We start from the raw sequence: 72,089 nt of genomic DNA, 5'->3' as shown, positions 1-72,089 counted from the left end.
GGAAGTCATTCTCCTTCAAAGGTGTAGCCCATGCTCATTCAGTAAATAACCCCATGCCCAGGTTCGCTCACTCAAGCAACCCTAATTACACTCAGTGGTTTATTTAAAGTAAAATAAATACATGAATGTAGGAGGGGAGAGTGTTGAGAACAAGAATTCCAGAAGGAGGGGAGGAGATAAGAGATAAGAGTGGAGAGGGGGTATTATCAAATTATCTTATGTGCATGCATAAAATTGTCCAACATTGAATATTTCCCCTAGGTAATGCATCCAATCAGAGCTTCTTGGAGATTCAGAATCTCAGAATCATTATACATACATATATATATATATATATATATATATATGTGTGTGTGTGTGTATATATATACACACACACATATATGTATATATATGTATGTATGTTGTTTCATATATACATATATGCATATATATTTCATATATGCATATATATACACAAACATACACACACATATATACACATATATAATCTCGTGTGTGCGTGTGTGTGCATGTGTGTGTGTGTGTGTTTCTCAAGGGACCAGTCAGAGCCACACATGAGGGCAACAGATCCAGAGACACAAATTTAGGGATGTTATAAAACTAATTGCCACCCCACAGATTCACTTATAAGGATCCCAGCCATATTTATTTTCAGGCAGGACATTTATGTTCTTTGTCACTAATATCTCTCCATCTCCCCACCCTTTATCAGTCAGGACAGTCACCTAGGGCCACCCCACCCCCTCAGAACTTGTTTTCAAGAGAATGTTGCAACAGAGTAGGGTGGTGCTTGCCCCTCTTTTGGCTGAGCTCTCCCAGATGGGGTCAGAGCCCAGGGAGTTTGCTCAAAGCAGGGTAGAAGAGCAGCCAGCCTGTCACCAAAGAATGAGTGTTGAATGGTCCCCCTCACTGCCAGACCCTTGAGACAGAAAGCAGAACTTGGCTGAGGAGCATGAAGGGGAGAGGGAAGGAAGCTGTTGTTTGGTAGGTCCAGAACTTCCACTTTGCAAGATCAAGAGTTCTGGAGATGAAAGTCAGTGATGTTTGTGCAACATAGGCATGCTGAGGGCTGCTGAACTGTCCTCTCAGAGGTGGTCGAGAAGGGACTGGAGAGATCGCTGAATGGAGGGCTTGCTCTGCAGGCACAAGCAATGAGTACCATCCCCAAAAACTATGTAAGGAGGAAAAAAGCCTACACCAGCATGGCCTTGCACCACAGAGCTGGGCAGACAGAGAGGAACAGATCTCTGGACACACTGGCCAGCCAGCCAAGCCTATTTGGTGGGCTCCAGGCCAGTGAGAGACTGTCAAAAAAGAATGCAGATGGCCCTGAAGAAATGACACCTAAGGTTGTCTCTGACCTCCACATGTGTGCACATTCATGCACTGCACCAGCACACATGAACACGCACACACAAAAAGATAGTCAAGAGGGTAAATCCTTCATACATTTCACCATGTTAGTAAAAATCACAATCATAGTCTGTACTGAGGAGGCTCAATTCAGGGCCTTTAACCTAGTGCCCTGGGAATCTCTCATAGATGGGTCTGTGTCACACACTCACACAGAGTCTCCCCCCTCTCTGATACACACACACACACACACACACACACACACACACACACACACACACACACCAGCCTTCTCCATTGGCTTTGCAAGGGCAGTAGAGCCCAGTCATCTGGGCCAATCTGGGTTTTAAATATTCAAAGGCATCTTTGTTTCCCTGCTAAGCCTTTTCTCATTCATTTTGCAGTTACATAATACATACTTTGGTTCTGATATATAAGGATGGAAAACTTGGTACCCATTTTATTCATTTTGAATAAACTAAAAATAAGTAAAATAAGATGCTTTTCACTTCCTGAGCCAGTAAAGGGTCTTCAGAAAGGAGAAAGGAAAAAAACATGTGGAATATGGAAAAAGAGCCCTGGGCCAGACACACAGGAGCCTGAGACCCAGCACGACTCTGTCCACTCAGCTGTGAGGCTTTGGGTGAGTCCCTCCCTTCTGGGGCCTCGGGCACCTCATCTAGAGAAAGAGAGAAGTGTGTCACAATCCTTGGCCTTCAGAGTCCCTCCAGCCATGACATCTACTTTCCAGTGAACAGTAAGGCAAGGAACTAACCGTCTTATAGATGAATTGGTTTTTATTATTCAGAAACATTTCCAAATTAAGTTTGTGATTCTGCTTCCACATCTAGTATCATCTCTCCCCTCGGAAGGACAGATGGACAGACAGATGCCCACTAGACTCACAGGTGCCACCTCCCCATTCCCATTCTTCATCATCTCCAGGTCACCATAACCTCCCAAGACGAGTCCAACACACACCTCAGCCCTTCTCTTCCTGAGCCTCTCAAACAGTTCCACTTGTGATCATGCTCTTTTTGAGACAACGTCCCAGCCCTCAAGGTTCAGGGAGGGACCTGAGGGAAATGCCTTGAGTTGCTAAGTGGACCTGGACCCACAATGATGGCTGAATCTCTGTGTCTTGTGGAGACTCCTTCTCCTGTTGTCATCCTTTTGCTACCAAATTCTAGAGTCTCCCAATGGGACCCATTTAAACACTCAGCAGCTATTCGCTGAGAACCAGCAAATCCTCAGACTTGGTACTTGATAAGAGGAACATGGCCAAGGACACCATGGCCTCTGCCCTCCTTGCATTTATAGCTCATTGCCAAAGTCAGCTGTCAGTCAAACAAGGGAGTGAATGCAAAATGCGGTTACAAACCCAAGGAGCCAGGAGCTGTGAGAAGTGAGATGGGGACCAAGGGGTCCATTCAGAGAGCAGCAGGGCAGGAACACTCAAGGATGCTTGGATAGTCAAGTGGGGGGTGGGGAGCAGAGGTCCGTAGAGAGGCTGGGAGTGCTTCAGACCCAGAGAACTGTCCCTTGGCAGAACTGCAGGACCTCTCCAAGGAGAACCTGGTGATCCGACTTTCCTCTGGATGGAGAACCTGGGCTAAGCCCTATCCAAACTCCCACCCAGGCCAGCCCCTCACCTCTGGAGTAGAGGCTTAGGATCTGGAGCGGACCAGAGTGCGTGTTAGGATGGTGCATGGAGGCCTGGCAGGACCCCATGGTGCAGAGGATGCTAAAGAGCCACACCAGTCCCCCAGTCATGCTTTAGGGGTATTCTGTGGCATTCCTTAGACTCAGCCAGGGTCTGCTCAGGTCACATCACAGAGGGTGGCTCCTTTGTCCGTAGTTCTTAAGTGAACAGACTTAACACGACTGTGTCATGGTGAAGGAAATTAGACCATTTTCCTCAGCTCTTTTGTTGGGGGCAGCTGTCCCTGTCACCTTCATCAGAGCTGTCCCTCCTACTCACACAGGGACATGGTGGCTAGCCAGGTTAAGGATCTGTCAAAGGCCATGCAACCACCAGTGGGCCCGGGGAGAGCTTGTCTACGTGATTTCAATGTTCACAGTTAGCCCCTGCACCATTCATCTCAGGACCCCCTCTGAGGGTCCTGAGGGAAATACAATTTCAGCAAGTGACAGAAGCTCGGCACGTGAGGAGAGTAGGCATTTCCCCAGGTCCCCAAGGCAGGACCCTGCTTCCCGTATGAGCTCCATGCTGTTCCCTGAGAGTCACAGAAAAACGTGGCCCCTAAACAAATGGCAAGGTTGTGCAGCTGCAAACAAAATAATGACACACGAGGCTGAGGGCAGTGTCCCAGGACTACATGGGGAAAGCAGCCTCCCTGGCAGGAGCAGCTGCTAGGATATTACATCCCTTGCTGGCCACACCCTCCCTCAGGAACCTCAGCAGCACTTGTGTGCAGGGCAGGAGCCTGTGGGAACAAGCAGTCACTAGCCTGATCTCCCTCCGGGGAAGCCCTTCTGAACATCTGTTTCCTGCCAGGAGCTGGCATCGGGATGCTGCTGTCACCTAGGACTCGATCGGTATAAGCCTACCAATCCTGAGACTGTCACCTCTGACCTCGCAGAGACCCTCCTTCTTTGACCCTGGAAATCTGGAGTGAATTTGGGGGGAATTTAGACGGATGTTGCTCTTGCCAGTTTCCTGTGGAAATTAAGTGAAGTCAGGCGGAGACTCACTCAGGAGAGAGGCAAAAGACTTGAGGACAGCAGGGAGCATGAAGGCAGGAGGTGTTTGTTTGCAAATCTGTTGGTCCTGCTTTACTGGGCCCCTTTCAGGAGGAAGACCTCTGGCAGGGATTGCCAAGCAAAGCTAGGCCCTATCCAGCCAGGCTTCCATTCCTCAGCCCCACCCTGAACTCTCCCAGAGTGCCCATGGCCCTGAGCCCACAGATCTCCACACTCTGATTCCTGCAGGCTTCTGAACACAAACTGCTTCCTCTGCTTGGAACTTGAGGACAGATAGCCTTGACTTGCTTCTTGGCCATGGCTACTAGACATACTGCTGCCAAAGTGTGTCACCCTTGCCTCTTTCCTTCCTTCCCACATCTTGATGACAAGATGCCAGCCAGGGAGGCTAAACTTACCAGCTTCCTTTGCAGCTAAGAAGTCCCAGGATCTGGGGTGAGCTGGTTCATGTGATTTGTGACACAAACAAATCAATGTGTGCCCCCTCTTCCTAAGGATGGAAGTGGGTAAGCAGACAGCAAAAGAGACCAAGGCCTTATGTTGACATCCTGGATACAGTTGTACTTGAAGCTTGACTTAAGTACTTGAGCGCTTCACCTGTTTGTGTTAGGTATGAACTTGAGTGACTTCCTCTTACACGAGAAGAAGACAGCCTCCCATGTGACTTGTCTCCTGCCTCTTGGGTTTATGGTGCTTGCAGCTGAATGCATTTCTTACTGGGTAACCCTGTGACTGTACATCTCGAGCCACACTTTTGGTGGGGATTACCCAGCTAGAACATGAAGATCACAAGAGGGTCCAATGGGATCCTGGAAAGGGTGGCTGGAGAGTGAAGGAAGGATGTCCACAGAAATGATGGGGAGAAAGCCTTGGGTAGAAGGATCCATGTGGCAACCGTGAGGAGAAAGAACTTAAGCAGAGGTGGGGATATATACAGAATCAAACAGAGCAAGGGGGTGTGAGAATGTGCGGGAGAAAGGTCTTCAAGGGCTTCAGCAAATGAAAGGTCTGTGACCTTGGCAGGAAGGTTCAGCTCAGAGTTGGGGACAGAAGCCAAACCACACAGTATGATCAAATCCCAACTTTGTGCAGCTCACGGAGGGAGGAGTAGGGGACACACACACTCAGGGAAGGGTGATGCAATAGAGAAATAGCTCCATGGCCAGCTGCAGCCGTGTCCCCCCAGCAAGGCCACTTCTCCCCACCCCTGCACAAACCGTCAGCTCATCCGGCTGCCAAGGCCTGGTCCTGACACAGGTGTGGCCCCCTCCCCACCCCATGCCCACGATTCAGAAGCTCACTGAACATTAATCTCTCCCAGTATATTAAGGTGTTTAGTTGGAAGCTCGGTTTCAGCCCCACTCCTCCATCTCCAAACCCTGTACCCCTCAGAAAGAACATCAAACGTCCAGGCTCCTCCAAAGCTCAAGACCAACACACCTACAGGATATTTAAGCTCAGGCCCCTACACCTGCCATGTGATTTCTCCTCCTCCCTCCCCTGCCTCCCTTCTGTAGGGGTTTGGGAGTCACCCGAGAATGCTTAGCTCTTTAAACCTGGACTTTTTGATTGGGCTTCATCTGGAAACCTACTACTAAATACCTATCATAAGGCCTTTCCACCCGATCTTTCCTGGTAGCCCAATACTACACCTACTCTGACAAAAACCAGACCACACCTTCCTCTGGCCCCCTCTTTTGACCATGCTGTGCTCACCTGGAATCATATTTGGTGGGACCCAGAAAGTTTGAACTCAGAATGGGCTCAGTGTTGGCACTTGTATTCCCTTGAGGAAGAGCCCCCACAACTCTGCTACATACTTAGAGTGTCAACAGCCTTGGTGAGTTCTAGGCCTAGGAGACTCTGAGGACCTGGACCTCTCCTGGGTTCTACCACACACACCCCTTTCATTCCTCAGAGCTGGCCTCAGACATTCAGGAAGGAAGCAGAAGGCAGAGTGGCCTGCGGAGCAACCCTCCCCACTGTTCCTGTAGGGCCTTCCCAGAGGACAGCTGCTTCCTTTTACTCGTTTTTAGAACCAGAAGACACAATTATGACCAAATTTAGCAAACAACCAAAATTGAAAATCCAACCCATATTTTATGTGTTCTTCTGTAACTCCACCCCACGGAAGGGAAAGTCCCCTCTGAGCCATGTGGCTGAGGGATGGACAGCTGAAGAGGCAAAGCCATGCTGTGTCATGATTTTGAGGGCAGTGGATGTGGGCGGCGTCTCCTCACCATCTACAGACTGCAGGCAAGAGCAGGGCCAGGGATGGAGCCGAGGGACTCATACAAGGTGTCTCTTCATCCTCATCAGAGCTCGGGAGAAAGGAGGCCTCTACAAGCCAGGTCAGACACATGCCATGGCAGAATGCTCCTCTTTGGTTGGCTCTACTTTTAGTACATGTTCTGCTGTGCTTGTGAGGAAGAAAACCCAGGGCACCAAACAGTGTGACCCACCTTACACTATCATGGCAGCCAGGCATTAGGTGCTTTGAGTGACAGACACATGGGATTAGGAGGATTGCAAACTATTATTTCCTGGAATTCCGAGTTGACCTGACTCGGAGAGATGCTTCCTAAGGGAAAGAAGGTGTTTGGGAGCCAGAACGAGTGAGGTGCACCTGGAACAGGTGCAAAGGCTTCCTTCACAGACTACAGCATTTAAGAGCCAGCCCTGACAAGGCTGTGCTGAGAGCCATTTGTCCTCTGGTTACAGAGTGGCCAAATTAGTGGAGGCTATAACCGCACTGAACTCAGTTCCCATCAGCTCAGCGGAGAGCCAATCTCTCCGAGACTCAGTTTCTCCTAAAATTTACAGCTAGAAAAAAAAAAAAAAAAAAAAAAAAACACCACAGGGCCAGCAAGATGGCTCTGTAAAGCTGCTGAGCCTGATAACATGGACTCCATCCCCAAGACTCACATGGTAGAAATGACTTTTCCAAGTTGTCCTCTGTCCCCCATCCACCACATTAAACGATGAAAGCATACATCTATAATGTAAAACACTTCAATTGTGAGGTTGCCATGAAAACTCAACAAAATCATGTATGAAAACGAGTCAGCACAGTGTCTTACAAGAAGAACACATAACAAATGGTGTTGCTAGTCATTCTAGTTGTTAGAAACTTTGCCATTTATAACAAAGTGGACAGCCAGGTGTGGTGACATGCACCTATAGCCCCAGCCTTCAGAAGGTGGAGGTGGGAGGATCAGGAATTTGTGGCCAGCCAGGGTTACATGAGACCCTGTCTCAAAAATTAAAAAAGGAAGGGAAAGAGAAGGAAAGAAAGGAAGGGAGGGAGGGAGGGAGGAAGGAAGGAAGGAAGAGACACACACACAAATAAGTTGAGGCATTTCTCCCAGGCCTGTGAAGAGTCTGGAGGTGGTGTGGGGATGACTTTGTGCATCTAAACCAGGAGCCTAATTCTACTTTCCCTGAGGGACAGTGCTTACTGGGCATGATGAGCTTTTGGGGGGGTGTCTTTTTTTTTTTTTTTTTTTTTTTTGGTTGGTTTTGGAGTTTTTGAGACAGGGTCTCTCTATATAGTTCTGGCTGTCCTGGAACTCACTACATAGACCAGGATGGCCTTGAACTCACATAAATCTGCCTGGTTTTTGCCTCTCAAGTTCTTGGACTGCCCAGCTGGACAGCAAATGAAAAGGACTGTAGTAAAAAAAAAAAAAAAAAAAAAAAAAAAAAAAAAGCCTAGTAGTGTACCTCTGATCCAGGTACATTTAAGTAAATGTACCTGAAAGTCTCCAAGTCACACACCACAGAGACACTGCAGATCCATGTCCACTGTCAAAATATAGAACCAGTCTACACTGCCACCAATAGTTAATGGCTAAAGAATTGTGGTACATGTGCAGGGTGGCATTTCACTCAGCTGTAAAGAATGATGCTGGGCAGTGGTGAGGCAGAGGCAGGCTGATCTCAGTGAGTTCGAGGCCAGCTTGGTCTAGAGTTCCAGGACAGCCAGGACTACACAGAGAAACCCTGTCTCAAAAAAAACAAAACAAAACAAACAAACATAAAAAGAAGAATGACAGTTTTCATTTGCAGGAAAATGAATGAACTAGAGATCATCCCAGCAAACAAAATAAAGCAGACTGAGAGATAAATGTTTCTCTCATGTGTAGAATCTAGGTTACAAACACCATCTATTATCTACCATCACCTATGAATATGACATAAAAGTAGAAAGGTACTACCTGGGGGTAAGAAGGACACCATGGGGGACATGAGGAGAAGAGTACACACAGGGCTCTCTTTTAGTTAAGACATGTTTACACACACACACACACACACACACACACACACACACACAAGAATGGCTTTAGCTCAGCGGCTCCTTCAACAATGCAGCAAAAAATAAACAGAAGACTGGAGGGAAACTCTTCAGTGCTGCTGTCTCTAGACACTGAGAATTCAAGTAGATTATTTTTCTTTAGGTTTTTTGAAACAGGGTTTCGCTGTGTAGCTTTGTAGACCAGGCTGGCCTGGAACTCACAGAGAGTATTGGGATTAAAGGCATGCACCACCACCACCACCACCCAGCCTCAAGTAGTCTCTTAATACATTTTTGTAGTTTCCAAATTTTCAGCGGTGAACTTACAATTTTTTTTATTACTTAGAACCTTGGAAATAAATAAAACATCACACACTACAGTTACCTAGATCCAAAGACTAGGCAACTTAATGAAATGATGTACTGTTAGAGCTGACTTATACTTCATAATGATGTGGTATAAATAGTGTCGAAGACAATTGCTCACACATCAGGAAGCCAGCCTGATAGGAGACTCCATCCAGTGTGGATTTAGTTCCCAAGCTCCTAAGCCAGGGACACAGCAGCAAACATGTGTCCTGACCCCTGTATCAGACTCACTCCCCTTATTCTTGGGAGAGAAACCATACACCCTGAACAAGAACCCATGAAGAGTTCCAGGGTATGAGGCCCAAGGACCATGTCACTGACAGCCTGGGAGCTCAGTAACATTGACATGGTGGAGAGAGGCGTGTTTTCACTCAGCTCTGGGGCTAGTCAACAAACAGCATGTCTCTACAGTAGGGCCCTCCTCGCCATCTGCAATGGTTAGTGTTCATAGATTCACCAGGGAGGTAAGGCTCTAGAGGGCCATGCCTGTGGGGCTTTAGCTTAAGTTCAGTGATGTAGGCATCCATCTTAATTGTGGGCAGGACCACTCCCTGGGCAGGGCATTCTGGAATGTATGAAATGGAGGAAGCCAGTTGAGGACTAATATGCATTCACTCCCCCCCCCCTCTGCTTCTTGATGGTGCACACTACTTCAGGCTCTTCAGCCATGACTTCCCACCATAGCAGCCTGTGCCTTAGACTGTGATACACCAGAAGATGGCAGAGTCAAGCCTGCTCTACTTTTAATCAAAGACAGCCTTGAACTGGGACAGATCCTGGGCCAGCAGCAGAAAATGACAGTCCTGGTGCTGTGTGATTCTGGTCTGATGCCTTCCCTCTCTGGGCTTCTGCTTCTCCATCGTAGTTGCTGGAGTTGGGCAGAGTAAGTTCTCAGCGACTTCCCAGCTTGGAGACAGCAGCTGACTCCACAGACCCCTGGCCACCCTGTCTTCATGGCCCAATAGACAGAGGATAGATGCCTTTGGGCCCTATTGTTCTAGCCCTGCCTTTAATGAGGCCACATCTGGAGTGTATCTCCTCTGAGCCCTGTTGTGTGCAGTTCCTCACAGCTGGGTCCCCATAAATCAATTGGTTCTGTGGACAAGTTCCCAGAATCATCCAGAACCTGACCCAGAAAAGGCAGTTTTTATTTCCCTTCAGTTTCTGATTCCAAAAGCTGTGAAATGAACTTCATCCACATTGGGACAAGCTCCCAGATCCTCCAAATTCCAGTCGAGAGGATTTCAGAGGGGCCATACGTCTTTAGGCAGGAAGCATAAACCAACAAGCCCCTTCTGGTTCCCTTTGCGGGGTGGGAGTGGTACCCCAACTCCACAATGAAAAGACTCGGCAGAAATGACTCCACCAGAACTTTCTATGGCTCCCAGATTCTTATTTTCGGCAGAGATCTGAAGTAATTGTGGAGAAGAGGAGCTGAAAATTAATATTGCTGTGGAGGAAGGGGCAGCTGCACTCTTGGTTAAGCAATGTATTCTCTTTGCGGCTCCTGACACTGTTCTGTCCTAGCTCTCTCTAGGTCTAAGACACTGGAGTCTGTCTACGAAGCCTTTGCATCCCTCTCTCAGTGAGTGCCCCCTGAGCACCACCAAACTGGCATGGGATGAGTGCCTCCTGAGCACTTCCAAACAGGCATGGGGGAGTGGGGTTAGTGCCCCTTGAGCACCACCAATTAGGAATGGGAGTGGGGTGAGTGCTCCCTTGAGCACCACCAATTGGGTATGGCAGTGGGGTGAGTGCTCCCTTGAGTACCACCAATTGGGTATGGCAGTGGGGTGGGGGTGCTCCCTTGAGCACCACCAATTGGGTATGGGAATGGGGTGAGTGCTCCCTTGAGCACCACCGAATAGGCATGGGGTTGGGGAGTGCTGTTTCCACACTAACTCATATAATGTTCAGTGCCTGCTCCCGGCCCAGGCCCTATTCCTTACTTGGGGGTGGTGGTGGTTCAGCAGTGAAGGGGCTTGCCCAGAGTCCGAGCAGCCAAACAATGCAGTACCACCTACTATAACTCTGATGCCGTCTCTCCTGCTGAGCAAAGTCCAACCTTGGTCCTCAGTTGTTTCTGTGGTAATAAGGGTTTGGAATCAGACTCCGTTAAAGGTATTCATGAAGATATTTTTTGTTTAGTTTTTATTATTTCTTATGAGAATGGATCTTGCTACGTATCCCAGGCTGGCCCTGAACTTACTCTGTAGACAAAGGTGTCCTCAAACTATGGCAACCCATCTGCTTCAGTCTCCCCAGGAAGGAGGGCTGAGGCTTGGACTGTTCCTATGCAGATCAAGCTAGCCTCTAATTGGCTATGTGGCCAAGGATGATCTTGAACTCCCCATCCTCCTGCCTTCACCTCCCAGGTGCTGGGATTCCAGGCAGATACCACCATGCCCAGAAGGTCTTTCCTTCTTGTGCACACACATGCACATTCTGCCCTGTCCATCCACAGCCTAGCAACGCCACTCTCATCACCCTTCAGGTATCTGAGTTCAGCCTGGACTGGTCGGCAGGAGAGCAGAACCTAATCCAGACTTCCAGTTAAACATAGATTTAATGCTGACACCTTCTTCTCCCTGTCCTGGAAACCCATGAAAGCCACACCCCACCAGGATGGCGGAGGACGTGAGGCTGGCTGCCTCTCCTGGAGCAGAGGAGACTCTGGGGCATCTCCACTCTGGAGGACTACCCAGGGGCTAAGAGCAAACTCACTGGGTGGCCTCTGAGGAGATCTAGAGGAAGAATGAAGCCCAGGGAGACCCATCTCAGCATTACCAGGAAGTAGGTGTCACGAGAGGACTGCTGCTCACTGGCAGGAGACAGGCTGGCCATGTGCTGGAGACGCAGGTGAGGGATTCTTGCAATGATGGGGGGGTGAGCATTTGACCTCAGGGAGCCCCTGCAGAACCTTCTACAGTTACTGGCTTTCTTTATTCAGTTGCCTGTGAGAATCGAATGATGCTCTGCAATCCTTGACTTTGCAGCAGAGCTGTACCGATGGGCACACATCTGGTCACCCTTCTGTGGGGTGCTGGAATTGCTCTCACTGACCCCCGCCTTGTAAAAAGTTCACGATGACTCACAGAAGATTCATGACCCAGCAGTTGGAGCAGAAGCCTCCATCCCTTTGGGATTGAGTCCTTGAAGATGGCTAAGGGGCAGATGGAGCAATCACAACTGATTTGGGCTCTGACTGTGGCCTCTCTGGCAGGGCAGCAAGGGCAGAATTCTACCTGCTAAGTGTACTCACACAGAGGGGCAGGCTGGCCCCCATGTGGTTCCGCATGTGGGTCATGGTCCCTGGCACTTTCTCCAGAAATGTGCTCGCACAGAGACAGAAGTCAGCCACAAAATCTCCTATGCTCTCCAAGTGGGACAGACTCATTCATTCAGGCGGGGGCTAACAGTGTTGTGTAACTGGGCTAAGAGTGAGTGAGGGGATGGGCCCACACCCCGGTGTGGGAACCGTGGGACCCGCAGGGACCTGTGAGTCACCCCTCCTTCCCTCTGAGAAGCAAGACAGAGCAGCAGCCACTGAGCTCTGGAGTAAGCCCTGGGTGCTGTGTGACCTCAGACCCTTCCCAGGGTTTGTATGGACTGGCACCTTGGCAGGTATTTTAAGAATCTCGTGAGCTCACTGGCAGGGCAGTCTTAGAACAGTGCCTTGATTGTGGTAATTATCACCATCGTTGTCTTGAGTAAAAACTGCACATGGGAGGCCACACACCCCCAACCTACCTGACATGATCAGAAAATATAATCCCAGTAGAAAGCAAGCTTCTGAAGCTACCCATAAAGAAAGAACTTGAAGCTATAGCTTATTTTTTATTTTAATTTTATCTATGTGTATGGGTGGTCTGCCTGTGTGCATGTCTGTGTACCACCTTCATGCCTGGCTTTTGAGGGGTCCAGAAAAAGGAGATGGGTAGCCAGGAACTAGAATTACAGATGGCTGTGAGCTGCCATGTGAGTTCTGGGGATCAAATTCAGGTCCTCTGGAAGAGCAGTCAGCTCTTAACCACTGACCCATCTCTCTAGCCCAGTAGGAAACAGGCCAATATTTGCAGCCACACTTATCAAATGAATATTGCAGCTGTGATGTGCCAGGCCAGATGGCAAAGCCCTGAGAACTTTTTCTCAGGATTTGGAACTGAATACAATCTAATATAGCCCTGTTGACACTTCCAGAACGTCAACAGAGACGAATTCAGACGACATTATTAAGGAAATATGAAGGACTGATGAGGAGAATTCGGCTCTAGTTTGCAAACACACCCTTCTGTCAAGAGTCTCCATTTTCTCCATCAACCATACTTGGCCCTGTCTTGCCTCTGGGTATCTCCCAGATATCCATTCATCTTGTGGATCTTAGATTTGCAGGATTTTAAAAACCAACTGACTTGTCTACCACTGTCCCATTTCCAAGCTGACACCACCACCTAGTGTGTCACACGAGGAAGGCACGCCTGTGGGGGCTGGCCTCCCTCTGCCTTTTGCCTTTCTTTGTTTCATGCAGGATCTCACCCGGGCTCTGCGCCTTTTCTGGCTCCCTTAAGGTCTTTGCTGCTGCATATGCAGCCCACACAGCAGACAGTGGCACATCCCTGTGAACTCAGCACTGAGAGACTGAGGCAGCCTGGGGTACATGGAAGACTGTCTTGGGTACCCTTGAGGGGGAGAGAGAGAGGGAGAGAGAGGGGAGGGAGAGAGAGAGAGAGCAAGAACAAAGGAAAGGATGGGGGGGAGATGAAGAAAAGGAACAGAAGAAGTAAACAGGAAGTAGAAGAAACCTACAACCTAATGGGGTTGCTTAGGCCACACCCTAAGACTTAGTAAGGTGTGGCCCTCACGCCTCGCCCTAGATCTGCTGAGGCCAATGTGCCTGTTCTCCAAGAGCAAGGGGATTCCTTCCTTGCATGGGAATGTGTGAAAAGCTGATCTAACAGGAAGGGAAAGGAATCTGCTAGGTCAGGACACTTCAGCTGAGCAGATACTCAGTCCATAAAGACACACTTTAATTACAAATACAGATAATTTATATTTTTATATTTATATATGAGTAATATATAATTATATATAAAATATAAACACAATAGTTAATCTTATAAGTATAACAAGTCCCTTCTTGAGCAACATGGTGCTTGTTATGTTAGGAAATTTTACTGGTTAGGAATTTTTAGTCAGCCTTCAAAATGGAATCTCCTAGGTCAGTAGGGGTAACAGAGGGAGTCATCCCTGGTACCCCAATCCCACTGTACATACAGGGTCTATGTTCCTACCGACGGAAGAAAACCACTGATGGGTCTCTGCTCCTAGACCCTCAACCTGCCTCCTAGTGGCCGTCCTGGGTCCTTGTCACACCACACCACAACATGGCAGCTTACTTCTTCAAAACCAACAGCATGACCTTGGCAGTGACCTCTTCAGTCCCACAGCCACAGGCAGTGTTTTCCACTATCAATGAGCTGGGAAGCAAAACCCAAAGCTTAGAGGAGACAGCACCCAACCACACGTTGATTCATTTGGATCCAGAGCTGAGAAACAAGTAAAGCTGAGCACAGCCTGCCCCATGACCTACTCCGAACTGTAAGAAAGTAGGGGAGCGTCGATTTCACCTGATAACTTCTCAGCTGCAACAGGAAATACCAACCAACATCTGGAAGAGAGATACTGCTATAACATAGACTTACAGCATGGCAGGGTGGAGCAGATTGGGAGAAGCCTGACAGAGAAGGCTTATGGTTCCTTAAATAGACCTTTGGTAAAGACATGGCTGCTGCAGCTGCTGGCAGTATAGGTACAGAAGGAAGTGAGAGCTGTGTAGTAGAAACTGGAGGAAGGGCATTGCCACAGTAGAAAGTTCTGCAAAACTGACCGATGTAGTTACATGGACCTCAGTCCAAGAATAAACTAGAACCTTCCAGGGATGGTCCTATACCCAGCTAAACTACCTCACAAACACCGGTGTCTTTACAATGCAAGCAAACAACACCTGGAACCTCAGAAGGCAAAGAACATGAGAATATGCCAGGAAACTATGGACTGTGTATATACTCTTCTTTTATTAAAGCAGTAATTGTGCCATTCGACTGTTGGGTTAATAAGACCATGTCCATAACAGAAAAGAGGGGAGAAATGGATAGATCCAGCTAAGTTTTACTAAAATTAATTCAACAATAAGGTGAAGACTGTGAAAAATTTAAGAAGCGTATTCTGATTTCTAAGACATGTGCTCGACAAATAACTAAAGAATATAGTTAAGAGGGCTACGGCTTGGTGGTAGAGTACTTGCCTAGCCTGCACATGGCAGTGGGTTGGAACAACACTGGATATGTATATGTGTTTGTGTGTCTGTGTGTGAGTGTGTGTATGTGTAAGTGTGTGTGTGAGAGAGAAAGATCACTAGAAGATACACACTTGGGCCACCATCATGCAGATGGGCAATGAGTCTGTAGTGGATTGTCACTTTATAAGCCCTGTTATCTAAGTTAGGTGATAATACAGTGCATTGTCTCAGCCTCCAGTAAGTATAGGGTTAACTTGCTCATACTAAAGATAGATGTGGTCACCCTGGGCATCACTTCCAGTTCTCTCCCCCACTTCCCAGTTCCTCTGTCTCAATCATACACCCCCCCCCAGAAACCACACTCCTATGAGACTAACCCCACTGATCCCCACACCCTGTGTAGACTGCAGATCTATGAAGACTGCCTGTCTCAGTGTACCTTTACACAAGTGCCTCAACCCAGAACACCTGTTCGAACCCTGTGGGAAAACGTGCTAAGATAACACTCAGAACCCCAGTAAAGGCTCTGGTCACCAATGCCCCCACACCACACTTCCTTTCCATTCCCTGGTTGACTGTGCATGTCCCTGACAGTTCCCTCTTCCTGCTGGCCTCTTGAGGCCTATGACAACTATTCTTGATAGTGAACTTGACTACATCTAAAAATAACTAAAACTCAAGTGTCTGGGCACACCTGAGAGAGTGTTTTGTTTTGTTTTAATTAAATCATCTGAAGTGGTAAAACCCACTTTTAATCCAGATCTTCTGAGGCACAAAGACCCACTCTTAATCTGGGCCATAGTTTCCACTGGCAGTCAGCATAAAGGACATGGAAGAAGGAAGCTTGCTTTCTTTGCTTGCTTGCTCTCTCTCTCTCTGGTTGGCAAGCCCATTCCTTCACTGGCACGAAAGCCTACTTCTTTGGGATCCTGGTGTGTGCTGAAGACCGGCTGAGATATCCAGCCTCATGGAATGAACACCTACTGGATTCTTGGACCTTCCAATTGTAGACATCCACTGTTGGACTAGCGGGACCACAGCCTGCTAGCCACTCTATCAAACCCCCTTTCTCTCTAAGTTTAGATTCATCCTATCAGTCCTGTTCCTCCAGGGAAACCTAGTACAAGGCCCGTCTCACCCCTCTGGATCTACAACACACTGCTGCTTGCTTTTCCTGTGACTTTCCTCCCCTCCCTATGGCATGCTGGCTGGCACTCCTAACACTAATTAACTTCTTCCTTTCCAGATCAGGGCTCTCCCAGAGAATGGCAGTCTTGGTAGGTTATATTAGACCTGAGGGAGAAAAGATCCTCAGCCACCTGCCAGCATAAACAAAGTCTGTGAAAGGGACATGTGCTCACTTGGACATCAGACTGTCCTCCAGGACACAGAAGTCACCCACACAAAACATACCATAAACACCCACCATCAAACACCCAGATCCCCAGCAAGGCCAGACTAGGGGTGGCACTCTCCTGCGAGCTCCAAAGAGGAAAATAAAATGGAATCCTAGGACCCGAGGCAAACTCCGCACACCAACACTGCATCCACACCTTCCTGGGACCATGTGGAGACAGGAACCCACAGGCAAGACAACTGTGGCGCCTCCTCTCACATCCATGTGGCCTTTTTAGACTTTCCGCCCTTCACGGCAGGGAAAGCCTCCTCAGATACTGTCATGTGTCAAAAAATAAGAGGAGACTGTTTTCCTGATCTTCCCATACACTAAAGCTCACTTCTCCTGGTGGAAGGAGTAAGGGAGCTGACTCCTCAAGCAGAGCCAGTTGGCTGCCATGCCAATGATACACACAGACACAGGTGCAGCCTCCCACACTCTGGGTGCAGTTGTGGACAACAGCTTCATGTCTGGCCCACCCAGGCTGTTTTCCTGTGTTTGGGGAGCAGCCCCCCCCCACATCAGGCCACCTGACCCTACACTACAGACGGCAGGGGTAAGCAGAACAGCGGTCCCTCCCCTGACCTACAAGTCTCCACAGCAGCACCAGGAGAAGGCCAGGCCCACTCTGCCCCCTGAGAGCTGAGCCACGTAGGGCTGCCCCACCCCATGCCTGCTCAAGAGCCGCCTAATCCGTAAAGAGAAAAGATCTGTATTATTTCTTATTTGCTTCTGAATAAACGCCCTGCAGACATGCATTGTGCTCTGCATTGTATACAGGACATTTATGAGACTCTAAAGTGGTAGGATGGTTCAATCGACAAGGTGCTTGACTTCAACGAGTGAGGAGCAGAGGATGGGTCCCCAGTAACCACAGAAAGGCCTGGCCAACATGGAGGTCTGCAGACCACGATCAAGGAAGTCACCTTAAGTCAAACTGACCTCTACACACATTCCCCAGATATGGGATCATGCATATACACACACTACATACACCTGCAGGGAAGGAATCAAAGCTAACATCTCAGGACCCCTCCCACATGCCCCAGACCAGGTAAGCCCTGATGCTCCTGCTCCCAAACTCCGTTCCACGATCTCCATCTCACTCACAAGGACAGGGCAGTTAAGGTGCATCAGGTGGGCCCAGGCCAAGCAGATCTGTTTCTGGGGAGCTGTTAGCACCATTCTAGAAAGATCTCCTCAGGGTAGAATGCTTGAGAGAAGAGATGAGACATGAGGTGACACTTTTTAATGCATCATAGTGTGTTTTCACAATTAACTGGGACAAAAACAAGATCCACAGTCTACCTTCTCACTGACATTTCTTGAGACAGACTGAACTCAAACTCTCTGTGTAGCCAGGGATAACCTGGACTTCTGTTCCTTCTGCCTCCACCTCCAAGTGCTGGGGTTAGGGGTGTGCCACCAAGCCTATTGTTAAATGTGAGGTGTTGGGGCCTCATTCATGCTACATAGGCACTCTACCAACTGACCTACACCCCTAGTTCACTTATGGCATTTTTAATCATTCCTATTGGTTTTAGTAAGTTGGTGAGCTCTGGGAACTGATCTAGGACCACGCAAACATCTGAATTATTGAGTAATATCCAAGCAGCTGTTTCATCACAAACTCTCACACTGATTTAAATAATCAAACACTATTTAAGAACCAACTTGAAAAATGAGTTTCCTGTGAATATTGCATTTCTCCCTGGCACTATCTTGTGATAAAAATTATAAGGTATGCAAACACGTTTTAAAGTCACAGTGGCTAAGCACTACTAAAAGCTACCGGCCACCCTTCCACTAGGCATTGTTGGAAATACCCTCTCAAGTTTGCACGATCTTGGCAAAATTGAAATTTCAGATTTAGTTAGTGTGAACATTATGATAAGAGTTTGGACTGTATTACCAACATTTAAGCAAAAAGCATGCTTTTATTATCTCATCTAACTCACACCTGAAGAAATCAACACAACGCTTCTAGTGTCCATCTCATCCCACCGAAAAAACTCGACATTTGAGGTATTATCAGTTTGTGCAAAGTACACTGCAAATACCTGGGATCTTTGTAAGTACCAAAATAAAATATTTACCTTCTTTTTCTAGTGAGAATAAAAGGTACCATTGTGAAATGCACATCTTGATAGAAAAAATATCCTAATTCACCTTTCCAAATACCAAATACCATTTTAGGATTGCTGGGAGACACTCTTAAAGTTTTCAAACTCTGCACAAGGCTTATTCACCACATCCGTGTGAAATTCAACACATTCACAAATGCCAACCATGTACTTCCTCCATCTCGCTGGGCACAGAGTCTGTGCCATGGTGGGCTCCTTCCTTGACCAGGCGATGCACTATGACACGTGTTCCTTGAAGAACCATTTCTGATTGTCTGAGTTGGTGCAGTCCCGCAAGAGTGGTGCAAAGCCATGGCCCAACTCCTTCTTTGTGGCTTTGACACATTTCCTGGTCTGCTTGTGAACTAAAGTGCCGTCCTACAAATGATAACAGACGTTGCATGTTCAAGATGATGTTCAAGTGACTTCTCAGAAAAGCCTTATTTCCTGTAAGGCACATTTTGAAGACCCCCAAGGAGTGATCTTTAGCATTTCAAAATATGTCAGCTCTGCAAAACAGTGCCACCTGCTGGCACTCAAGAGGATGGCTCTGTGCCTCTAGCTTGTCCCCGGTCCTTTCTCCAGTGAAAGCACAACCAGGATCTCTACTTACCTCCCACGTGTTCCTTCATTACCTAACTCCATCCCTATGGCTTCCTTCTCAGTATTTTAACAGAGTCAGGAGACCTGGCTGCAGCCGGGTAAGGGACCTGAGTCTCTGGTCACCTTCCCAGCCGTAGTGAGAGGCAGAGGGTTCTCTGCTAGTCCTAGTCTCACAGGCTGTGGGGATCTTTATTGGCCCTGCTTCTCTACCCACCTGCCCAGGGCATGGAGAGCCTCTCTGTGCTGTGCATTTTACCCCTCCCTCTCTCTATGGTATAAGCTGGACTCCTGTAAGGAATTTAACTAAGGCCCAAATAGTCAGTGTATAACCTCCCAGTTCTGAGGGAGAGCCTTGTAAACAGGTAGATACTGCTAACCCCAACCCTTCCAGCCCCCTGTCCGCCCCCAAGTAGCCTTCTTAGGAAACTAAAAGTAAGCTCTCACTACAGTATCTCTCTGCCCAGCCTTCTACACAAACTTACTTCCTCTTAAGTAACCAATGAACTTTAAGGTAAAAGTGTGTGTGTGTGTGTGTGTGTGTGTGTGTGTATACATAGGCATATGTGTGTGCAGAGACCAGAAGACAGGGTCTCTCCTGAATCTCAAGGTCACCGATTTAGCTGGCCTTCTTGTTCTGGGGAGTCCCTATCTCTGACTCCCAAATGCTTGCCTTCCAGGTGGCCATCACACCTGTTTGGTCTTTATGTGGTGGCTGGAACACTCACATGGCAAGTCCTTCATCCACTGAGCCCTCTCTCCAGCCCTACTGTGAAATTCTTACTGTGGTGTAAGACCAATCTTGTTTCCACTATTGTTCTCTGAGAGTTGACACCGTGTACATATGGAAGACAAATGCAAAGGGAAGAGGACAACGGATTGTAGGGTGTATGGATTAGTCTTCCTAATTATTTAAAGACATGGCTGCCTCAGCCTCCTGAGTGCTAGGATCATAGGAGTGTGCTACCATGTCCAGCTCTCATTTTCTTCTGTCAAACAGGCAACACTACAGGGCTTAGCTCCTCCAAGAGAGCCTGCAAACTCCATTGCTTATTAGTACATATTTCAACTTCAAATGGGATTTAGGATTTACCCATTGCAAAGCAATTTCTGTCCATCCTTGAGGCTAGCCAAGAATAGACACTTAAAGAGAACTCATTTTTGTTTGGACTTATTTCCTCCAGCTCTCTGTAAAGTACTGCCATGAGCCTGCCACAAGTAGGCTAAGGGCCTCTGTATTCTAGGTGTGTGTTGACACCAAACTCTCAACCAGCAGTATCTGGAAAGCCAGCTCCATCCCTGAGTGTCTGCTAGGTGACATCTCTATAGGGCCTCGGCTTCCACAGGAAGTCCTGGGATCACACTGAGTCCTTCCTGGAGCAGGACAGGGCTGCTAATAACAAGCCCATTTCAGAGCAAGGGTGAAATGAGGCTCAGGGGAACAGGATGATTCATGCTTGGGTCTCAGCTCCCGTCCTAGCACTTAGACCATTACAACACTTGTATTAACAACTCCACCTCACTCCCATAAATTTGTGACAACTCTGCTTCCTATTACAACCTGCTCTCACTCACGGTGTAAGACTGAAAGAGAAGAAAGCCCCACTGTCACCAGAAGCCCATAGACTCTGACCCTACAGTCACCTCCCAGCATCACAGCGAAGTTTCCAGTGTCTAAGACCCACTGACCAGGCCAGAGAGAACGTCTGGCTTCCACGCTGTCTTACAGACCTGGATGGATGGCAGAGAGCTGCACATTCACTGACCTCGTGTAGGATGAACTCCTGATTCTCCGGGACAGTGTCACTGCAGAGATGCATGACAAGGACATCCTTCCCTTCCTCCACAGCTAAGCAGGCCTCAGGCTGGCGGGTGTTGTAACGTATTTCTTTCTGGGATGTATACTCGAAAAACTAACAACAGGGTGACGAACACATGTCAGTTTACCTTGTGATGTGGAAGAAAATGCCCTGAACAAGATCATCTAGGACAGCAGTTCTCAACCTGCATATGAGACCTTTACATCACGATTCACAACAGTAGCAAAATTACAGTTATGACATAGCAATGGTAATAATTTTATGGTCAGCGGTCACCACAACATGAGGAACTGTATTAAATGGTCTCAGCATTATGAATGTTGAGAACCACTGATCTAGGGGGACTAAGTGAGGTGGATTGGACCACCACTAACCCACACCACCACTGCCATGATCGTGTTAGGGCCCCAGGTGTCTTGGGACCTTGCTGGCCTCTAATGCAGTGCTTATCCAGTGGAGTGGAGCGTTCCTCTCTTGTTCACCCCACTTACTAGACAGGGAGGATGGGCCAGTGGGAAAGAAAATGGACCTGTCTCAGGGGCCATCTGCAACCTCAAGCAGCCGCCCCTCCTTTGCCTTATCCTCCTTCTCTTTCCATTAAATGGCTATAAAGGGGGCCTAGATGATTTGGGGGATGAGGTACAGCTCAGTGGTAGAGCATTTGCTTAATGGGGGCCAGGTCCTTGGCTTAACACCCGACTCACCACAACTGCGCCCCCTCAAAAGAAAGAAATCTCTCATCCCAAACAACATGTTTCCTACTCTGGTGTGCTTGGCATCTCCCTACAATTCTTGTGAAAGATGCTGGTCCCTGGTTCCACTGCAGAGTGGGAATAAGGGTTCTTTGTCTCCCAGAAGGGCCCAAGAAGTTATACTTCTTAATACTTCAGACAAGGTGCCTTCTCCTGCCTCTAACACAGTGGGTTCCAAGGCACAGGGTACAATGCTTCTCCATTCATATTCTAAGAGCTCATCAAACAGAAGGTGAGGATTCGAGGTGAGATGGGCCTGAACTGAGGATCATAGATAGATAACCTGAGCTTGGAGGAACAGGGCTCTAAGCTGGGTGGCAGGGTTGGAATGGTGGACGTTTGGAAGTTCAGGCTATGAGGAATCTTACAGTCAAATGGTAAGTAGGGGGTGACAGAAAAATACCATGGCCCCATCTCTTCACAGCCGGGAAGTGCTGTAGGTCCCAAACCAATCCATCGGCACCCTCTGCATCCCCAGTGTGGTCCTGCTCTGGCACAGAAACATGCTTTCCTGGGCTATCACCTGCTCAGAAAACCTAAAACTGAGCCTTTCTGCCCAGTTTAACCCATAGCATTTAAACCAGAAAGATCTGCCTGGACCCCATCTGAGCAATTTCCCCAACACTGGTTTGATACCATGCATCAAACAATTCTGGGGCTAGCTTGCAGTCAAAGGTGCTTGCCTTTAACTGATGACCTGAGTTCAATGCCCAGAACCCACAAAACAGAAGGAGAGAACCAACTCTCACAAACTGTCCTCTGACTTTCACACTCATGCCATGGCTCATGCATGCACACGCATACACACACACGATCTTTAAAAAATCTTTACATGATTTCCTCTTTCTGATCCAAATTAGTGGCAGAATTACTTCCAATGACAAAAACAGAGGCAGACAACCAGTGAATTAGATAATAATGAAAGCATCAATTCAAATATCAAGAGGCCACATGGAGTGACACCTTCAAAAGACACCTGACATCAATACACATAACTAAGCTAAAACTATATGAATACACCACAATAACTACTTATAGCTTGTAACCTAAAGCTTTCATGCCAACACGAGAGGAAAGAAGACATATGTTCATATTATGGTCCTTCTGAGTCTTGTCCCTTACCCCTTTCTACTTTTTATATTATAGTCATTTGATGGATTTGTAAAGTGATGCACAGGAGGCAGGTAGTGAAGAGTAAGACGGGGTTTCGTTGGAGGAGCAATGCTTGGAATGTGTCCTTGGGATGGATCTTGTCCTCATCCTCTACTGTATCCCTTTTCTCTATCTTGACTTCATGGTGTGAATGACTCTGATCCGCCTCACATTCCTGCTGTTATGATGTTCTACCTAAGCACACAGGACCATGCCACCATGAGCTGAACCCTCTGAAACCCTGAGCCCAAATAAGGCCAAAGTAACAGACACCAGCGAGCCCCACACACTAGGCTAGTGAGCTGCCACTGAGTTGTACTTCAACAGGAAAATAAAGCAAAGCAAACCCAGATATTTAATTTCCTAAAGAACACACAGAAGGCTGGGGAGATGGGTCAGCTGATAAAGACTCTGATGGCCTGAGTCCTATCCCTGGGATTCACATGGCAGAAAGAGAGAAAAGACTCTGGCATTTGCCCTCTGGCTCTCTCACACACACACTGTAGGCACTGTAGGCACATGTACATGTACACACACACACACACACACACACACACACACACACACACACAAATAAACACAATAAAAAAGTTTTTTAAAAGGAAAAGTAACAAAGCTTGTCCCTTCCCCCATTGAGGCCCGCACCTACCTGGTTCTGCCCCATCCCATGGCAGAGGTACAAAAGGACCTGGTGGCCATCAACTTGGTTTTCATTAGGAGGGTTATAGTCAAGGCAGTACCCTCTGAGTCCTTTGTTCTGGAGCTAAACAAGACACAAAGGTGGCACCTGGGTCTAGATATCTACACACCAGGAGATTTCACACAAGGGTCAGTGGGGAGAACATGAGGACAGAGGCCCCAGCGACCACCCCAGGGAGATGAGCCCTTTCCCTTTGTCCTGCTCTTTTCTTGTCATTATAATGCTTTCCCGTGTTAATAATAGGTGGGAACTTGGCCCCACGTTAAGAAGACAAAGCTGGCCTGAAAGCTCACATCTCTATTTCTCGGCCACAGTCTTATCGCTGCCCTGGCCCAAACATCTCTGCATCACGGCCCCACTTCCATGGTAAAGAAACATGGAGGAGAGAGGGGCAACTTACAGACAACACCATGAGTGAAACATGCCACAGACAGCCAAGACTTTTTTTTCCCCCCTCAACATGGTAAAAGCAGTATTGATGAGAAATATGTGGAGGTATGACTCGGGCTAACGGAGCCTTCTGAAGCAAGATGTGACAGTCAGACACAGTGTGGGAATCCCTGCTAGAATCTGCAACTACCCAAAGAGCAGGCTGAGAAACTGTGCATTAGAAAGAGAGTGAGCAGTGGCCAGGCTTAGTGGTTCTGTGGCGTGTGGCGGGCCACGGTGATGGTGTGAGTCCTAGGATACTGCTGCATTTACAAAGATGCACACTCAAGTGCATAGGCCTGAATGACATGACGCCTGGGGTTTGTCCCGGTAGACAAAAAACATCAAGGGTGGGACAAGGGCAGGAAGCAGGAGGAACAGTCTTGAGTATTCTAGAACCACAGGGACAAGACTCGTTATTTCTGCATTTTAGTGCATTTGAACACTTTCACACTGAAAACATAATTGAACACTAAACCCTGGCTGTGTAGTTATCTAAAACTGAACACCAGCACTTTACACAAGCAACAGTGGGGAAAGCCACAAGTGACGGTCTGGCTCCTGGCAAAAGCAAGACTCTTGTCTTAGTTGGCCTTGTTTCACAAATGTTCATTTGAGGTTTTTGGGGGTATTGGAAGTGAGTCTTTTGCCTCTACCACTGCCTTTGTGGGTCAGGCCCATTAAGACTAAAAGTAATCTGAAAATACTAGTAAGAATCAAGACTCACTTCTCATCCCTAGAAGAGTAATTAATTAACTGGAGAAGCTCAATGGGCGCAAGCACTTCCACACAGGTCTAACGGTCTCAAGCTGGATGAACCACATGAACCATGCCTCCCCACCCTCCACTTATTAAACAATAACCACAAAGAGTAGCTCATCCTTCCCAATTTCCAGGTGCCTTCCAGCCCTGACATTCTGTACCCAGGATCAGATGTTCAGGGGGGAGGAAAAGACAGTGCCCCATCACACAGGAGGGGGTCAGATAGGGGATTTTCTTCCCCCAGGATCACTGTTTAGACCCAAGATGCGGCAGCATCCAAACTGCCACGACCCACTCACTGCTTACCATTCCGAAGAAGCCAGGCCTGTCCTCCGGCACATGCAGTTCTGGGTACACTGTCTCCAGGAACCACCGGAAGTTTTTACACTGGAGCTTGGCCCGAAGCTTCTTCCTCTCTGTCACATCCCCAAAAGGTTCCTGAGAAAACAGAATGGTCGAGTCCTACGGGCCCTGGAGCCATCCTCACTGACATCACTAACTAATGTATAATCATGGGCTTTTACTGACTGGGTACCGGGCACAGAATGGTCAAGCAGCCAGAGTGCTTGGTTTGTGAGGAGAAAACCAAATACCACTAATTGAACTCTGACCTCCATATGTACACCAAGGAAAGCTCACACACACTCACACAGAACAGATTACATGGAGTTTACTTTTAAAAGAGCCAGGAGATAAAAATGTGAAGAACTCAGATACTTACTATTGCCTTTTTGGGGGAGGGGAACACGTGTCAGTCTCCAACAGGGTAACACATTAGGATCTGGGACAGTCACATCATAGGCAACAAGCAGAAGAGACTGTTACACTGGCAGAGCTATAGGGGCGTCTGGGTAGGAGAATGTGATTAGGAGGCAAGGCACCTGCCGACAGAGCCTGGGAGCCAAACGTGAAGCCTACATCAGCATCCGGGACCTGTGCACCATTGTGGATGCTGTAACCACAGGCCATTCTGCTGTCCAGCCAGAGGGATGCCATGACTTAGGTTGTGCCCTTCTTAATATTGCTGTCTGAATATTTACTCTCAGACACAGACAGTGGGTCCTAGATAGTGAGGAGTGATCTGCATCACCACTATAATGAAGTACAAATGCCTGCTGAACACTTATTAGTATGAGGTCACTGCTGCGGTAAGCACACTTCTGGAAGTTTGGCTTCACAGGCAAATCCCCTGTAACTACATGAACCCTGCCACCATACGGCACAACTGTTCAACCAAGAAAAATGGTGAGGCCTGAGATATGGATGTCCTTGCTCTAATGTGACACCAAGGATGGGCAGTTCGTGTCTGGGGGTCACACTTCCAATTTCTACCCCCCACTTCTTTTTAAATAATGTTTATTTTGTGTGAGTGTGTGTGCACATGCCACGGCGCACATACGGAGACCAGAGGACAATTTGTGACCGTCAGCTCTCTCCTTCCACCATGTGGATCCCAGGGATTGGACTCAGGTCTTCTGGCTTGGCAGCAAGCCCCTTGATCCACTGAGCTGTCTCACTGGCCCCAGAAGTCCTTTCTTTCATGAGTCACTGTGCCCATCTTCAAACACAGCCCAACATGCGTTGAGCCTGCAGGTGCATTCCACACTGCTCTCACACACTTTGTGGAGGGGGTGAACCCTGAAAACAGCGACCTAGAGTTGCAGGTTGGCTAGCAGAGAGGAGCAGATGTTTTAGTCTGCTGCACTAGGCAAGACAGAGGAAACTGAGGCAAATGACCGTGGCGTCCCTGAGGCACAGGAGCGTGCAGGAGATGGGGCTGTTGGCTCCTGGGTTCAGCAGAGCTGAGAGAGAGGCACTCTGGAGCATGCAGGCCCCAGGCCTGCTGCTACCTCCCATAAGCTAGCAGGCCTTGGGTAGATTCCTTCAGGCTCTCAGTCTCCCCTCCCTCTTCTTCCTCCTTCTCTCCCACCTCCTGCGCTTCAGATTTCTCATATATCAGATGAGGATTTGGTAGCTCCCCTGCAGGGCTGCTGGGAGGCATCAGGAGAAATGTCCATCAAGGGCCAGGACAAATGTCTTGGAGAAGACTTCCTTGAGTCACCGTGTGGCCCTCCGGTGTACAAAGCTGGCATCTGATGTACAGAGCTTGCTGGTATGGAGGCCATGGGCCCACAAGGACCCTCAGGCAAGGGCAGAATGGGGCTGTGAGGTATAAGCAGCCCTAAGCCATGTGCCTAAGGAGAGATGCTGGCTCCCTCTCTCAGGGCCTCAATCAGTACAAGGTGTATGGGCTCAGCTCAGCTCAGTGTGTGGCTGGAGTCCAAGGGGGGCAGCTATGTAAGCCATAGAAGAATAAACACACGGACTCAACCAAGCTGGTTACAAAGAGGAAAGCTATGACACCTGCACCACGGCCAACAGATGACACTACACAACCCCGACTGGCTATGCCAGCCTGGCTACTCCCTGGTTCTTTACTTGGAAATTCACCTCCATATTGGGGTTGGTTTGTGACCCTACATCAATACTCGTGGTGCTTTCAGTCACAGACAATCATACACAATTCCTTCAAGTTCTTCAACACGCATGCTCCCAGGAAAGTCTAACAAGGCCACGCCATACCTTCCTGTGTGTCTTTTCCATATCTACTGGGACCTTGTTTTTACCATGTGTTGCTGACTTTACCAGCCATCAAAACTGAACCCCCAGTCCATGCTTCTCGCATTCCTAAATCTAAGAAAGTGATGTGGGGCCAACAATATGGCTCAGCTGTCAAGGGCACTTGCCACCAAACCTGACAGCTTGAGTTCAATTCCTGGAACCCACATGGTATTAGGAAAGAAGCAACTCTTCAAAGTTGTCCTCTGATTTCAACACATGAGCCATGGCATGCATACACCTAGGCATAAATACACACAATAACACACTTGTACACATGAACACACATGAAGATGGGGGCACACATGCATACATACCTACACATACATGCCTGCATACACATTAATAAATAAAGGTTAAAAAAAAAACAGAAGGGTGTGAAAGTTTGTTAGTTAAGAGCTGTCTAGACACAGGTTACAGTGCCCTTGGTCATGAGGTCAGTGTTGATGGACCAACAGTCTATATTAAAGTGTCCTGAAACAGAAATGCATACAATAGTCCCAATTGGCTGGTAAAACTGTTGTGTCTGAGTCTCAGGGGAATCTAATCCTGCTAGGAGCAGTGGCGTGGAAATCACTAATTTAGTATTTGCAGTAGCTTTATAAACAAGGCTCTGTGGACAGTGAGAATCAACTGGGTATTAGCATGACTGAAGAAAAGGTTTTCCCATGCTGTATCAGAAAGGCACCGTTGGCCCCTGTTCTTATAACCAGATTTATTTTGCTGGGGAAGCCGGACTGTGGGGCTTGGTTCCCAGGAAGCTGGTGGCATACAGGTGGGCAGACTCACCAGGCGGGCCCGGGGATTACGGTGGTAGTAGAGTTCTTTAAATTCATCCATCCACACTTCCGCAGCTCGGACACTGTTGGCCAGGGCCTTGCTGCGCGAATAGGGAGCTTGCTTAGGGAAAACATGGCCTACGTGAGAGCAGGGATGTGTTTCCAGAGTGCCACCACACTGCCAGATCTGCAATGGAGGTGGAGAGGAGAGGATACACAGTAAGTGAGGAAGGCTGCTGGTCCATAGAGAGTGCGGTGCAGCCAGGAGGCGGCACCTGCTGGGAGCTCAGCCTCCCCAGGGACAGAGGCCACTTGCCAGCCTGCACTTGACATTAAGGGAAAGAGCAAGAAAGCAGTCCCAAGTCAGACAAGTCACCCCAGACAAGAACCCCAGAGCCCAGGCAATAAAGCTCATGCACTTGACCGGGGAGGACCAGAGACCTCGCCGGCAACCCACGTCCTCAGCGGGTCAGACATGTCTTCATTACCTGATGCCACAGAAGAGAAGAAAGCGGCAAGGAAGGAGAGAGGTTGGAAAGGTAGAGAGGAAACTTCTAGAAGAGGCAGAGTATCCTGACACCTAGGGAAGAGGCAGAAAAGCTGTTAGAATCACACCCAAAGCTCCGCGGGCAGGATCATTTGGACCCTCATTTTCCCTGGACAAGCATCTGGTGTTTATAACTTAGGATGTGAGTGCGGGGTGAGAGAAGAGGCCAAATTCTTCTCTGTTAACTGTCTTCAAGAGGGTAGAACAACAGATAAACACAGATACAAATCTAAGTGTTGATTCTTAAACACGTAAGATTCTGCTGACGAGGAAGTCACCGGGACACTAAGTCTTCGTGGAGAGGCTGCAGAGCCTGCTGCAGAAGGCCACTTCCTGACCTCACACTAAATCTATCACATCTGACTTTCCATGGGAACCTGGGGACCCACCTTTTAAAGGCAGTTCCCCGAAGTTATCAGGTATGCTACACACAGACTGCCTCCTAAACAGTTGGCCAGACAGCAGCTCCAGATGGGGGCAGGACTCTGGCTCTGGTATTTTAGTCCAAGCTCTGCCACTAATTCTGAGTGACCATGCATAAGTCACAGCCCACTCCCAGTGTCAGTTTCCCCCATTTGCAGAGTGAGAAACCACAAAACTGCAATGTCCTTTCCAGCACAAGTCTTATGTAAGTGCAAAATTACACTTGTAAACTAGCTAAATAAAAAGACAAGCGGGTCAGTAAGATGTCTTACAGAATAATGGGACACACCGACACTGATGAGGGAGGAAGGGAGGGAGGGGGGGAGGGAGGGAGGGAGGGAGGGAGGGGGGGAGGGAGGGAGGGAGGGAGGGAGGTTATGGAACACAGGATGAGTCCAAACAGAAAACAGGACTACTTACCCTAAAGGAGAATTCAAGGTTTTCTCCTCCCCAGACTTCCATTCCTGTATCATAAGACCCCAGATATTCAAAATATCTCTTACTCACAGCAAACAGCCCTCCAGCCATTGTTGGAGACCTAGAAAAAAGTGGTACCCATATTTCAATGGAAGAAGCACGAAGTCCTCATGGATGGCTTCACCCCCCTCCCCCGCCTGGAGTCTATGTCCCTGGAATCTGAGCCCTTTCATGCATTCATCCATCCATAAGCACAATGAATGCACACTGTCCTGCACCAGGCTAAGCCTGGAGGCACAGCCACACCCCATAGTTCACAAACAGCTCGAACAGCAAGTCCCCTGAGCCCTGCGTGTGACACACTTCAACGAAGGCCACCCAGAGCTCAGTAAGGCAGGAGCAAGGGCACAGAGGGTAGAACCAAGTCTCCTGGAGGAGACAAGGTCTGTGGGAAGAAGGAAGCCGAAGAGGAGGAAGGAAATGTGACCCCACCCCCTGACATGAATAATGGTGGGAGACAAGGGATGGGGGTGAGGAAACCCCTGTGCTTTTAGAACATAGAGGACAGAGGCTGGGGGAGCTAGCACTTGCCTGGCATGTGTGAGGCCCAGAATTCAACTCTCAACACCACCAGGGAAAAAATGAAAATTTTAGTTTATTCAGATATTCCCATTAGAATTTTCAACCAATTAGCTGACACATACCAATATATTTAATAAGATAAATGCTCTGGGAAAACAATAGGTAGGAAATGGAAGTCACCAGCCTGTCACCCCCCCTTAGAATGTGCTCTGAGATAGTGGCCAGGAAGGCAGACCCAACCTGATGACATCGATAGGGGACCGCATCAATTCCCGCTCTCGTTGGGGAACCACATGCCACGTGAATACCAGCCGCCAGTCAAAACCGCCAATCTGGGGCTCTCCGGAGTTGCCCAAGTACTCGAAGGTGTTCCAGTCAATCACATCAATAACGGGGCACACCACTGCCGACTCCCTTCTCGTGGATCCTGCAAATACCCAACACATCTGTCATCTGTCTGTCTCCGCTCCAGACGGCAGGAAGACAGACAGCCAGGAGTTCCAGAATGAACCATGGGACACTTCTGGCAGAAAGAACACCAGCCTCCCTTACTCAGGGGTCTGGACCATGTTGGGAGCCACCACAGAGCATACTAAGAAGGCAGAGAGGAGCTGGAATAGGAACACCTGCACAGTTTCCATCTTCTCTGATCCTGTCCATGGACATTCTGGCCAAGTTTCAATCACTTTCAGAGGCTCAAAGGCGACTTTTAAAACAAAGCATGTGTTCAATTCCTTGCATGTGCAAGAGGCTCCATTACAGTGAAACACCTTAACATCAAGGATTATTTATCTCTGGTCATCAAGATGGCTCCCCAGTGGATAAAGGAGCCTGATGCCAAGCCTGATGACCCAAGTTCAATCCCTGGGACCCACGTGGTAGAAGGAGAGTTTCCTCCAAAGTGTCTTCTGACTGCCACATGTACACACACTATTGCTCCCTCAATACAATATAATTGATTTTTAAATAAATATAATTATCTAAGAACAGAATATATACCAGGCATGGTAATGCACACCTTTAATCCCAGCAATCTAGAGACAGAGGTGCATCTCTGAGACTTTGAAGCCAGCCTGGTCTATAGAGTATATTCCAGGACAGCCAGGGCCATATAGAAGAACCATGTCTCAAAAAAAAAAAAAAAAAAAAAAAAAAAAGAGGAAGAGGAGAAGGGGGAAGGGGAGGGGGAAGGAAGAAGAGAAGGGGAGGGGGAAGGAAGAAGAGAAGGGAGGAAAGAGGGAGGAGGAAGAGAAGGAAAAGGAGGAGGGGGAAGAAGGGGTTAGGAGGTATGCTCAGACCAACAGGTCAGGGTTACATATGGACTCTTAATGCTCTTTATTTGCTGTGTTGCCTTAGCCAAGTCACCTGATGCCTCAGAATCTATTGCCGCTATGGTAACAAGATGGATATGTGTCCTCCTAGGGCTAAAATGAGGGTTCCCAAGGGCTGGTTTGCAAGCTCCCTGGCAGAGAACCCAGAACCACTTCTTTTCTTGTTACTGTGAAATACGCAGTGAAAAAAATAAATATTATAACTTCCGTCTTGTATGAAGCAGCCTGTATGCATCTTGGCCTTGCCATCCACAAACACTATTCCAAACCCAATTGTCTATCAGCTATGATTGTCATCACCTATGACACCACGTGAGGGGAGGAACTGAAAGGGGAACCCTCCCGAGGACTCGCTTATTTGGGGTATGTGGAGGGCACAGCTATCTCAAATATGATCTAAAAGTCAGAGCATGGAGAACGACGAAACAGAGGAGCAGATTGGAGTCGCCAGTGTTCTAGACTAATGGAAGGAAGTCAGAGAGACCGAAGATGCAACACTGAGGCGAGACTAGAAGGTCAGGCCAAAGCAGACACAGGATCAAACCGAGGAGCTCGCCAAAATGACGAGTCTGCAGATGAGGCATCCGCCAATATCACCTCTTCAAACAAGCACAGGGATTGTTAGCAGACAGAGGACAGGTCTCAGCTGCTGGACACTGGCAAGGCTCAGGTATCCCAGGAACTCATGACCTGCCCTCCAGCTGGCAGGAACCGTAGAGAGCCCAACTTTACACAAATGGGAACTGGGGGAGTGTTATGCTGACACTTGGGTACAAGACTCTGTCTAGGAAGTAGAGGAAGCATTCATAGAGATGTTTCCAGAATTGAGCGCTGAACCTTCAATTTTCACAACATGGGTGACTCAGCATCCTTAGCTTGCGGTGTGCCAAGAGCAATACCTGCCATGACAACCCAGACAGCTCTATTTTCATAGGCCCCTCCCTCTGGATATAGTTGAGACTGCCTAGGCACAGTCGACAGGCCTATGAGTCTCACTCCAATGTATGCCAAAGTCCCGGTGAACTTGGAAAACATCCAGCAGCCTAGCAAAACCCTAAGAGTCAGATGCAAATATCCCCCAGGAATTCCCCAGTGGACTTGCAGGGAGGAAAGCTCCTCACAGACAGTGGCCTGGCTCCTGGGAGGGACTGCCCTGATAGTCTAGGATCTATGAGTGCATCAGCTCAGGAGAAGGGGTGGCACCCTCAGATTTCACACTGGCCTAAAAGTAGCCATCTATGTGCACAGCAGGGGAGGGAAACAAGGGAGGTCACTGGCCAGATTCCAGATAGCCTAGGGAGTGGTGACACTCCTCAGTGGCAAGGGAGAAAGGGAGCTACTGTCACACCCACAGCAGGGGGCAGCAGAGAGGGGGCGGCCTGGTCTCACCCAGGAAGGGAGGGGGGGAGGTCCCCAGCTCTTCCAGACAGACACTGGCAACTAGTCAGAGGCCATGTAGCCGGGTTTTCCAGGGTTATCTGGCCTTTGACCTTTTGTCTGCCTGCAGAGGGGAACCTAGACAGAGTTCCCTCTGGGGGAACTCCTAGCTTGCTAGCCAACTCCTGCCTTCTATAGTAGACAGTGGGGAGGACATGGAGAGAACAGAGATTGGGAGAGGAAGATACAGAGAAGCACAGCCAGACCCACAGTGTAGGCAGCTATGTTAACAGGCTTGGGGTGACAGGGGAATGGCCTTGAAGAGGTGAGTGTGTATGTGTGTAACATATTATTAAAGAAGTATACTTTACAACTACACTAGCATAAAGATGACAATAATATAGGCTGGGTTCACTATACTCATGTGTACTTGCACTTTTATTTCTAACTTTTAAAGAAATAAATGTTTTTTTCTAAGGATATGCCTTGCATACATAAGGCAAGCCCTTGGTTCCATTCTAGAACAAATACACAAATTTATACACACACACCCTCTTTTAGGCTCTCCAAGTTTCAAGGACCCCAAACCTTGTACTTAATGGGTACTGAGTAACTCCAATATCCATGGCTAAGTGAGCCATGCTTGAAACAAATACATCCCAATGCATGAGGTTGTAGCTCACAACTTTGTAAGCCTGGGTCGATGATACTCCCTAGGCATACTATAATAAGCTGGCTAAGCTTGCCGCCACCACAGAGGTCCTGCTGAAGCGTATCTGATGCAGGCGCTGACATCCCTCCAGCAGCCAAGGTGAAGCTGTCTGTGCCTGCTTCCACCCAAGCACCCTACCCCCACGAGTGTCCCACACACCTCTGCAGCAAAGGCTCCAGCCACCCCTCATGGCATTCACAGTGACAGTCCAGGAAGGTCAGCACTTCACCCTTGGCCACAGAGGCTCCCAGCAGCCGGGCTCGCACTAGGCCCCTCTCTCTTGTTGGCACGGATCAGGCGCACCTTGGGCAGCTGTGATAGCTCATTGGCCAAGCGCTCCTTCAGGTGCTCTATGGACACAAACAGAACAAGAGTCACTGGTCTACGTCCTTGGTGGAGCACTGGTCCTGTCCTAGCCCCCGCCATCTAGCATTCCCTTAATCCCCTTAAATAACGGTATACAGAAGCTGCCTTTTCTTTGTCACCCAGGATGCCCAGAACCAAGGGCAGGCTGGAGGGGGATGGCTGGGTTGGGAGATGGTAGAAACTTTTGGAGGTGGGGGCTATGGGGAGGCCCTGAGGTCGCTGTAACAGTGCACTCCTAGGGGGACACAGGACTCCTGTCTCTCCCTCTGCTCCAGGCTCCAAGTACAAGAGCTAGCTCTCACACAACTTCCCACCAATGCCTTCCATTATAACATTGTGAAACTGAGAACTGAGCTGGTAAGGCACCAGGTCCTTGAACTCCGAAAGTTATAAGCCAGAGAAACCTCTTCTTCCTCCCAAGTGTCCTGCATCTGGTGCTTTGTTATAGAGACGGAAAGCTGACTAAGACATCACTTTTATTAAAACAGTAAGTCTATTAGTAGACACTCTCCTTATATAGAAGCAGCACTCTATAGTAGCAAGTTTGTCAGGGGGGCATGCACATCCCAGGCTGCAGAAGATGGTATATATGGAAATGACAGGCCCACAACTAGCCCCCAGGTCTCCTAATTCCAGGACAAGGAGTTACACCCACAGAGAGTCAGGTGGAGGGAGGTGGGAGCCTACTTAGTTAGGCCAAAGGAAGGGAAGAAAGAGCATTTCCCCTCACTACGGTGTAGGTTTGGCCCACAGTTCTCATCTATCAGAGAATGCTCTAAGTAGTTTCATAATTCATGAAAACATTTCTCTAAACCGCCTTAACACTTAGGAACATTTCTTGGTTGATTTTCTTTTTAAGCTTTAAATGACTGCATGCGAGCTGGTGGCAGCAATGAGGAAGGTAACTTTGCAAGCTATGACAGTTAAGCACAATGTGGAATGTGCACACTGAGACACTGGTGTCGCCTGCCTAAACTCGGGTGGGTTTGCCAGAACTGGCTTTGGATGGGCCTGTGCTATCCTCCTGGGCTAAGGAGCCAGACCCCTCAACCCTCCACCAATCACTTCAGATAAGTAAAGAGGAGGCAAGCAGAGCTGCCAAAGGTGTCCCAAGTCTTATGGCTCCTCCCCTGCTCTCTAAGTAGCCAGAATAGGATGGGGGTGGGGTGGGGAGGCTGGCCCACCCTCCCCACTGTGAAGGAGGGCACAATGTTCCATACTTCTGCCTGCTCAGGAGCTGCCTAATTCCACACAGATAATAAAAGCAATCTGATATTTGCTTTTTAGTTCCTATGTTGATTAACTGGGGTTAGTGTGGCAGACAAGAACTAAGTTTACAGCTGTGACAACATTTCATAAAAACAGAAGTTAGCATTTAACAAACCTTGAGTATTGGCAGGCACTAACACAACACACTACCCTAGCCTCGTTTCATTCAATCCTCATAGCGATCCTACAATGTAGGAATTATTAAGACTCCGTTTATAGAGGCTGAACTGGCTAAGGCCAGAGTTCAAAGCCATAGAGTCCCTGGGGCTAGGGATGGGGATCCAAGCCCACTCAGTGCGACATGGGAGCAGGATGTACATGATTGCATTTATTTTTCACTGCAACTTCCTGACAGGACAGAGGTGTGGATAAACCAATCCACAGGACAGAGGTGTGGAACGATCCACTCACAGGTAAGACACTGAGGCCAAGAGAAAATGAGCAACTCCCCCAAGCCCCAGACCCAGGGATCCTGATCCTAGAGCTCAGTGGCCCTGGGCTCCACTCAACACCAAACTCCAGCCTGATTTGCAAGGACACTGTTGTTTGTTCCCTGTCTCCTCCCCATCTGGAGACTGTAGCTGAGCTCACAGCCACCAGGATAAAGACTGTAATTCCCAATTCCCTTGCAGCGAGGTGTGACTGTGCCACCATGTTCTGCCTGATGGAAGAAGGTAGGGAACCTCCAGAAAAAAGGTGGGGGGGGAGGGTTAGTCCTTGCCCCCTTTTAACTTTTCTGGAAGACTAGAATGAGCAAGAGGGGAGGAGCCAGCCTGGGCCAGGCAGACTGGAGCTGCAGAACTCTCCCAAGGTGATGTAGGTCAGGGCAACCCCGTGTAGTGCAGTCAGTGGCCCAGAGCATAGCCCATAGGCAGCAGCTGCTGAGGTCATGGCAGCCCAGAATGATGATGTGGTCTGAAACTGCCTCTAGTAAAGACACTCCCAGGTATCTATCTATTGCTGAAGTCTTGACATTTCCCCTCAGTTAAGCCCAGCAGTCCCTACTTTAACCAGTCACCTAAGACCCACTGGCTAAGACACTCCTGGATATACCAGTTCTAGCTAAGTCAAGCTGTCCTGTGTTTGGGCAGGCAATGCTCCTTTCCTTCCTCACTTCCATCCTGGTCCAGCCCTGCTCCTGCCCCTGGCCATTCCTCACCCAGCACACTGAACTCTTAGTATCACTACACCTATCTGTCCCTCTAAAGCTCTATGAGTGGCTCCTACCAGGTTCTTGAAATCCCAACAACTTATGGTGATCCCCATGGCCCTCTCTGACTTAGCCAAACTCTGGTGCAGCCTCCTCTCCCCACTGGCCAATATCTGACCCTACAACATGTCCCAAATCATTACTGGGCGCGTTCTAACCCCTCGTTTCTCACCCTCTAACCCTAGCCCCTACACAGGGCTTACCTCTGTCGCTGTAGTCATCTACGAGAATAACTTCCTCCAGCAGGATGTCAGGGGAGGTCTCGAGGACACTGTAAACTGTCCGAAGGAGTGTTGACCAGGCTTCGTTATAAAAGGCTATGATGACAGAAGTCCTGGGCAAATTCTCATAATCGTATTTCTCCTCTCTGCACCTGTAAATGAAATGTAACTTCAACAACAGAGAAGCCAGAAGCAGTTAGCACTGGGGGTGGAGTGAGGATGGGGACATGGGTCGCAGTCTTGAGGCTTCTCCTGGGAAATGACCTACTAGAGGATCTCTCAAGAAGAGCCCCGGAAGACACTTAAGAAAAGTAACCGTAACAACATCTGCTCGTGCGGTATTGGTTTTCAACTGTAAAGCAATGGGAAGATTTGAGCAATACACAAACTAGACAGAATCCAAAGGATCCAGCCTGTAGCTGTCCTGTCTGTCCATCCTAGTCTAATCCAGGCTTTGAGAAGACTGCTCCCTCCTCTTGGCTGTTCCTGCTTCTTCCTACCTTCTTTACTTGGCAAACTTCCTGTGCCCCCCCCCAGAGCAGCTCAGCCCCCAATCCTTTCTAGGAAGAAAAATGTCTGTCCTGAGAGTTGGCGGCCACACAGTGCTCCTCCAGCACCCGATCGCCTCAATTTCAGCAAGTGCTGCTAACAGTATTCCTGTCACCCAAGAGCTGTGCCAGCTTTCCCCAGCATCCAGAGGCACTGCGCCTCAGAAAGGCGGGAAGCTGAATAAATAAACTAGATGTGTGGCTAGAACGTCAGGTGGCGCCTCTGGGAGTGGAGCTGAGACTGTCCAGTCCCAGGGGTGGGGCCATGATTAATGCTCATGGGAATCGACGATCTCCCTGTTTGTCCAAGAGTTTGCTGTTACTTTGCACTGACAGCTTCCTGGCCAATACAGCATTCTATCCTCAGAGTAACAAAACAATCTCAGTGCCATGGGACTGGCCATGGGGCAGTGCATGGAAATTATCTACAGGAAATGCCTGATAGCAAGATGGAGGGATGCCAGATGCACTAGAGTAGATACTGGGGTCAGGCCACCAGCTACACAAGGAGAGGCTAAGCATTGAAAGTAGCCAGGCTACCGGTTTACGGGCAGCCAAGGAAGGGCCTCAGAAGACAGGGGGGGAGAATGCCGACTGTCTAGCACTGCTCCCGTCAGTCACCAAGTATTTCCTGATTGCCTGCCATGCGCCAAACAGGCAAGGGTTGTGATCCATGGAGCTTACATTCATGGGACGGTAGTCAGGCAAGCGAATCAATGGTCACAAAAATCACTCATGCAATAGATAAAGTCAAGGAGGGTGGAGAGAACAATGATGGGGGAGGAGAGAGGGGGAAGGGAGGGGGGAAGAAGTAAAAACAGGACTAGTGAGGTAGAGGGCCCTCTGTGGAGGTGACATTTACGGTGCCACTTAGGGCTGGGATGTAGCTCAGAGTGCTTGTCTGACACACACACACAAATCCTGGGTTTGACCAGAGTACCACACAAACCAGGACTGATGATGCAAGCCTGTCATCTTAGGGTGTAAAGATACGAGAATCAGATATTCAAAGTCATCTTCATCCATACGGTGACTTTAAGCCCAGCCTGGGTTACGTGAGACCCTGACTCAAAACAAACAAAAATGAAAAGCAAAAACTAGAAACCCAGACCCCGAGAAGCAAAGTGGGGACACTCTGCATGTAAAACTTATTTCTGGAATTGTTCCTATTTTATTTTACTTTGAAAATTTTCAAACATGAGAGGCAGAGAGAGTCATAAGCTTCCAGTGACTGCCCAACACCAACCAACAGTTGTCCACACACAGCCAATCTTAATCCATGTTTCATTGCCATCTCCTACTGTCCCCATCTGGGAGTGTGTGAGAGTGTGTGTGTGTGTGTGTGTGTGTGTGTGTGTGTGTGTGTGTGTGTGTGGTTTTTTTTTGAGACAGGATTTCTCTGTGAAATAGTCCTGGCTGTCCTGGGACTTACTTTGTAGACCAGGCTGGCCTAGAACTCACTGAGATCCACCTGTCCTCTGCCTCCCAAGTGCTGGGATTAAAGGCGTGCACCACCTCCACCCAGCCTTAGATTCTTTTTAGAGAAAAATCCTGCCTATCATAGCATCCATATTATTTTTAAACATATCCCCTAAAAGATAAAGATTTATTTCTTAATATATAACAAACATATATTTGTTTTTGTTAAACTTTAAAAATGGAATGACTCCTTGGGGCTATCCTAGCTCTTGTCTGTAGTAGTTCATCAAAGCTAAGCAGGTTGGAGACAGCATTTCATAAACCAGAAAGACAAATGTTGCCAACTGAACTTTATAGAACATATTCATTTTAGAGATGTCAAATAGGACTGGAGGGGTAGGAGAATTTGAGGCCCCCGTAGATAAAATGCAACGCAGTATTTGATCACTACCTTTGAAACTACTTCCTGGGCTGGAGATAGTTGTGTGGTTAAAGGTGACCATTGCTCTTGCAGATAACTCGAGTTCAATTCCCAGCACCCACAATGGACAGGTCCCAGCTCCCCTATAACTCCAGCTCCAGGGAGATATAACGCCTCTGGGCCTGCCAGCACATGTGTACACATACATACAATTAAAAATAAAAGGCATGTACCTCATGTCAGCCTCACTGCTCTTTTTTTTTTAAAGATGAAGCTCAGAGAGCTTGCATGGTATTTTTAACAGAAGCAGGCACATCCCTCAGCATTCGAGGCCAGCCTGGTCTACAGAACGAGTTCCAGGACAACCAAGCTACACTGAGAAACAATGGCTTGAAAAATCAAAACAAACAAACAAACAGAAAGACTATGAACATAACAAATTGGAAGCATAAAATAAGATGGCATAGTTAAATCCAAAGGTATCAACGAGCACATTAAATATAAATATAAATAATAAAGATATAAACTTCTGCTTAAACACCAATGGCTATGAGGGGAGAGTGAGAGTGAGGTGAGTGGATATGTTAGGATCCTGCTATACCCTGTATCACTCAGGTTAGCTTTGAACTGGAGATTCTCCTTGTCCCAAATTCCAGAATACGATCACACCTGGGTGTAGACATATGTGTGCATGTGTGCAGAAAACAGAGGATGATCTGGATGTCTTCCACCTATCTTTTGAGACGGTCTCTCACTGAACCTGTAGCTTGTGGAATCAACTAGACTGGCCAGCTAACAAGCCCTCCCTCTGGTTCCACATGTCTCTGCCCCCATCCGGTCTCAGCAAGAATTATAGGCTGTTATAGGAACTCTATCCCCAGGGCGATACAATTCAACACCTACCCTTTCCTTATTGGGCACTAACAACAGACCAAAGTTTGATTCCATCAAAGCTCAACTCGGTGAACAATTTTATTGTGTTTACTTACAGAACACGGGTGAGGAATGACTCAAAGAGCATGGGTGACTCCAAAACACCCACCTAGAAGTCTCACCCCCTGCAAAGATGATGACTTCCCTATAACCACACAGGTAGGAGTCTTCCCTTCAGTTACCTTCCCTGTACTGTGTACTCCAGCACTTCTGGAAACCATGAGGCCACGTGCTACTAGTCTGGGAGGTGGAGGAGGAGCTAGAATCTCGGTTCAGGGTCCTGCGATCCCCCTTACCCCTGCTTCTCCTTTGAGGGAATGTCACCAGTCATGGGGCCTTTTTGGCAGGGTCTCTTGCAAGTACGCATAACTGTTCTGAAGATGATGTAACGTTAGACTCAGTAGATACAGCTCTCTGCACCACAGGCATGTGCCATGTGGTGGCTTGAATGAGAATGCCCTGCACAGGCTTAGTTCCCAGTTGATGGAACTGTTTGGGGAAGGATTAGAAGGTGTGGCCTTGTTGGAGGAGGTGTGTCACTTTGAGGTCACAAAAGTCCATACAAGATCCAGTCTCACATTCATACTCTCCTTACCTCCAAGTTTCAGACAAGATGTGATCTCACAGCTACTCTCTAGGGCCGTGCCTGCCTGGCAGCTGCTGCACTCCCTGCCATAATGGTCATGGACTCACCCTCTGAAACTCTAAGCAAGGCCCTAATTAAGTGCTTTCCTTTCTAAGCTGCCTTGGCCATGGTGTCTCTTCATAGCAACAGAACAGTAACTGAGACACATACGGATACCCAGCTTTTACACGGGGACTCAAACCCAGATCCTCATCCTGTGTGGCAAGCACTTTACTGACTGAGCCATCTTCTCAGCACCCCCCCCCTCTGAACTGACATATAAAATGGCCAACATGCTGCTCAATGACAAACCTAAAGCATACAGATCCAGGATGCGTGGAAGAGAAAGGGCAGGACGACGGATCCCAAAATGAAGAGGTTCCACGGGTCTGAAGTGCTAGCTAAAGAAAAGAACTCAAGTGGGTCCAACAAAGAGCACAAGAAACCTTCTAACACCCACTTGATAGGGGATGCTTTACAAAGGTGATTTTCCTAGAGCACTGGGTATTTGTTCATAAGAGAGAGAGAGAGAAATTCTATCACCTTCCTCCTGCCCACTGTAGCAGGGCACTCTTGGTCCTTCGGATAATGTGATTACCCTGAGATTTCTCTGGCATGCCAAGCCTGATTCCTGAACGAGAGACACATGTAGCTACAGCAGTCCTGCTCTTCTGCCGACAGTGGCCAGATGAGACCATAACCAGGTCTGGGGACACCGCAAGACTATCACTCCACTTCCTCTCCTGATAACTAGGTCAGAATGTGAGTGACAATGGCATTACAGCAGTCATCTCATCTCATGACTTTTCAACAAACACTGCTTTTTTTTTTTTTTTTTTTTTTTTTTTTTTTTTGGTGTAATATTAGCAACTCTTGGCTTGTGGCATACATCCATGCTAGTTTCAACTGTACCTATTATTAATTACTACTTACTTACTTACTTCCATCTCACTATAACTCCTGAGCTAGCAATGCACAGTGACTAGGCCAGCAGCTTTCAGCCATTGTTCTGGGGAAGGTCCCTGGCACTGACAGTTTCTAAGAGCTCCCCAGGGCTGCCAAGCCAGCTATATGGCTCCCCACTTTGGCCTGCTATCCGGGAGTGAAAAACCCTCCCTCCTCATGAGCAGCAAATGAGAGGCAATGGTGAAGTGACTGGGGGGGGGGGGGACAGCACGTATTGCACTGCTATCTAAAGGTACCTCCTCCTGCTCCTCCTCCTCCTCCTCAAGTCAGCACTGAACTAACAAACCAAAGCTGCACATGCAAGTGTGAGATCCTTTACCACACCTCAAGGAAGTAGAGTCAGCTTCAAAAATCTCTTTACCCATCTGGCCTTGTCCAAAGGCAAAAGGCCTAGTGCCTTTGCCAGCAAGAGCCAAAGCAGATGTACCTGGGCTGACCGATGCTTCGTCTCTTGTAGCATGCATATGCAAGGCAATGCAAAGGCAGCAAAAACCTGTGAGCTTATGTGCACACTGTGTTCTCACCCACACATCTATGTGTCTATTTTCCAAAGTCTGTTCTATACTTGGAAAAGGTCTAGACAGATACACAGCAAAATGTTAATAACAGTTTTCCCAGGTTTGTAAGCTAATTTCTTTTTTTATCCTTAACTCTTGGATAGTCTGCTATGTAGCCCTGGCTGGGCTCGTACCAGACACTCACCACCCTGCCTGGCTGAATGCTCTATTGTTGACCTTTTTCATTTGTTTCAGGTTTTTGCTTCTCCTATGGCAAAAATTTTGAAGCAAACATTTTTATAATACAAAGAAACAAGTACCCAAAAAGGAAAACCCCAGACCTTGTGAGTGGCCTGGGCTTTTCCCTTTGGATTGTCTGGAAGTCCCTTTGCAGGCTCTCTCTCCTTGACAGAGACCTTGAGTAACCCTCTGTAAATTGACTGGACTCCTGAGGACCCTACACTGTAAAGTCATAATACTATATGAATTCTCAACCCAAATATCAAGACCCTTATTAGCTCAGCACTGCTGTAGAAACTCTAGCAGCCCCCTCTTATGTGTGGATTCGCTTTCCGTAGCTTTGGTTACTCAACCATATTCCAAAATATTAAAGTGGAAACAAGTAATTAACAAGTTTAAGATTGTATACCTCCTCAAATAGCACAGTAAAAGCTTAGCCTTTCTAGGATATAAATCATCCATCCCTTTGTCCCACAATGTACACACTACCAGAAATTACCATCACTTAGCAGTGATGTTGCTGCCAGATAGACTGTCACAGTGCTTAGTATACGTAAGGTTTGGTACCATTTCAAAATTGAGAGAGCTACTGGGCTCTGGAAACTTCCCCTGAGAATAAGGGGGAGCAGACTATTATTTGGCAGATGTAGACTCTACGCAAGGCCCTGACAGACACTCCTGACTACATGGAAGCTGTGAGTCAAAGCCTCTCCTGGTGGAGACATGCACAGCTCCAGCTCTGCCTCAATTTTGTGGACACACAAAATTAATGGCACAGGCTCTGTTACAGAAGTCCAAGGTGAGGCCCATCCTGCTGTGTTGGATTAATTCCCAGGGTCAATGGCACAGCAGGATCTATTCTCAAATCCCCACAGGAGACAAAGCAGCTGCATCACCATGGAAACAGGATACCATAAGCCCCACAGGTCATCTAAAGTGTTTCAAAGAGATAATCACAACTTCTAACAATAGAGGAAATTGGATCTGCACAAGAAAAACTTTATGACCAATCCCAGATGACTGGAAGAGAAGCCCCTACATATACTCAGGGCAGCAGAGGACAGGGATACAAGAAGCACAAAGTATGAGGCTTGAGTTGAATAAGGTTGCACTCTTCCTACCCACTTATGTAGAGGGTATGCAGACTGTCATCAGCTCCTAGTTTGCAAATGAGGACACCGAGGCTAAGTCAACTAAAGCCTGAAGCCATTGTCTGAGATCACAGGACTAGTGAGCAAAAGACCTGGGGTTGTATCTCCCAGGACTTGGGTGTCTATCTTGATTCTAATCTGAAATCGCTCCCTAGACCTGGTAAAACGACTCTGGGGTTTCAAGGGGCTTGAGGAGTGGAGAACTGCTGCCAATCCCAGGAAATTTTACTTGGAACACTTAATAGTGGAAAAGGAAAAGCCTGGGGCCGAAGCATAGCAGTAGGCATGAACAAATCCAGGTACGATGTGAAGTCAAGTCTATAGTTAAACTTTCCCTGAGATGGGGGAGAGGGATCAGAGCAGCTGCTAGGCAGGTTACAATCACAGAAGGCCAAGTTTACCATTTTGCAGTTTAGTGTTACCTATGCCCTCGGAGTCCATTTCCAAACCGAAAAAAGCCAGCATGGCCTGGGGAGTAGGAGTCAGGTGCCTAATGGTAACAGCGGGCCTGGCCTCTGGCTCTAACCAGGAGCCCTTTCTGAGTCAGTCTGCAGAGCTTAAGTGGGGCTGGAAATTCTCTAATGAATTCGAAGACACAGGAGACTGGCGGGCCAGGATGAAAGGCGACAGCAGCTGTTGTGCCTGTTTATTTCCTTATACCTCACCTGCTGAAAAGCCAGCAGCTCCAACAGGAACTAGGCTCCGGCTCCAACTACACAGGCTCAGCCCTACACCACCTACAAGAGTGAGCTGGGCTGGACTGCAGCCAAAGGCGCCCTTTCCACCAACCTCTCCTTCCCACCGTCCTTCACCCCAAACCAGAAATTAAACAGCCAGAGAGAGGAAGGCGGCTCCGCCTCGGACACAGACAGCCATTGGATAGGTATCTCGATGATTCGGCTCTGTCCCCGGGCTGCAGCACACCCACACCAATGAATGGAGCCAGCCCTGTGCTAGTCGCCCTCGCTCTCGAGTCACAGCCACACCTGCACAGTCCTAACAGCACCACAGGCGCGGACTAGGGGGTCTCTCCGCCTGTCTGCTTAACTCGAATCTCAACCTTTCGGGACGGAATGACAATTTTGAGGCGTCGGATTCAAGAGACCACCCAGTTACCAGCTCTTCAATTTCTGAGACGTTCTTGGGTTCGTTTTGATTTTTTTTTTAAACTTTCCCGCCTCCCCGCCCCCTGGATAGCCCCTCCGGTACCGCCTCCTCCCGAGGAGGATGCAGCATCCCACGCGCCCGTGTTCCGCAACCACTCACAGAGGGTTCCAGCGCTCCGGGAGGCGTCGGTGCAGTGAGATGCGGTCGCTCAGGTAGATGTTGATTTGGTGCAGTTTCACGCTCTCCTCCTGCAGACGCAGCTCCTCGCCCTGCAGCTGCAGCCGCACCGCCTCCCCCTGCGCGCCCAGCGCATTGGCGGCCAGTGGCGGCCTGGTCAACACTGGCTCGCGACGCCCCTGGCGAGGAGTGCGCGGGGGCACTGGGTGCACCGTGGCCTGGGTCTCCACCGTCCCAGAACCGCTTCGAGCCCGCAGCACCGCACCCAGCCCAGCCAGCGCCAGCAACGCCAGCAGCGCCTCCCGGCCGCGCCGCAGCCCCCTCGGGCAGCGCCTCCGGACCGCACGCCCCAACATGCACCCGCCAGCAGCGCCCGCTGAGTCCCGCGGCCTCGGCCGAGGCCGGACCCGGATCCCGGAACCTCACTCGCCCCGCCCCCGGCCCGCCCCACCTGCGCTCCGCCTCCTTCCTGGCTGCAGCCTTCCGCGCCCACCTGCCGGTACCCACTTGGATGAATGCTAAGTTTGGCGACCTCTCGGCATAAGTGCATCCTGAGCACACTGCTCCGGGTGCTGTGAGGGGCAGTTCCTTGAACTCTCATGACCCTAGCACTGCCACAGATGGAGGGTCACTAACCTTAGCTACTCCGTGTTCATGATGTGTTTGCAGAGAGGTGGAGGTGGGGAGGCTGCAGCTACAAAGTCTCGAACTCAGTGAGGCATGCAATAGCAAACTTTCCTTTAAGTCCCATGTTTTGTCAAATGGTTTCTTAGTCTTAGCTTCAGGGGCACCTACACTGCATTGGCCCAAACTCCATTCCATTCTTTCCTGTGATGTGGCCTGGGTCTTGGGTAAGGCTTCCTTTTAGGAAATGGAGGGAGCTGCAGGACCCCTGCTTCCAAGCTTGAAGGACAGAGTTTCATCCATCCCCACAACACACACAGTAGGAGAATTTCCTCAAGTCCTGATCTCCACAGGTGATATATGGCACTTGTCATACTCCTCCAGACATATTTACATACGTGTAAAAATGTTTTTAAATGTAACAAAAAAGAAGAGAGGATACCAATAGGGTGTTGGAACTATTTTGTTGATGTATTGGAGCCAGAGTCTCAAGTAACCTAGGCTGGCCTCCAAGTCCTGTTCCTCCAGCCTCCACTCCTGAGTGCTGGGAGCTCAGGTCTGTGGCACCAAACCTAGCTAAATAGTGCAAACCGCCCCCCCCCCGGCCCCCCCGCAACCCCGGAATTTTTCTGAAATATGGTCTCACTCCTGACTGACTCTGAACTTGCCATGTATCCCAGACTGGCTTCTAACTTTTAGGAATAAAAATATCCTCAGTGATTTACACAAACTGCACCTTCTACCTTTACCTGTGGGGGATGAGGGAGTCCAGGCTTGACCACTGCTGGCTGCCTTCAGGTTTTTTTTTTTTTTTTTTTTTTTTTTGCCACTAATGACCAGTTTTCACCAGAGAAGATCTTGTGTAAACCTGGGTGTATAGGTATATAAAGCCAGTACACAAATCAAATATTTACTCATGGTGAGTAATAAAGAAACTCATTTTAAAACAATCCTTTTGAATACATGTAATTTACTATTTATCAAAGAAGAAAGTGTTTCCATGCTTAAGTTGTAGCTAAATATTTGATACTACAGGACACAGCATCTTCATGATTTTCCAGAGTTGATTGATATTTTCATTTTATAATCAATGCTGAGAACACCATTTTGCATCATAAATATATGGTGATAAGTAGCAGAACTATACTTCGAACCATTTTTTTTGGAACTCTGTCCCAATCCCAAGCCAAAATTGTTTTTAAAGATTTATGTTGGGGGCTGGAGAGATGGCTCAGCCATTAAGAGCACAGGTTGCTCTTCCAGAGGGCTCCGGTTCAATTCCCAGCTCACCACCATCTGTAACTCCAGTTCCTGGGGATCTGACACCATGTTCTGGCCTCCTCAGGCACTGTATGCACACAAGTGTGCAAGCGCACATACCCTCCACACACAAACACACACTCATGTGTATAAAATAGGAAAATAAAATCTCCCAATGTTTTCTGTTTTTGTTTTTGAGACAGGGTCTCTGTGTAGCTCTAGCTGTCCTGGAACTCACTTTATAGGCCAGGCTGTCCTTGAACTCACGAGATCTGCCTGCCTCTGCCTCCCAAGTGATGGAATTAAAGGTGTGCACTACCACTATCCAGCTAAAGTAAAATCTCCCAATTTTTTAAGAATTCATGTTCATTTTGAGTGTGTCTGTGACTGTGTCTGTATGAATGTATACCACATATGCAGGGCTGTGAGCAGAAGCCAGAAAAAAGCACCATATCCCCTGGAGCTAGAGTTGCAGGTGGTTGTGAACTGTACCATGAAGGTGTTGGGAACCTAACTCTAGACCTCTGCAAGTGCTATGAGTCCCCCAAGCCAAATTTTACTTAATGATTTTTTTCCTATGTCAAACAGCTGTTTTTTAAATCAAATAACCTAACACAACAAATCCACTTAACATTTCAATGGTGAAAACAGTAAAATACTCTGTTTTCCATAATCAAATCCTTATTTCTGTAAGAGTGAAAACTGTATGTTCAGTTTTAAAAGCAAAAACAAAAACACAACACTGCAGTTCACATCATACAGTGGTCTCAAATCTGAGTTGAGGTGGTCCAGGCAGTGGTCACAGGCATTGCAGATTATGTACAGCTAACACAGTACAAAACACACATGCTGTGTGTTCAGAAAGGAGGCTGCGGTGCAGACCTTGTTATAACAGGGGCTGCCAGAAACACTTTGGGATTCCTTACACTTGATTTTGAATTGATTTTTGGTCTTTGCATATTCAAAAGCTTTTTACTATTATTAAATTTTTCTTGATCCCCAATTTAGTTATGCCACACTTTAAGGAGCTGAATTTTAGGCAGCTGTATTTCATGACAGCACTACTCCTTTGTGTTAGGGTGCTACTGGAGAAACAGAACCAGGAAGAGAGAGACTAAGTCATTCACCATAAGGAATGACAGAATGCGGTGAAGGCTGGTTGGTGTATCTGAAATCCATGCGGTGGACCATCAGGGAGAATGGAACTGAAATGCTGGGCATCAGACATCTGTGGTAGAGAAGCAGAGTTCCTTCTCCAAGGCAAGAGTAGCATGGCTCAGGTTCACCCAGGTAAACACAATCTGGCACTTAGTGCCACCACCTTGCCATGGCACCTGATACTCGAATCTGTGTCTTATTCACATCTGCCCTTATGACAGAAAGAACTGAGGTGGGGGGTCACGGGGGTGTTCTGGAGCTGCATTGACTTGAGTGTATGCTTGAGAATCCAGCACTCAGGAGGCTGAAGCAGGAGGATCACAAGTTCCAGGCCAGACTGGGAGCATAAGTATATCATGAGACGCCATGTCAAAGCAAAGCAAACAACAAGAAAAGCTAGAGCTTGAGATGGAGACAACCAGTGCTTAGCTACTAGCTGGCTCCAAAGGGCATACTCAGTTTTAGATAATGATTTTAATTCGGTGGGAGATGTTTGAGGAGGATGAAGCCTGGGCAAGGGCAGGAAGACTTTGCTTCCAAAACATGACAAGCAGCCAAGAGAGGTAAAGCATGCCTAGAATCCATGCAGTTGGGAAGCTGAGTCAAGAGGATCAAGTTGTTCTTGGTTGTATAGTGAGTGTGAGGGGACAGCCTGAGCTACATATGAGCCCTTGACTCAAGGAGGAAAATATGTATATGTGTATATGTGTGTGTGAGTGGGTGTGTGTGTGTATCTGTCTGTCTGTATGTATATGTATATATGTACACAAACACATCAAGAAGACCAAGCAGTGATAGGCCGTGGTGGCACATGTCTTTAATCCCAGCACTTACTCTGTGAGTTCGAGACCAGCCGGGTCTACAAAAGCCAGTTCCAGGACAGCCTCCAAAGCTATACAGAGAAACCATGTCTTGAAAAAACTGAAAATAAAAATAAATAAGTAAATAAATAAATAAATAAATAAAGCAGGAAGCTGATAAGCAAGTCACCCGCCTGGGCAAGTTCCTGAAACCAGAATGTTGATATTTACTGCAAGATACTTGGAACTTCCTGGTTAGAAAGCAGTGCCCTCCTTGAGAACTGGTAATACAACAAGGCACCAGGCACCATGTGTGGGTACAACAGGAAGGAGGATAAAGTGAGGTGTGATAGATGGCCAGAGCCATCTTCTCTCTTCCTCCTTAGCAATAGAGCCTTAATAATACAAGGCATAGTTTCACTCTTTGACCAAAGTTGGTCTCAGACTTGAGGTCTTCCTGCCTCAGCCTCCAGAGTTATGATTACTTGTATGTGACATCATGTCCTGCAGAACCTTTAATTGCTAATGTTTGATTATTTGTTTCTCTGAAAAGACTAATGAGTTGATTTTCCAGCTTCTTTTGCAGCTAGGTCTGGCCATGTGGCCATCCATGAGTAACTACTGCTACTGTCAATGCAACTCTTGAATATAGTACCCCAAAACTCCCAGCTTTTTTTCCCTTGTGGCTTCAGTTACCTGAAGTCATCTACAGTTTTGAAATATTAAATGGAATTTCCAGCCAGAAATAAAAATTCATAATTTTCAAATTGTAGACCCTTCTGAGTCCTGCCAGGAACATGAATCGTCTTACTGTCTAGAGAGTCCACGCTGTATCTGCTACTCACACATAACTCACTTGGTATCTGTTGGTTTACTAGATCAATAACTATGGTACTGAGTGCTGACACTAACAGTAAGTCACCCTGGTACTTAATGACAGCTTCAAGTGCAGAGTAGTGATGCTGCAGGTCGAAGAGAAATCATGAAGTGTGTCCCACACTTCAGTACTCAATTAGATTCAGAAAAAAAAAAAAAAGAAAGATTGTTATACAATGAAATAAAATATTTTGAAAGAGACCATGCTTATTTAACATACATTCATATAATTGATCTGTTTTTTTTATTATTTATTGTTAGTCTTAATGTATTCATAAATTAAATTTATAATTAACTTTATAATAAATAATAGACATGAAAATATAGCACATATGCTATTCATTACTGCGATGGGTCACCTTCATTGTCATCTTGACCATGTTTAGAATCGCCTAAGAGACACACTTCTGAACGTGTCTGTGAGAATATTTCCAGAGAGCTTTGAGTGAGGAGGGAAAACCTACCCTGAACGTGGGTGGCTGCACCCTGTGGGTTGCGGTCCCAGACTGAGTAAAAAGGTATGAAGGAGAAGCTGCATGAGCACATGTATTCATCTCCCTGCTGCCTGCCTGAGGGTGCAATGGGACCCACCAACTCACATGCTATTGTCAGCCCCCCACCATGATACACGATGATCTTCTAAATTGTGAATCAGAATAAACCCTTTTTCCCATAAGCTGCTTGTTCACGACTATGAGAAAAGCAGCTAAAATGTTTACTGTCCAAGGTTTACAACTATGAGAACAGTAACTAAAATAATTACTATATAAGGTTTCCAGAATCTTATGAAACGTCTGGGTGTATTCTGCTAATGATGGTGGAGCAGCAGTGTTCTTTTTTAGCTTTGTAGACCAGGCTGGCCTCAAACTCACAGAGATCCTCCTATCTCTGCCTCCTGAGTGCTGGGATTAAAGGCGTGTTCCACCAATGCCAGGCTAGCAATGTTCTTTTTAAAAATATTTTTATATGCTGCAATTTAGTCATTTTCATGATCACAGACAATACAGGACAATGGAGATAAACAAAGTCAGCTGTAGTGAGATATCCAGTCATGCCCACACCTGTTGTATTGACCACCACTCCCTTTACTCAATTTCTTAATCCATTAATCTCCTTGAATATTAGCTCTATTCCACTTCCTGGTAACTCTTCAAACAAGGGCAAAAAGCAGACACATTTTTCACCAAAATATCACAAGACCAGTCTCTAGGCCACATACTAACATTCTTCTCCTTTGAAAGCTCTTGATCCCAACAGTTTATAAAGTTACACTCAGCACCACTCTCTTCCATGTTCTTACTAGTATGTGTGGCCCATTAAGCAGCACTTAAAGCATTCCACTGCTTTCCTAATCCCAACTCCCAAGGTCCATATTACTCCAAACAAAAACATGGTCAGATCTATCCTAATACCCCAGTCCCTGGTACCAACTTTTATCTTGGGGTGAAGAGACACCATGACCATGGCAACTCTTATAAATAGAAACTTATAATTGAGGTGGTGGCTTATAGTTTCAGAGGTTCAGCCCATAATCACCATGGTGGGGAGCATGGTGGCATGTAAGCAGACATGATGCTGAGGAAGTACCTGAGAGTCCTACATCTTGGAGGCAACAGGAAGTTGGCTGAGACACTGGGTGGTACCCCTGAGCATAGAAACCTCAAACCCTACCACCACAGTGACACACTTTCTCCAACAAGGCCCTACCAACTCCAACAACGCCACACCTCCTAATAATGTCACTTCCTATGAGATTATGGGAACCAATTACTTTCAAACTATCACAAAGAGATAAGAAGTTTAAAATGGGAGGTGAACATGCTGTACTGAGATAAGGTACCAAGCCACGTAGTAGAACATAGATAGAAATATGGGTTAATTAAAGTTGTAAGAGCTAGTTAGTAACAAGCCTGAGGGAGCTGGCTGGTGGGACAGAGCTAACTGGAGATCCTAACAAAAAACTGCCTACAGCGTGTACCACCACCACCCAACTAAACACTTTCTTTTGTAAGTTGTCATGATGTCTTGCCACAGCAATAGAAAAGTAACTAAGACAAACCCCTTATCCAGGAATCCAGTTCAAGCCCCTCCAGCAGAGAAGCCTATATTCCAGCACAGTTGACACCGCTTAAGGCCTTTCTCTCTGCCCAGCTGTAAATCTGCAATTTTCTAGGACTTTGTTTACAGAGAAAGGACATGTCTTAAACCCATTAGGCCACCCTAGTGACTCCTGGTCTCACTTTATCAGTGCTAGGGTTGAGCTTGGAGCTAATGGATCATATTTCCCTGCAGTCTTTCAGAAACTAGTGGGCTCCAACCAGTAGGTCTCTAATTCTGTGGCAGGCTTCCTGCCAGTCCCAGAGATGAGACTGCTCCCTGGCAGCCAGTCCTCACAGTTCATCCTGGGTTCTCTGATGCTTGCTATAGGGGGAAGAAAACAGCCCATCTGAATTTGTAAGGCAAACTCCCTGCAAGGTATTGGGACTGGAGAAGAATTGCAGGCACTTTGGACTTAGAGACCTCACATGTCAAAGGGCTAAGGCACATGTCTCACCCACCCCATGAAGGTACCAAAAATGCCTTTCCTCCACCCCCTCACGCCCTCTTCACTCCTCCCCCTCTTCCCACAGTGCAAAACACCCCCTCCTCTTCTTAAACTCCTAATGTAGGTTCCCCCACCTTTCCAGCCAGAAAGTTTCCTCTTTTTCTCTCCTTCTGCCACACTCTGTCACTAAAACAACCTTGGGGGGGCATCCTTGTCTGTGTCATCCACCAGATGTTTATTCCACCCTACGTGACTCTGGAATCATCCTACCCTACAGTCTCATGAATAGAAAAAAGGGGGGAGGGCAGGGACATCAAAATGGCATATATGCCCAGGACACTTAATTGTGAATCTCCTTTGATGAGCCCACACCCATGATTGACAATATGTCTTATTCTTTCCCTGGGTGCTCTCTTTGCTCTTAAGCCCCATGCTTAAAATACATACCCAAAATATCCTTTGATAAACTCCAAATTTGCTTTGATAAATCCACACCCATGTCCCCAAGAATACTTTTATTGTTTCCTTGAGTGTCTTTCTTTCCATTTTTAACAAAATCCCAACTTTGCTCTGCATGGTGGTGCACGCCTTCATCCCCAGAATTTGGGAGGCAAAGGCAAGTGCCTTCCTGTGAGTTTTAGGATAGTCTGGTCTACACAGCAAGTTCCAGGAAGCCAGGCAACCCATGCCACCCTGACTGAAATATAGTCACTCTACAATATGATTATAAATAATTATCATTATTTACAGGCAAGATATAGTCAGGGCTGATTCTAGAGCAAGTGTCACCTCAACTCCAAGAAATTGTTCAGGTTTTGCACATTGAGTTCCTGCAGGCGGGGTGCAAAGAGGAGAAAGCCCCTGAAAGCCGCACTGGTGGTGTCTCTCTATGACATGGAGATGAAAAGGCCAACAATGGAAACAGATTTCCCCACCTAAGCTCAGCAAACCCAGGGCTATCTGTCTTCACCCCCTTACCTGATGAGCCTTCCTGATGTGAGCAACCCATCTTCAACGATACTCTCAGGCTTCTCTGTGTGAAGGCCCTGACAAAGACCCTGCTCTTCAACAGGAATCTCTTTATTGCTTTCTGAACACACCACTGGTAGCATTTGAAAGAGTTCATGCAGGGATCCATATATCCACTCACACACTTAGCGGTAAGACAGGCTAGTCATACTTATACTCTCCCCACACCTGCGGTGTTCTGAAAGGAGTCTTAGTGTTCTTTCTTCCTGCTGGAAGAGGCTGCAAGGACTGGAGTTCCAACCACTACCTTGAATCATGAGGTAAGTCATCTGTGAGAATGGTGAGGCAGTCCCGACTGTCTTCTCCAGGCCCCACTTAAGTGGTGGAGCAGTGAATGTCCAGCTCCATCGGGTCACTCTACATCTCTGCTATCCGTCCCATGCAGATACATCAAGTTGCCACTGAGACAGCTGTAATGGACTTCCCCAAATCTGGCACACTGACAGAGTGGTGACTTAGGAAAAAGAGCTTCCAGTTCGTGATGACTTTCTTTGGGGCAGCAGACTCCTCACTACTTCAGTCAATAGAACATGGGGAGAAGCTAAGCTTTGCAGGTTTGCGGCTAATGATTAGAGGCAAGGAAGCATCGTCTACTTTATGACTGTGCATTCAACTGCACAGCTAAGAGAGACTGGAGGCTCCACCCTGCAGCCAGTGACCCCAGATGTATAGGCACCAGGAAAGCATGTGGAGCAGCTGTTGCAGACATGGCTCCTCCCTTCTCTTAGCCCTGCAGTCACTCCAGCTCTCAAGCCTCAGCTGTGGCCAGGTGTCACCAGAGGTCTACCTCATGGGAGTTCCTACATACCAGGTCCTGACCCTCACACCAAAAGGTCCCAAGCAAGGGAGGAGTGGTGGAGAAACAAGAAAGGAACCAATTTCAGTGAATGGATGCCAGGAAGGATGAGGACTCATGCCCAAATCCCTCCATATTTGAGAGACAGAGACTGTGTTTCTTTCTTTCTCAGTTGCTCTCTGCTGTAGTTTGAGAGTCATAATATCTCATTGAATCTGAAAATCACCAATTAGCTAGGCTGGTTTGGCCCATAAGCTCCACAGCCTCAAGGGCTAGGCTTACAGATTTGTACTACCATGTCCAATATTAAATTTTTGTATTACTTTTGCTATGGGGGAGCCCACCAGGACTGACCACTCAGACACATTCCCCACTGGTTCTATGGGCATAAATCAAACCACAATTCATCCTGTTCTAGGGAGGCATGGTTGGCCCCTAAGGACCAGTAGCTTAGTTGGTCATGCAGTTGAGGATGGCCAATGCTGACAGTAAGGTGGTCAGTCTCAAAAACCAGGTAAACAGACTGACACAGATCCTGATACCTTCTGATACTGTCTCCTTTCTTTCCTTTCATTGAGTTTTTCCATGACCATGGCAAGGTTTTCCCTAGTTAGCACTGATTGGTAGGTGTAGGAACAGCATGTTTCTCCTAAGTCTCTGTAAAGTCTTCCCTGTGGCCTCCGTCAGTTCTGTAGGACTTCCTCTCCCTAGATCAACTTGGCTCTCCAGCCTGGGAATAGAATAATCCAAATGTCCTCCTAGGTCTAAGTCTGTCTGGGAACTGAGTCCCCCAAAGTTTTGGTTCCCCTACTAGGATCAGGACCAGACCTGAGACCATTTAATCTTCATCCACATTGAGTCAACACCAGTTTAAGCTCTCCTCTTTTCTCCATTCTGGGCATATACCTGGGAACTATATAGACCAACATAGAGTGTGTGGTATGAGCTTCCAGTGAGTCAGAGGGGGCACATTAACTCAAACCATTAGTACAAGCAAGCCAGTAATTTAAAGACACAATGAGGTCCCTTTGTCCTTGACAGGATGACTTACCATTGACAAGGCATTCATAAAATTGTGGTCCCCAGGGCCTTTTACTAGCCAGTCTTCCCACAACATGATTTACTGACCCCCCATCTCTCCCCCTAGATCCATATTGTTCCACCCCCTCCCTGGAAGTGATATAAGAAAGCAGAGACCCATCCAAAAGACAGAGTTTCCCATCCCCAATTTTTCTAAATTCCATGACTAGGTTTGGAGCTGATGGGAATGTGTGTCCTGGGTTAATTCCTGGGTTAGTAAACTCTAGTTAAGTCTTATCTCTTCTAAGGGGTTTGAGGCCAAAGTGACAGTTCTTCTGTTCTCATAAATGTTTTTCCCCCAAGGGATGGCACCAGCTACTTTGACAGCAGTTGGGGTGGTGAGGATGACTGGGTAGAGTCCCCTTTCCAGACAGGTTCCAGAGTCCAGGCAGATATTCTTCATCTAAACCAAGTCTCCTGGCTGGAACTGATGGGTGGATCCTGAGGTGGGAGGAGGGCAGGATTCCCCTGCACAGCCCCACCAGTAGCCTGGCAAGTTTCCTACAAAGCCTGCAAGGGCTTGAGAAGACAATGATTACACCAGTGGTTCTCAACTTGTGGGTTGTGACCCCTTTGAGGGGGGGGTCAAGTGACCCCTTTCACAGAGGTCACCTAAGACCATTAGGGAAAACACAGATGTTTACATTACTATTCATAACAGTAGCAAAAATACAGTTATGAACTAACAAAAATAATTTTATGGTTAAGGGTCACTATAACATGAGGAACTGTATTGAAGGGGTCACAGCATTAGCAAGGTTGAGGACCACTGGATTAGACAATTCTGCCTGGGGACTATCTCAGAGTTTGAGGAGGATGGGAGGTAATCTCCTCAAATATAATTTCTACCCTCCTCCTTTTTTTTAGAAAAGCCACAGGCTCTTACTGGCCTGTTGGGAGTTGTTTTAAGCTAAGAGGGCATTGGGCACTTTGTCACCAAACACTGGCAGTATCAACAAAAAGGGGTGATATTAGGAAAGAACCTTTGAGGATCTTTGATCCACTTCTTCTACCATGTCTATTCTTAGGGTTTGAGAGAGTGGCGTGTGTACCCTCTGTATTTTGAGTGTGCCTGATGGGCGACTATACTAATTGCTATAGTAAAGTTTACCAATGACCCTTGTTGCCATGGTCTTTAATCAGAATAGAAAAAGTTCCTCATTCTACATAAAAAGTAGAGTGAGTTCCTGAATATGCATTGTGTCTCTCACAGGACCAATAAGGGCAACCTCCATAAGTTTCTGGCCAGCGTTGAGAGTAATCTCTAGTCTGATCATAGAGAAAACAAGCATAGGGAGCAGATGTTTCAGAAATGGATTTAGGTGTTATAGGAATAAGTACCTCCTTTTTGCAACCAGATAGTGGGCAGTCCTTGGCCCTACTATGTGAGTGGTCTGGTTGGACCACTGGGTATAGGTTTCCTGAACCTCAAATCTCCATATATAGAGTTCACTGCTGGTGGGGGGAGAGCAAGGGAGTAGAAGAAAAGGCATGACCCAATAGGGTGGCCTTGGGTCTTGGTAGATGTGTAAGGCCTCATTCTTCTGAGACCAGAGGCAGGCTGGTCCACCCTGGTATCTTCTGAAACTTAAGAGAACAGGGTCCAGTTGGGATGAAATGTGAGAAGGATTATCTTGAGCTGATGATATAAAAGGTTTGATATGAGAAAGATGAATCCAGTGAGGGGAACCCCTTGAGCTTAGCAGCAGTTGGGGTGGGTAAGGATGACCCTAAAAGGGCCTGTCCATTTTGGAGAAAGAAGAGGGGGATTGTGACCTGGAGGAGAGAGGAGGACCAAGAAGACTCCTATGTTGATTGGAGAGGAAAGGGATTAGGATGGGGCTGAAGCAGATGATGGTGGGTGAAGTTCCAAGGAAGAATGTGAAGATATTGTAACAAGGGGGTAAAAAAAGGTGATCAGGAGAGGTGATGCCTGAGACATGAGTCCAGGAGGCATAATCAGCCATCCATATATGAGCTCAAAAGGGGGAGATGAGGAGTGGCTTCTTTGGAAGGGCTCTTAGTCACAGGAGAGCCAATGGCAGGAGTTTTATCCAATCTGGTCTTAGGAGAGTTTGATAAGAATATTTTTGAGAGAATGATTAGTTTGTTCAACTTTGCCTGAAGGCTGGGAGATATGGAAACACCATGGGATGTTAAAGGCTCTGGTTAAAGTTTTCAGAATTTGAAAGGTAAATTTAGAGGCATTATCTGATTGAAGGAATGTTAAAACTCTGAAAGGGGGCATGATCTCCCTAAAAAGGAGATCAGAGACTGTCTGTGATCTTTTATTAGTGGTGGGGAAAGCTTCTATCCATCCCGAGAATGTATCCACTGGAACCAAAAGGTATCTGAAACATCTAACTGTACACATGTGAGTAAAGTCAAGCTGCCAGTCTGATCCAGGGAGAGATTCCCCTGGCTTGATGAGTGGGGAAACAGAGACTTGGATGCCCAGACGTAGGGTTAGAAGTTTGACAAATTTTACAAGAAGCAGTAATAGTCTTTAGATAGATCTTCAGAGGTAGGGTGTAAATAGGTTTTTAATAAAATGAAACAGGGCCTGACTATTAGGGTGAAAGATCTGGTGCAGATAGGATAAAATTTGTTGAATATGGGGAGATGGTGATGAAATTGTGGGTTGTAAAATGAGAGTACCTTGTGGCATGTGAGGGGGACCTAGGTCCTGAGAGCCAAAGCTCTAGCTGCCTCATCAGCTTGGTTATTTCCCCTTGAAAATAATGGAATCGTTTGCTTGGTATGAGTGGCAGTGGACAATTCCTATAGCTGTGGGAAGGTGAGAGGGCTTAGCAAGGCCATAATTTGATCTGAATCGGTTATAGAACCTCCTTTTGTTGTTAGTAGCCAGTGCTCCCTTTGTAATAGCTGCACATGACAAGAGAATGTGAAAAGCATACTTGGAGTCTATATAAAGGTTTGGGGACTGTCCCTTCACTATCTGAAAGGCACCAGTAAGAGCTGTTAATTTGGTCTATTGGTTTGTGGTTTGGGCTGGAAGGGCCTGTGCCTCAACCACTTTGGTGTCTGAGACAATAGCATATCCTGCTTGCATACTACTTCATGTAGGAAGGAGCTGACATCAGTGTATCATGTGTGGGTGGCCCCTGGAGTGTGTCAGCTCAGATGGAAAGGTATTCTGGCACTCTAGAGATGTGTATTTTATGTATATGGATGATTCCTACTCCTGATTATTTCTTGTAACTAAATAAATAATAAACTAAATTATGTATCATCTGATATAAATTCAGAAATTTCAATATGCAAAACAACTCTTTCTTCATATCACAAATCAGCACCTATGCTGAGAGATTCTGTAAAATCTATTAACACCATGAGAATAGCACATAATTCTGTCTTTCAAACAGAATCATAAGGACTTCGAACCCCTTTTCTTAAATTTTCTAATTTGTAACCTGTCTTTCCCTGATTTATTTGCATCAGTATAGAATTTGAGGCTCTAGATATTGGTGTTCTCCATACAATGCGAGGAAGGATCCAGTTAGTTCTCTTTATAAATTGAATTCTCTTGCTTTTAGGATATTTGTTTTTAATCTCTCCCAAAAGATTACTGCAAGCTCTTTGCCAGGGTTTACTTTCTACCCATAATTTTCAGTGTCATCATTAGTAAAAAGTACTACAATTTCTCCTGGGTCTATTCCTGCTAATGGAAGAAATCTCAATTTTCCCTTTTAGAATCAACTCAGAGATCTTTTCCACGTAAGTTTTTAATTTTTTACTGGGTTTATGTAGTAAAAAGATCCATTGTAAGATATCTTCCTCTGCATTAATACTCCTGTAGGGAGAATGCTTAGAGGGGTAAAACAACCAAAATGCACTCAAGCTCTGGATCCAGACAATCCACATATGCATCCTGTAATTTCTTTTCCACTAATACCAATTCTCTCTCAGCTTCAACTGATAATTCTCCTGGACTATTTAAGTCCTCATCACCATCTAAGGTTTTGAAAAAAATTTACTCAGTTCAATTTTTCTTCTATTTTAATAGTGGGCCTTAAATAGGAAATGTCTCCTAGAAGTCTTTGAAAGTCATTAAGAGTCAGCAATCGATCTCTCCCTAATTTGCACCTTTCGGAGTCTAATTTTCTGTAGACCTATTTTATATCCTAAATAATTAAAAGAATATCCTCTTTGTATTTTTTCAGGGACAATTTAGAACAGCCAATGAGGCAAATTTTTCTAAACTTCTTCAAACATTCTTTCTAAAGTATCTACATTTAAGTCAGCTAGTAAAACATGATCATATAATAATAAACTATAGATTGAGAAAATTGCTTAATATTATTTCTAATGGCTGACTTACAAAATATTGGCACAGGGTGGGCCTCATATAACAGTCTCTTTGGTTGGGGAGAACCTTCCATTGATATCTCTTAACAGGTTGAGAATTACTATAAGTAGGGACTGTGAATGCAATTTTTTCCTGTCTTTTTTCTTTGTAAATGCACAAATCAATACCCATAAGAGGCCATCCTTTAGGTAATAAAGAAGGCAAAGGAATTCCAGACTGTAGAGTCCACTGGTTGAATCACCCTTATTAACAACTCTGTTATCTGTTATCATTCTCCATTTTCCAGATTTCTTTTTAGTGACAAATACAGGAGAATCTCCAAGAGCTGGTTGATTCTTCAGTATGTTGAGCATTTAGCTGCTCCTGTACCATCTGTTCTAAGGCCTGTAGTTTCTCTGTTGTTAAAGGTTGTTGCTTAACCCATACAGGTATGCCCATCAACCATTTTAAAGGTAGGGCTGCTAATGCCTTCTAAAGAGCAGCACCTGTTGTGCCTTGTTCTTATACAGCCTGAATGGCTGGTGACTGTTCTTTTTAATACCTTCTAATATTTTTTCCCAGAGACATACTTTAATTTATAGTTTGTTTCTGAGATTGGAGGAATGTTAATCTGAGTATGTAACAAATCATATCCCCAAAGGTTCATTGGTATGTTATACACATATGGCTTTAATTTTCCTTTCTATCCTTCTGACCCCTACATTTGACCCATCTTTCACTCTGTTTTACCTGATATAAAGTTCCAACCCCTAAAGCTGAACATTTATCTCCTAAAGAACCCAATTTGGATATCAAGATTCTGGTGACATCCACACCTGTGTCTACAAGGCCTTCAATTACAATGTCATTCATTTGTATTTTCAATTTTGGTCCTTATTCAATTTTAGAAGTTTGCCAAAATATTTGCTTTATGTTTCTCTCTTCTATAGCTTTTCTATTATCCAGAGCAGTATGTTGTTGTTTTATAATAGGCATTAAGTTTTTTAATTGTCTGGGAAGGATTTTCCCTCCTCCACTACAGGAAATGACCGAACTGAATTTGGCATGGGGCCCTGCCAGAGGCTCCTCAAGGTGTTTCCCGACAGCAAATGGTTGCTTTGACTGTCCCTTGTTGCCCTATATTCATTTTTCCAGTGCCTGTCTTTGCCACACCTTCTGCATAACCCATAAGGGGAGGGCATTCTGTTTGATTGTTTCAGGAATGCCCTGCCTACAATCCCTTTTAGGTGACCATGTTTGTCACAATTGAAACACTTGGTATTTCATTTTTCTTCAAGCCTCTGGAAATCACCTCCCCTATCCATACATCAACATGAGATTCAATATTGACTATCTTGGACCCATTCCTCCAAGGGTGTTATCCTTTTCGCATTGTTCATTAGCATTTTCAAGTCAGAGGTTCACTTATTATTTGTCTAGCTCCCTGAGTCTGGTATTGTTATTTACTGCTGAAGTCTGTCTTTGTATGATGTCTGTGAAGGCTTCCTTTGGTCCTGGTATAACATTAGTAAATTACTCTACTTCTCTATTTCTCCAGTTCTGTCCCGAGCATTCAAAGCTACTATGCAGCATAAATACAGGTTGTGTGATTGTCTTTGCGCATCAGCATAAACTCACTCTCCAAGAAGTTGGTCTTAGGAGAAGTTGGTCTACTTTGTTATTCAGTGGTCTTAGCCTCACCTTTCCACCAGGTCCTACATTGTAATTGAGGGCAAGGCTCTAAAACAGAATTAACCAATTGTCTCCGGTCTCTAGAGATAATTCTATTACAAGCTGACCATGAGTTTAACATCTGCTTTACAAAAGGAGAATGCATGCCACATGAGACTATCACTTCATTGGATCTCCTTAAAGTTAATGTTTCCCATAGGAGTCCATTTAACTCTTGCACAGCCTTGGGGATAGCTGTCATTTGGCAGTTGTTCCTGTAAGATGATTGGATAAATTAAGTTGGTTGTTTGAGAACCTTAGACTGTTCCTCTCTAACCTTATAATGCAACACTGAAATTGGTTCTCCCATTAAATTCCTCTGTCTGAGTCTGAATATCTCTATGATCTGTTTTATTAAATTTTTCTAAAACGTATCCTAGCACTCATATTAACCAACATTTTTAGTGATCAAACAAAAATGATAAAAAGTGATGCTGGGCTTTCGTGTTGCACACCTTTAATTCCAGCACCAGGAGGCAGAGGCAGGCAGATGTCTGTGAGTTCAAAGCGAGCCTGGTCTACAGAGTTAGTTCCAGGACAGGCTCCAAAGCCATAGAAAAAACCCTGTCTCAAAAATAAAATAAAATAAAATAAAAAAAGTGACAATTGACATTATATAACTCCCAATAAATTAGTCATCCTCTCATTTAATTGTTTCATTGTCAAACTGCCCAGTGTATTATCCTACAGAAACCCTAATCCCTCCATTGTAATAGTGTTTCTCATTTTTTTTTAATGTGGGAAAATCTCTCTCTTTTAAAGGAATTCCTCTTAAAGGATTCCCAATTGTCTCACAAAATGTGCTGAGGAAGATGGTGGAGCTTAAAGCTTCATAGCACATCTGGTCACAGAGAGCAGACATGTACAGCCTGACTGAGGACAGATGCAGCTGCTAGCACATAGCTGTGAGCTGAGAGCGGCAGCCTGAGGAGAGGGGGGTCTAGGGGAAAGCAGCAACCCATGGTTGGGTGGGAGCCCAGCTGTCTGAATGAACACACATGGAATTGTGGGAAGAAGCTGCCTGAGGGCAGAGTCAGCTGGTCTAGGGCGGGGGTAAGTCCTTTGGCTTTGGAGCCCAGGTGCTTCTAGAGTTTGGGTGGCAGCTGGAGACTATTTTAGAGAGGCTACAACAAGAAAACCCCCCATTGCACTCAGATGCTTGGGGGAAAAAAACAAAAAGAAAACCTGGTGGGCAGGGTGGTGACATGGGGAGTTCCAGCCTGTGCTGGTGGCTGCAAAGCTACAGGCAAGGGGCTTTTGCGTGAATTCATGCCTTTAAGTTGGGCACCAATATGTAACATAAGTTCTAATAGAACTTAATAATAAAAGCCCAGAGTCAGATATAGGGGAAAATGCTGAGAGATCAGAGAGGTGAAGGAGCAAAACCACAGCCACCTTACCTACTCTACGTTCCAGCCAAAAAGAGTGAGTTCCTGTCTTCTCCTGCCTTATCACTTCCTCTCTCCACCCAGCTGTATCACTTCCTGTTTGTCTGTACAGACCTCCAGACCTCTATGGTTAACTAGTGGCTAGCTCTGCCCTCTGAGCTTCCAGGCAAGCTTTATTTGTTAGTGTATAAACAAGATATCACTACAGGTGTCACTAGAGTGTGTGCCCTAGCAGCAGGAGGGGGCTGGTGTGAACTGGACCTAACTGTTTTGTACAGAGTGTGTTTAAAGGAGATGAAATAGGGCGAGGTGGGACTCAGTAGAAGCACATTGCAAAGGGCTGATGTGATGGTGAAACCTTCCATCTTCCTAGAGGGCAGAGACAGAGCCCATACTCTCTAATCATGATTGCCCCCTCCCCCCAGCTCTCTGTGTGTGGTGTGTGTGTGTGTGTGTGTGTGTGTGTGTGTGTGTGTGTGTGTGTGTAAGAGAAAGAGGGGGAGAGAGAGAGGGAGGGAGGGAGGATGTGTGTGTGTATTTTGTGTCTATGTAACATAGGTTTGCCTTGAATGTAGCCAATCCTCCAGCCTCAGCTTCCTGAGTGCTGGGATTACAGCTATGAGCCACCACATCCATCTTAATGATAATATTTTGAACATTTGGCTTTCTGTTAGTGGAGAAAACTCTACTAAGTTGCAGGAGATAAATACACATCTCAAACGGACAGAGGAAGAATTCGGGCTTATGAACACGTTTGCAGTAAATACCGAGAAAGTCTTGTTGGGGACTTGGGCCCATGTGACTACATCAGCACTCTATGCAGATTCTTGGCAGGGTGCTTCTCAGGTTAGCCTGGGGATTACCTATTGGACACTGTCCTAGTACTGGCTTAAGTCATCTAACTTTGGAGGAGACAAAGAGACAAAGCAGGGAGTGTTCCCAGAACAGTGTGTTGATTGTCGGCGTCCATAAAGATGGCTGCACTCAATCTTGGCACAAGGATAGAGAGTTCAAAACTATTCTCAGCAAGTCATAAGACCTAAAGGTCAAAAGTGTGGCTACAGTAGGGTGTTTGGCTGTCTTATTCTAAATAACAACAGAAATGGTCTGAGGTATGGCTACTCCTGACCCTCAAGGCTAGGAAACAAGAAGTTGAATCTAAGCATGGTTACTGAACTTTAGAATAAGTGAGGAAGAAAAGTCTGTCCATTCCATATACATGACACCATGTTCCCCTTTTTGGTTAAGGTATATAAGAGTGGTGAAAAATAAACTCGTGGCATTTCAGTATTGACTGATCTGCCTTCCCTGATTTATTCCTGTCTCTGTCTTTTCTTTATCGTCTATAGGTAGCATTTCCCCTCATCCACACCCACACATACACTCAGGTATGAACTCGGGGACACTGGGTTGGTTCCGATTACAGTCCCACAAAGACAGCTTCCCAACAGTTGTCCAGTGGGGGACATGATGCCCACTGTGGGGTGTCTGTACATCCTTGAAGCCTTAGCACTTGGGAGGCTGAGTGAAGATGAACATGAGTTTGAGGCCAGCTTGAGCAATGTGTCAGCCCACCTGCCTCTTCCCCCCTGAGGACAGGGATTGAAAAACACACTCAGAAGAGGCTTTGAAGAACCAGCCAGCCTCCATGCTAGGCTGAAGAGCCATCTGATAGTGAAGACTAACTGGTTTGTTCCTGTTTATGATTAAAACTCTGTTTCTCAAGGATCAGGCCATGCTCCACCTATAACCTTCGCAAAAATGGTTCTGTACTGCCTGTTCCAGGAATGGCGATTTTGTCTTTAAAAACTTTGCTCATAACCATCTTACAACCCTACCTTTGTTTTAAAATGACCACCTGTGACTACCTGGTATGCCCACCTTGCAATCATCTTTGTTTCAGGGGGACTAACTTGCTATGCTTATGCTCTGCTGCTGTAACCCCTCATAGTTTGCTCACCAAATCCCCCATCTGGTAACCCTATATTCCTGAGCTATAAAAGCTCTTATCTTCCCTGTGTCCAATGCTGACCTCCTGAACCCCCGCTTAAGGGAGGCAGCCTGTCTACACAAATAAAGAGCTTGCTCTCATTTCTTGATTTAATTAATTTGACCTTGATGATCTGGTCAGTGGTCTTTCCCTCCCATCTTTGGAATTAATACCAGCCTAAGCTAGGTCAGAAGGAGAAGCTGATACCGCCTAGGGGTCCATGGGTCCGTATTTTCTGCCAGTTAAGGAATTAAAAGGCAGGGGGAGTCTCAGGAACAACAGGTGGCAGTAGAGAAATCATACACACACACACACACACACACACACACACACACACACACACACAAACACACATGCTCACCACATGCTCACACACACACTTGCTCACACACATGTTCTCTCTCTCTCTCTCTCTCTCTCTCTCTCTACACACACACACACACACACACACAGAATCAGCAATGGAAGAAAAGAGTTTATTAGGGGTGAGGAAACACACACATGCAGCAGGCACTCATAGAAAAAGACCCCTGCAAAGCAGAACAGGGACTTTGAAAGCCAAAACTCCAGTTGCTTCTCCAGAGCTGGGGGTTTGAAAGCCTCTGAAGACTTTTTTCTCCACCATTTTAGTTTTGGTCAGTTTGAAGAAAGCTAGGATGGTTGAGTGGCTCAGAACTGCTATGTGACACGTCCTGAGCAGTCCTTGAACTTGTTGCATCTGAACATCAACAGGGGCCCTGCCTGTGGGAGATGAATGCCTACAAGGCCTCTGTTTTAAGCTGCCAGGCTTTTGTCTCAAATCAAGAGGATGAGAAAGAAGGTGGCCACCTTGGAAAGTTACCACCTTCACTACCTAGTCGTGGTCCCTCTCCCTATCTGTCTGCCTAACTCCCAGACTCCCAAAGCTTTGTCACAAGATTGTTAACTGAAGTTCCTGGAAAGAATCTGCACTGCCATTGGCTCTTCTACAGAGATGACCAAAGAACTTCAGCGATTATAGAGAGCTGGAATGCTGCAGGTCCAAAGCCTAATTATCTTGGGCTACCTTAGTCTCCTAAGTATCCATGCATTGCCCATTTCTGTGTGTGACCTCAAATCCTTGTGAATGTTAGGTAAATCCTTTCAGAATGTATAAGAAGACTGTCATCATCTGAGGCCTACAGCTGTGGTTTTCACACTGTACTGTAAACCACCTAACTGATGTGCACACCAATGTATTTGAAAGTGTCTTGATTTATGACCAAAGCTCTTTATCAACTATTTCCATGGGGATCGCAAGTCCAGAAATCACCAAACTGGTCCAGGTTCAGACACGGTGTGAGAAAATGGTCTCCAACAACTTGCAAGCTCTGGGAGAAAGCCTGAGAAGGAAGTCTCCCCCCAGGATCAAAGAGGGTGTAGGGCTTAGGTGAACCCTGCAAAGGACAACTTACAGGTGCTCAGGGCCCCCTGCTGCCTCCAGGTACCAAGGCTTTAGCTGTGCAGGAAGGTGCTATAGGATAGCCAAGAGCCCCACCTTTGGGCTAGTCTCCAGACAGTTAAGATCTGCTGGTTAGATTAGGAAAACAGATAATGATTAATTGGTAAGGGCTTGGATTGACTGCCAAATTGAAATGCTTCTTTGCAGAGGCTTGTGGGGGAGGTTTGGAGCCCAGATACTTGATAGAAAAAAAGCAGATGGTTATTGGCTCTCAGTGCGGGCTGAAAGGGCTGGGCTTGACTTTTCATATTGTTCTTCCTCATCCTAATGGTAACCTTGCAAAGACAGAGAAAGGAAACTGCCTCCAGGGGGAAAATGCATGGGAGAAGAAGGGGAGGAGAAAGGAGGAGGAGGGGAATGGGGAAAGAGTTTCGAAAAGAAATAGAGACACGAGGCAGAAATAGAGAAGATGGAGAGGGAAAGAGAAATTGAGAGCAGAAGAGAAGCCAGCAAAATGGCTCAGCAGGTAACCACACTTACTGTCAGTCCTGTGGATCTAAACTCTGTCCTCAAGACCCACATGGGTGGAAGAGAGACCCCTCCTACATGCTGTCATCTGACTTCAACACACGTGCTCTGATACATAAGTGCCTAAATCCATCCACACAAAAAAAATAGATGCAAAAACTCTTTAAAGAATAGAAGGCCAGGCATGGTGGCACACACCTTTAAAGCCAGCACTTAGGAGACAGAGGCAGGTGGATCTCACTGAGTTCAAGGCCAGCCTGGTTTACAAAGAGGGTTCCAGGACAGCCAGGTCCACACAGAGAAACCCTGTCTCTAAAAAAAAAAAAAAAAAAAAAAAAAAAAAAAAAACCATAACCAGACATAACAACAACAACAACAACAAAAGTGTATATTGTATAAGGGTTCAAAGTAACACAAATTAGGAAAAGGTTTCTTCAGGTGACATTTACCCAGTATGTGAATCAAAAGAGAAATACACAGAACAAACAGAAATAAAAAGGGTCAAAGGATTTGAATAGGCAATTCTTCCCTCAAAGGATAGAGTTTAAGAAAGACAAAAGAGAACTCAATCTTTTTGCCCAACATGCAGGCAAATTAAACTTTTAGCACCTAATTTTTCACCTGTCAAAGGGCAGTGATTTTTTAAAAAGGTTTCTACGGTATCTATTGTTGATGAGGTTGTAAATAAGCATGCCCTTGCATACCTGGGGAGGATTGGTGTAAGCTTTGGGTAGCTTTGAGCCAACATTTATTTCAACATTAGTGTTATTATTCTTTTGATTCTGTGAGTCCACAGCTGGGAATTTAGGCCACCAAAAATAAGCCAAAAGCTCTCAAAGGAGGCAAGGGGGCTGGAGAGGTTGCTCAGTGGTTGTGTATCACTTGCTGCTCTTGGGAGAACTTAAGTTTGGTTCCCAGCATCCATGTCATGTGACTCCAGCCTATCAGGAAGCAGAGACTGACAGCTTCAGCTGCTGCACCTGCCCAGGCTTGATGGTGTTCCAGTCCCCCCCCACATCCACATCCCTGGGTGGGAATACTAACTGGGACTCCCGGTAGACCTGGCTGACTCTCCCCTTAGGTTTAGCTGAGGGCTGAAGCACTTTGTCTCTGTCTACATCTGCAGCTCCTGCCTTTCTACTCCACCTCCCCTTCTTATTCTTGGAGGCATTTCCCGAGAAGTGAAACAAATGAATACATATTTAGACATTTGACTCTTTAGAAGACTCAAACCAAAACAGTGGGGAACAATTGAAAAAAAAAAGTTCTGGAAGACAGGTCATAAAAAATAAATAGTAAGACTGTAGATACCCTGACATAAGAGATGCTGGGCCTTTGCCCTTTGAACTTAATATGTGTCTGAACTACCGGGGGACTGTGTAGACATGCAGATTCTGGTTTAGTAGAGCTGGCATGGGCCCAAGATGTTGTACTGCTAGCAGGTTTCCAGCTGGTGCTTTCTGCTCTGCCCCATGGACCACATGCTGAGCAGCAAGGCAGCCCTCTGTTGGGAGGTTGTTGAGACTAGGGGAGAGAGGGGGAAACCATCAGCCTAGACTCTGGCTTCCTGCTGGGTTCTGAAGAAGAGTACATCCTGAGTCTGGGAGACAAAGGAGTTTGTGTTTGTTACTGTTGGAGGAAACTCCTGCTGAAGTGCGATGGACTGTGGACCCTCAAGCCTCAACCCACGGCTCATCAAGTGGCTCCTTCTTTTGCTCTTTTTGCAGAGTTTCTAAATGCTTTCTTCCACCTCCCCTCCTTCAGGCCTCGGGTGGAATTACTCTAAGGGTTACAGGCTGTGGTATCCTGCACCATTTTAAAATGTGATCAATGCTTTTTAAAACACATTTATTTTTTATTTATTCATTCATTCATTTACTTATTTGCTTTGCGGTGGCCAAATGTGGCCTATGTCCCTTTGAGGACACTGACAGCAGCCATAAATATGTTAGTGCAAGATTTGCTGGTGTTGTGTTTCAAAAGGGTCTCACTATAGAGCCCAAGCTGGTCTTAGAACTCAAGATTCTCCTGCCTTGTCCTGAGTGATTACAGGTGCACTCCACCACACCTGGACAATCCAACTTTAATACACACACACACACACACACACACACACACAAATACACGCCGCACACACACATGTGCACACACGTGTGGGCGTGCGCGTGTGTGTGCACATATGTGTATCTATATATAGTACATGTGTGTATGTATTATAATATATAATTATATACTTAATATAGTTAAAGTATACTTAATATAGTTAAAGTTCAATATACAATTAAACTATTACATATAATTATATATTATATTGTATAATGTTTATATTATTATATAATTATGTTTATATACATTATGTATCTGTATATAACTATATATAATTATATATTTAATATATGTATTAATATATATTTAATGTATATTAGCAGAATACTAGAAATAAGCCAGCTGTGCCTCTTAAATAAAAGGTTAAATGGCCAGGCATGGTCGTTCACCATTAAATGGCAGAGGCAGGCAGCTCCCTGAGACTGAGGCAGAGACAGAGCAAGTTTCAGGACAACTAGGACAAAGAAACCTTGTCTAGAAAAAGAAAAAGATGGAATGATATTACATTTCCTAATTGTTGGTGCCATATGCACTATTGGAAAGGTTGTCTCTGATCTAGATTCACCTACATGAAACGGTGTCTAAGACATTTCCAAATGGAAAAACTGAACAAAAGCCAGGCAAAATTCAGAACAGCCTGCATTGAGCAAAGCCACCAATTAACAAAAATAAACATGGAGTTGATGCAGCTCAGTGAGAATGCTTACCTAGCATGCACAAAGCCCTGGAGCCAATGCCCAAAGACAACAAAGTGTGTGTGTTGGGGGGGGGGGGAATTCATAAATACAAACCTATGTATTTAAACAGTAAATGCTACCCTTGTTAGATCTGGATTGACTATGATGACAGCCTTGCCTCAAAATAAACCTCACCAGAAGGCAGGGGCAGGGTTTGCTGCTGATGGCCCTGCTACCCTTTGTGGTAGCCTTGCTTGCAAGCAGTCTAGCTTCAGGTACGGGCAGAGTGACTCCAGTTTGACAACACAAACAACCTTCTGAGAGGGATACCCCCCTTTGATTAAGTAAGCACCCCGGTCAAGCCAATTAGCATGGCCAGACCACTGACTCCGGGGGATTGAGTTGGTCAAGGAAAACTCCCCTGAGAAAGCATAGAAAAGGCACAGAGTGCAGTGAACATTTGTTAGTCTACACATCAAAGCCTCTGAAACATTTTGCCATCCTGGGTGGCCCTCCCTTGTAAACCATATGCTCCTCCCTCCCTAGGTAGCTGAAAACCCAAGACTTGTCTTTCGACCTCTGTGCTTTGTCAAGCATAGCATGTGATCCAGGATGGGTCAGTCAGACACTGCCATGTCAGGCTGTTAACTGAAGCCAGTGACACCGAAAGGGACCTGAGCAAACTTCATTCCAGTGCATACTGGTGACTTGTGGGGAATGGCTATGGCATGACTGGATTGGGACATCCTTGTTTGAACTGTCTAAAACTTGGGCCCTTCTAGGAACTGTGAACTAGGGAAAAAAAATCTTGTACTGAATTCTTTTTCTGCTTCAATGACCCCAGGGTTGGTTTCTGCTGCCTGAAATCAAGATTTTGGCCAATATCTACACATATGTACATATTCATGGTTTTAATCAGAAATGCCCCCACAGCCTTGTGTGTTTTGAATATTTGTTTCTCAGGGCATGCAATATTTAAGGATGCTTTGGACCTTTAGATGAACCCTAGTTGGAGGAAGTAGGTCAATGGGATTCCATTCTTTTATTTGTTTGTTTGTTTTATGCTGCCTACAAGCTTTCTGTAGCTAAAGATGACTTTGAACTCCTGAACTTTTCTCTTCTGCCACTCCAGTGCTGAAATTATAGGTAAACACCACCACATCCAGCTATAGGCTGGTATTCTATGTTTGTGCATGCGTGTGTGCATGCATGTATGCGTGTGTGGGTGTATGTACCATATGCTGGGATTACAGGGCATATACTATATGTGGGTGGTGTGGCAGCCAGAGATCAATGTTGAATGTCTTCCTCCATGACTCTCTGTTTATTTTAAACTATATATTTACTATTATTATTTTGTTGTTGTTTTTGAGATAGGGTCTCACCATGCTGCCTTGATTGGTCTGGAGTCAAATTGGCTATGACCATGGTGGCCTTAAACTCATAGAGATTTGCCTGTCTTTGCCTCCCTAGCACTGGGATTAAAGGCAAGGACCACCGTGCCTGACATATTTATTTGGTATGTGTGTGTGTGTGTGTGTGTGTGCGTGTGTGTGCCACAGTACAACTTTGGAGGCCAGAGGACACTTCTAGTAGTTGGTTCTCTCTCTTTCTACTATGTGGGTTCCAGAGACTGAACTCAGAATCACCGATCAGACTTGGCATCAGGTATAGCTAGTTCCTGAGCATCTCAGCAGCCCTTCCACGTCGTTTCTGGAGACAGGCCTTCTCACTGAAGCAGGCACTCAACCAATCAACCGTCTGTCGAGCCAGCTTCTCTGCTCACATTCTCTGTGGTCTAGTCCTGGGATTCCAAGAGTGTGCACTGCCACACCCAGCTTTTTCTGTGGGTGCTGGGAATCCAAATTCAGGTCCTTGCAGTTGGAGCAGCTAGCACTTGACCAAGGGAGCAAGCTTAGAAGGTGACTGGCTAACCCCTGACTCCACCCACACTGTTTCTGGTCCACCGTGATTGGGACAGCACCAGCACACACTCCTGCTGGATGGATGGTGCCGCAGCCACACCTTCCACACTGTGAGGGACTGTGACCCTCTGAAACCATGATCCCCCACACCTCTTTCTCACTGTGGAGTCATCTCTCTCAGGTATGTTGATCACAGTAATGTAAAACAATACAACATGAAATCTTTTTGAATGATAAAATGAATGTGCATACTGGTGACTGGTGAGGAATAGCCCTGAAAATCAAGGAGAGCGGAAAGGGCATTTTACTTTCTGCTTTTCACTTTTTATGTACTGTTGGAGTTGATTATGGTTTACTTATTACTATTACCTTTTAATTTTAAAGTTCTGTGTGTTTGTTTGGTATGTGCACTTATTGGTATCTGTATGTGTGTCCATGGAAACCACAGGTCAACCTCTGTTGTCTACCCTGATCTCTTTTTCTTACCTTATTTATTGAGACAGCTTCTCTCTGTCTCTCCCTCACACACTCACACACACACACTCACATGCCACCACTCCCAGCTCTAACATGTGGGTGCTGAGGATCGCAACTCAGGTCCTTGTGCTTACAAGGCAGGCACTTTACCAACAGAGTGGTTTCTTGGCCCAGTTTTTTGCTTTTGGAGACAAGATCTCACTAAGCAACTCAGGCTGGCCTTGTACTCATATCTCCCTTCCCGGTCATCCAAGTTCTGGGATAATAGGCACATACCCCTGAGCTTAGTCTTATCTTTTACTTTTGCATTGCTTTCATAATGAAACAATAGTTAGTGAAAACACAGGAAAGACAAGAGAGAAAAATAAGTAGAGTGCAGTTATTCAGATCTTCAGGGAAATAATGGCTTCCTTGGAAATTCCGAAGGTGGTTGTCTCCCACGCCCATCCCAGTGGTAACTGGGTTGAATGTGAATGAGTCAAGATGTTCATTTGGCCATGAGTGGTTAGCCTCACCCTCCACTCACTTTCAAACACTTCTCAAGGTTCCCCGCTCACAGAACAACTCCACAGTCTGTAGCAGGGCACTGGAAACCCTCAAGTCATTTTCTGATCCTCATCCTTTACCCAGCCACTTTTCTTCCAGCTCTGATGCTCTG

General features: G+C 46.6%; 1 protein-coding gene across 1 annotated transcript; it reads right to left on the bottom strand.

The window, feature by feature from the left end:
* Positions 1 to 17,673: 17,673 nt before the first annotated feature.
* Positions 17,674 to 45,070, bottom strand: Galnt12 (polypeptide N-acetylgalactosaminyltransferase 12). The gene is given in 12 exon segments (XM_051187766.1): positions 17,674 to 18,938; positions 20,927 to 21,073; positions 23,534 to 23,647; positions 25,082 to 25,213; positions 28,184 to 28,360; positions 29,564 to 29,681; positions 30,383 to 30,559; positions 32,157 to 32,163; positions 33,720 to 33,834; positions 33,836 to 33,912; positions 36,611 to 36,780; positions 44,695 to 45,070. Coding segments are annotated over 12 exon segments (1,749 nt in total). The 5' UTR covers positions 45,069 to 45,070; the 3' UTR covers positions 17,674 to 18,797.
* Positions 45,071 to 72,089: the final 27,019 nt, after the last annotated feature.

The sequence above is a fragment of the Phodopus roborovskii genome, unplaced genomic scaffold (genome assembly GCF_943737965.1).
Source record: "Phodopus roborovskii unplaced genomic scaffold, PHOROB, whole genome shotgun sequence".
Classification (NCBI taxonomy): Eukaryota; Metazoa; Chordata; class Mammalia; order Rodentia; family Cricetidae; genus Phodopus; species Phodopus roborovskii.
Note: the sequence above shows the minus strand (reverse complement) of the source record. Positions and strands in the feature narration are given on the sequence as shown.